Genomic DNA, 72,089 nt, shown 5'->3' on the forward strand with positions numbered 1-72,089 from the left:
AACCCCAAGAGCTCTCCTGTTGAGGTTGTTTTGCGGGAGTCTAAGGAAGCCACTGCTCCTGCTTCAGCTGTTTTGTCCAAAAGATCTGATGTAGGTGCCAAGGGACAAGATGAGAAAAGTCCCAATCTTGCCCAGGGCCCATCTTCCACTAAGAATACTAAGAGAGATTTGACGGGAAAGATACACATAATACTGCTCTTCTTGACAGACAAGTATAACATGAAGGAGTTCATTATGAAGCCCGATATGCTGGAGATTATCAAAAAGAAGTTCCAGAAGCAGTTCCCTGAGATCCTGAGTGGAGATGCAGAGCACATGAAGTTGTTCTTTGGCCTTGAATTGAGGGAAGCTAAGTCCAGATGTAACTCCTATGACCTCATCGGGACAATAGATGTCACCAGATGAAGCACGTTGAATGGTGGCCTGCAGTTGCCTGTGATGAGTCTGTTGATGGCTGTCTTCGGTGTGATCTTCTTGAATGGTAACCTAACCTCTGAAGAAGCCAACTGGAGGTTCCTGAATACGCTGGGAATCTATGCTGGGGGGATGCACCATATTGTTGGAGAGCCCAGGAAGCTCTTGATATGTGATTTTGTGCTGGCGAGGTACCTGCAGTACCAGCAGGTTTGAAAGAGTCATCCTCCAAGCTATGAATCCCTGTGGGGTCCAAGGGCATGTGCTGAAACCACCGAGATGAAAGTTCTGAAGTTTTTGGTAAGACTTAAAGCTATGAGTCCCTGGGAGTTCCCTGCTCCTTATGAAGAGGCTTTGAGAGATGAGCAAAGAGCACCCGATGTTGAGTTGCATCCAGGGTCTCTTCTACTGCTAATACCACTGAAAGTTCAGGCCCAAGTCTAGTGACTTCACCAGATTCTAGTGAAGTGGGAGCAGATTCTTCAGAGTAGTTGACAGGGCTTCCAAGTAGTAAATTCTGAAAGAGCTTAGAGGAAACAGAATGTATTATCTTCTGTTGTGTACTAGTAACTTAAGTTTGTTATCTCTCAAATGTTGTGTCTTTTGATCTAAGTTTTATTTTACTTCGGATTGTGAAATCATGAATGTCCTCCATGGTCATCGTGTTTTTGCTGTTTATCAGATATGAGTTAGTATAGCCATCTACAGTGATTTGGAAAAAAGCATCAACATTTCCTTTATGTTTAAAAAGTAGGCAGCATGGAATTGAGATAACCCCAGATTAAGGTAGTTATGATCACAAATGAATGGAAAAAATAAGGATAATTATCGGGGTGCCTAAAGCTTTTTAAACTTACTTGGTCTTAAAATTAAAAGTTATATGCACACATACAACTGGATTTGATTGCATTATTTAGGAGTTGTTCTGTGTTTTATCTGAACACTGCCTATTCTCTGAAATCTACTGGTTTAGAAATTAAGACAGTTTAAAATTGTGATGAAACAGTTGTCTTTTCTAAGTTCAAAATAACCAGATGCTCACTGCCATTCATTAAACACAATATTTGCCCATCAGTTGCAATATGATTTCTACTTCAGTACATACATTCCCATAATCCAACAAGGTGGGTTGATCAGTCACACGTTGCAGACGAAGAAAATGTATAAATCTCAAGTTCATGAGCTTGACTAGTAGCATCGCTGTATAGGACTCCTTCTCAGAATCTGTCTGGACCACACTTTTCCAGTATTTTAAGCCAGAGGTAGGCCCTGTGTATCTTAAACTATTTTCCTCTCATCACCAAAAAAAAAAAGGTGTGTCTTAGTAGATATAGGAGTCTTCTGAATTAGAAGAATATGAAAATGGAAGTAGGCATCAGAAAAAATAAAAATTCCAAACCTTTGCCATTGGGTCATTTTGATTTATAATAAATCTATAATACAGTAGAACAGCCCCTTATGGCATCTGAGACTAAATCTTTACAGAAACCAGGAAATCTCATCTTTCTCCTGTGGGGTGTTTGCTGGGTTTGAACCACAGAGTTTTCAGCTACAAGCCCCTTGTTTATACCATAGGGCCACTGCCAAAGTTAATATTGGTGGAAAGATTGCTGTCTACATATGGAATGTCAGGTAAGCTTAAGAGTCACAAAATGATGCTGGGGAGCCCCTGCTTATAGAAAGTAAATATTTTCAAACATGGTTGCATAAAAAGTAAATCTGGTTTTGAGGAGAAGTGTAAGTGTTTTCTCTGAAGGCCCACTTGTCCTGTCTTGTGCGGCTTTCCTCTAGGACAAGGACACACTCTCTGCAAGGGATGGAAAAGAGAACCTGCTGACAAGTGGCGGGGATGTGACATTTCATCGGAACCTTTCGTTAAAGATAGGGAGCCCAGATGAGGATGTTCATGAGTGAAGACAGGGCAGCACCAAGGATGTAGGGATCCTAGCGACCTAAGTGGTCCTAGGCAGTGCTGTTACATGAGCAACTTTTCACTTATTGTCATGCACTTTCAGAGATCCAAAAACTAAGGCTAAGCCAGTGTCTTTAAAAACGGGTGATCCAAACCTCTGTGGATGCTAGTGAATCCAGGGGTGTGGGTCTGCAAGGGAAGATACCCACCCTTGATCCTGTCTTATAGGCTGTAGTACAAACATTTTTAATTGCTGGGGTGGGACAGTGAGGTGTTTTGCTTGTGTTTCCCTGAAATATAAGTGGTAAGTCAAATAAGTTAGAGAAACTATGATCTAAGCAGACATACAAGCTTGCTAGACACCCAGAAGTAAACCTTGACTGAAGACTGAGGGAAAATTCTTCCCTAGAATATGGGTGCCTACATGTCTGGGCACACACTGTCAGATCTGGGAGAGGCCAGGTAAGTCACGCCAGATGCCATGATGCCTGGCTTCCCTCTCTAAAGACTCTGCTCCTTTGCACATTTCAGTTATTTGATGACCTTAGAATGAGGTCATCAGTCTCTGGTCAGCCAAGTGTAGAGTGCCAGGATTTGTCTGCTCTCGAGATGAGCACTCTGAAATGAGAAATATTCTATTTCAAAACAGTGTGTGCTTGACAAAGCATGGTAGGTCTCACAAAGCTACATCACAACTGCGTATTGACTCCAGTTTTCATGACCACTAGTAGGAGGTGAAGACCTTCGTATAACAGTAAAGGCCCACAATCTGCAGAAGGACAGGATTTGCACAGACCTTAACTGGATTCACAATGAGGACACTGAATTCTGATTAATAATACCCCCCCAACTGAGGGCTTGCATGGAGGCCAACCTTGCGGGCAGGCCTGGAAAGCCTACTCTGGCATAGTCCCCTCTCTAGAGCCTCATGGAAGTAAGAACCTAGCTCAGGTTAGAAAGCAGGGCAATAGTGTAAGAAGTCACGGGCACGTCTAGATATTGAAGTGAGAATTTGTAGGAACAACTGAGGGGAGCACTGACTGTAGAAGAGTGGGATTCCACACACACATGCCACTCTGTCAACCCTCGAAAGGCCCAAGCAGTGGAGGCTGGGCATGGCCCATTCAGAAAGCTTCCATGGGGGTCCCAGGAAGACAATGGCTTTGGTCTAAAAGGCCTGATTCCCATTTCTACAAGACATAATTGCAACATACCAGCATGGAGCAGGGAGCCAATAGATAGGTCTGCCGGGTGGGGTCCAATACAAACTATGTGGACACCCCACCTTACCCGCAGAAAAATTTGCTTTAGAAGACAGCACTGAACTATAGTTCAGGGAGAGAGGCATGTCTGATCAGAGCAGACAGAAGCCAAGGAAGAGGCTAGGAGAGAGAGTGGAACACATCCTGGTCCACCAAGGCCAGAGAATGATATTCCTGTATAGAGTAGCCAATACACAAAGATCATACGGCCGCCCCCAACATGAGACACAACAAGCCACATTGACCCATAGCACTATGAGGGGCAATACTGGAGGCACAGTGAGGGAATTGTGCCTGATCTGACCCCACAACACCTGGGCGAAATGCTAAGGGTGTGTAACAGAGAAACAAAGGAAGCAAATCAATGAAGTCCCTAGGAATGCCACAAACAGACTTCTGGGCCAGGGCATAGATCCACATAAGACTAGAATAGGAAACACTCCTAAAGGTCAACAAACTGACCTGGAACTGTTTGTAGGCTTCTCTTTTTTCATAGTTGATTTCTGTTGTTTGCTTTTGTAGTTTGTTTTGCTCTGTCTTGTTTTTGTGCTACGTATTGTCTCTGCTGGAGGAGAAAACTACAGTGGTTCTGGGTTGACATGGGAGAGGGGGAGGCGGGAGAAAGGAGGTGGATGTTAACAAACCAGGGGACAAGGGAAGAAGAAGTGGTCTAAAATTGATGGCGAGGAGGGCATAGGATGCCTGGTAGGGCTTGATCAAAGGCAATGTACTGAGAGGAATTACCGACACCTTAACGGATTCCATACATGCTATTGGGACAAGAGGAAAGTAAAAAGAAACAGAGGAAAGAACTAGAAAGCAAGTGGGCATTTATGGAGGTCTAAACACAGGCATGAACATATGTAAATATATTTATATATAACAATAGGCAAATAGATTATGGACATATGTTACGTATGAAGTAGGAGGTGAACATTGGGCCTCTACTCAAATACTTCCTCAATGGAAGAACACTTTGTTCTAATAACCTGGCATTCCATGATGCTCGGCTTCCCAAAAAGATCACTGAAGACAAAAAGGGCCCATAAGCAAATGTGGTGAAGAACACTGATGGTGGCCGGATATAAAAAAATATATTGCATCTGGAGTTTTAAAGGCTTGAGGGTAAATGGATGGTCATATAGCTGAAAAGGAACAAAGCTCACATGTAAGAGGAACACCAGTCTGTGTGATGATGGAATGTCAATAGGATCAGGCATCAGGTATCAAAGACCCAGAACAAAAAATAATGTCAATGTGAGTGAAGGGGAATGTGGAGTGGAGACCCAAAGTTCACCTGTAGACATTTGGACATCGCCTTACAGAAGGGTCACAAGGAAGTGTCAAGCCAGCCAGGGTGCAGTACAACACTGATAAAGCATACAATATCCCTCTAGTTCTTTAATGTCCCCCCACCCCCTCCCCTCCAGCCACTATCATGACTGCAATTCAACCTTACAAAGCTGGTTGGAAGAGAGAATGTACAAAGGTACAGATAAGAGCTGAAAACGTAGGGAATCCAGGACAGATAAGCCCCTCAGGATCAATAATGAATGTAGTGACACTAGAAAGGTAAGGGGAACGTGGGAGGAAAGAGGGGTGTCCAATCACAATGACATACTTATAATCCCCTCCCAGGGAACAGACAAAAGAAAGTGGGTGCAGGGAAACATCAATCAGTGCAATACATGAAAAATAATAATAATTTATAAATTATCAAGGGTTCAGGAGGGAAGGAGGGAGTGAATAAGGAGGTGCCAATACCAATGGCTCAAGTAGAAAGAAAATGTTTTGAAAATTATGATGGCAGCAAATGTACGAATGTGCTTGACACAGTGGATGGATGTATGGATTGTGATAAAGAGCTGTAAGAGCCCTCAATAAAATTATTTAAGATATAAAATAAAAGGCCTGGTTCCAAATCAACCAAGAACGAAAACTTTGAGTGAAGAAGAAATACACTACTCCCCTCACAAACCAGGAATCAGCAAAGAGTACTGTTGTTATTGTGAGCCCTGGGAGGCTTGGGCAGAGTTGTCGGCTTAAAGTGGCTGCTCATTTCCTCTAAACTTTGGGTCAGGGATGTGAGGACCTTGGTTTTCGGCTGGGGGACTCTGGTAGTCGGGGTAAGAGTCCCAGACCTCCCCTGAGTGAGAACGACCAGGGCCAGTGATCACAGAAACATGGAGTCCCATAGTCTCACCCCTGCTACCAAGCCAGGGAAGCCTTGAGCAAGGGGAGCTACTGGTGCTCATATTTTTGTTGTGCCTCCCTGGTTTTAGGAATGTGAGGACCTTAATCTGATGGCAGGGATTCAGATTAGCAGAGGGAGGATATGCAAGATGAGTTTGTTGTCAATATAAGGACCCTAAGAACTTTGGGGAGAACCCAGTGATAACGAAGTGACTCCCACATAGTTCCTTCCATACTGACAGCCCTGGGAGACCCTAAGCATATATGCTAGCTAAAGGACTCCTCATTTCCTCCTCAGGAACTCATCTCAGGTCAGCAGGAGGAAAAGGCTTAACCCACGGCCATCGAGTCAGCCCTCAAAGTGACCCTGTCAGATAGCATAGAACTGCCTCACTGGGCTTTTGAGACTGCAAATCTTTATGGGAGCAGATTGACTCCTCTTTCTCCTGCGGTAGTTTTCAACAGCTGACCTTGGGGTCCAACTCATGAGCCCCAAGGAAGCAGAACCCCACTAACCTCAAAACTCACCCTTCCTCAAAAGGAGCAACAGAGAACCCGCCGATTGGGAGAAGATAGTCAGTAATAGTACATCGGGTAAAGGGCTAATCTCCAAAATTGATAGAAAATATCAACATCTTAACAAGAAAAATATAAATAACCCAATTTAATAAATGGGCCCATAACATGAATGGACAACTTACAAAAGATGACATCTAGGCAACCAGCAACCATATGAAGAAATATTCATGTTCACTAGCAATAAGAGAAATACAAATCACATTATCCATGTGTTACTACCTCACACTGTCATTTTGAGTAAAATTCAATAAATCAGAAAGCCATAAATGCTAGAAAGGATTTGAAGGGTTAGGGACGCTTTGAGATTGCTAATGGGACTGTAGAACTCTATAACCACTGTGGAAATCATTAAAGAACTGCCCTGAAACAATGCAAGTACAAGAACCTACAACTGTGTATATTCCCTAAAAATTAACGAGTGAAACACATACAGACATAAGCCCCCTTATGTTTATAGCAGCATTTTCCATAACAGCAAAACCATGGCAACAACCAAAAACTCCTATAATAAAGCAATGAATAAATAAACTGGTATATCCATACAATGGAATACTATGCATCAATCAAAAACATTGACAGCTCACTTAAACACCTTAAGACATGCACAAAACTGGAGAACATTATGCTTATCAACCTTAGTCAATCTTACAAAGGTATTTAAGAGAACCATTATAATAAGGGAAAAACAAAGAAAAACCCCAAAAAATATGACTATGCATAAATCAGTGGCGGGGGAGGGCAAAGGATATGGAGGAGGGAAGGAAGAAGGATGGGGTAAGGGGCAAGAAAGAAAACCACATATATAGAGGGTTTAACAGGATATGGTTGCTAAATTCATTTCTTTCTTACTTTTTTTAACCATGAATAGAAATACCATGGCTCAAACCAGGTATACCTTAATCCTCAAAGTATCATCTTTGCTCCTTAAACACATTGCAGTGGTTTTCTGAAACAGATTTGCTCAGTGCTGTATGTGGGTGGGTTTGTTGAGTGTTGTTTCCATGAGCATTGGCGGTGGACACAAGTTAAAAAAAATCCTCAACAGCTTGAATCTTTTCTGTGATTATCATGGCGTTGTTTAATGGTCCAGTTGTGAGGAGTTTTCCTACTCATACTAGGAGTTATTTCTTTACTGTACTTCAAGAATTACTTTAAGAATCACATTTTACTGAGTTCAGGGGTGAAGGGGCATGTATTGCTTGATAAACCTTGTAATTAAACTGCTGGGCTCTTCAACGCTGAGATAAGTGCAACAATATCCCAACAGAGCTCTTAGAGATACTGACTTGTCTGGTCAATCAGCAATCTACTATACAACAGTCTAAAGAAAATCTTGCTTGGTCAGATATACAGGACTGTACATTAGGTACTAAGAATATGTCAGTAGTAACAAGATAGAAACAAGTAGAAAAATAGTGTAGGTAGCAGAAAATCCATTTCATTATAGACAGATGGAAATGCAGCTTTTATGGGTAAAGACTGACAAAAACAAGTCTAATATCACTGAATTTACATTGGGCAGGAAGTTTATTTGTATTTTTGTTTATCCAGTCCTAGGATGGATAGATAAACAAGCATTCTTTGGTACTCATGAATATTTCCTTAGCAGTACTAATAAGGAAACTACTGATTTAAAAATCATTGTGGTAGGTTGAGTTTGTCTTCAAGATTTAAAAGCATTAAGATAATCGTATACAGTAAACACTGCAAGCTCAATCTGTATCTGGCAACAGATACCTCCTCAAAAGGCTTTCAAAAAAGATGGGTGTCTTTGTGTTCTGAAGCGGGGGAAAATGTATTTGAGGAGCTAGAATAATGACAGAAGGGCTTAGATAATCGTGTCAGTTTACATCAGGATAAAGTTAATCATTCTTGCAGAAAAAAATCTGTTAGCTAAAATAGTAGATAATCTGGATCCAAGGTTAAGCGACTTTTTAGGATTACTTGCATCTCTGGGTGGTGTAACCGGTAAGCCTAACCAAATGGTTGGCAGTTTGAAGCCACCCAGAGGTGCTTTCGAAAAAAGGCCGGACAATCTGCTTCTGATAGGTCACACTCCATCTGGAGCAGAGTTCACTCTGCACATACGGGTTTCCCATGAGTAGAAATGGACTCAACATCAACGGGTTTGATTTGTGTTTTCGGCTTGAATTGGGTCAGGTTTGAGAAGGAAATGAAAAATCACACTCATGAAAATAAGATCATCAGAAATCTCACTACAATGGTTTGGAAAATAAATGTATTACAGAAGAGAATGTTTTCTTCTTCGTCGTCGTTGTCTTCTTCTTCTTCTTCCTCTTCATCGCTTTTACTTTGCTAATCAAGAATCCCCTTTAGCCATGGGAAAATGGAATGATATATTTAAAGAGACAGCCTCCAAAGCAATCACTGTACTAAATGAAAAAAAAAACTGTACCATTCTGTTATCATGCTTAAAATTACTTGTCTTTGCATTGAGTTTTACTAGGGGATTCCTGAGCATTTACATACTTACAACGTACCCACAGAAAGGTGCAAAATCAATAGGGATAATAATAAAATTGTAGCATTCCTGTTTTAAAATAACAATGTGAGGATATTGAACGGGAAAATATAAAAATAAGAATATTCATTCCTTCTACTGTAAAAAAATTAAAAATGCTACACACACCCATCTTTTGCTTAGAGCATTTACATTGAAAAACCTGCACTGATAAATTATTTCTCTACCTCTGTGAGATAAATGCAAATCATTTAAGCATTGACTCTGTCTCTTGCCGATTTTATGAGCCAGAAATTATTTTCCTCAGGGACCTAGATTTCACCCATTTGAAATCCAAACATCAAGCAAGCTAGTGGCCTGTCTATCTGTATCCATAAGTGTTTGAATTTGACTCCTAGCTCCAACATGTAAAACCTACTTATTCTGATAAAGATAATCGGGCTACCCCTATTTCTGTGTGAATATCAAAGGACATATTAGTTATTTGGAGGCACTGGGGACACAAATGGTTACTGTGCTTGTCTGTTAACTGAAAGACAGGAGGTGTGATTCAACCCAGAGGCACCTATTTTAAAAAGCCAGGTGATCTGTTTGCTGAAAATCAAGCACTGAAAATCGTGTGGAGTGCAGTGTTACTCTGATGTCTATGAGGTCACCGTAAGTCAGAATTGACTAGAGGGGACCTGATCTTAAGAGTGACAAATAATGCTGCCAATTCCTCTCACTTGGGAACATGTATATAATGGGTTCTACTAAAAGACTGGGATTTCTCTCTGTTTTTGCAATATCTTTAGTAGATTCCCTTTGATGCATAGCACAGTCTAGTCTAATGCTTCTTCAACAATGAAACAGGTTTCTTTTTTGGACGGGGATTTCTGAGTCAGTCAAATATGATCTTCACAACACTTATTACATAATGTGACCATAAAACACAAGAAAAACAAAAACCAAATAAACCCACTGCCATCGAGTCCACTCTCACTCAGGGTTTCCAAGACTGTAAGTATTTACAGGAAAAGACAGTCTCACGTTTCTCTGGGATAGTGTCTGATGGTTTTTGACCACTGACATTGTAGTTAGTAGGCCAACACCTAATGTAAAATGTTACCCCAAAAGTGGGATGTCAAGTCACAGACCTTGCCCACCCTCAAAGGGAATATTAATCATAGGCATGGCCACCTAGAGGTCACTTCATGTAATTAACTTCAGAAACTATGTCCATACATTCACTACTGCACAAGTTTCTCAAACTTTTGGTCCCATTGGAGCGTCTATGCAAAAATCCAAATGTCATCATCTAACTTAGGTTCTTGTGAAGGTAAAGAGGCTCTTGGGTGCATTTCCTAAAGTTCAAATGAGGCATTATACCGCTATATTTTTAGACCTGTGAACACAGAAGAGGAGACTTGTCCTGCCCAGAGTAAAGTGGAAGGAAGGGTATATGGTAGCAATTGTAAATATTCCTAGTTATGAAGAGGCAAAATTTGAAGTAGGGACAAAAAGGTGTCACTAATAGGACATCTGAAATCCTGGGCAAAGTTTGGCGGTTCCTGGGTTACCATATGATGACTCTGAATAATTGTCCTGGCCATAAGCTGCATAATGTGAGTTCCCAGATCCACTCTTTTCATCTGTGAACATTTTAAAGTGAAAACGTTGCATGTGGGGGTACTAATTACTCTAAAGTTAGTGAATTAGTACCCTCCCAACCCTACTATGGAGGAAAGGCTGGGCACTCTACTGCTATCAAGAATAGAGCCAAGAAAAGTCTTTAGAATTTGTCTACTCTGCCACACCTGTGTTCATCCTGAGGTTAAATCCAATAGACAATTTCTTCTTGTTTTTGTTTTCCTGTATGTGTTGACACTTGAGTAGCATCTGTCGTATGTTAAGTGTTGGGCTGCTAACCTCAAAACTGGGAGTTTCAATCCACCAATGGACCTGATGGGAAACATGTGGTCATCCACATCAATAGGGTTAAAGCTCAGACCCTAGAGAGCAGTTATACCCTGTCTTATAAAACTGCAATCAATTGGAATTGTTGTGAAGGCAGTGAGTATTTTAGTCCAGTTGTCCCTCTGTTTCAATTACTGTGCAAACTGTGAACAAGGGCACTGGGACAAGCACCCAGAACACGGGTGCCTCTGCCAGTGGACAGGTTGCGTCGAATCCACTGGGATTAGAGAGGAACTTCTAAAAGCTATTTTTCGTTCCACTCTGTGACCCATCATCTATGTTTCGACATTACTCCCACTGCATTGCTGTGCCCACCACTTAGCTAAACTGAAAATCCATGGTCCACTAAAGAACTACACTTTCCCAAATGTTCAAAGAATGCGCCTCATTTTAGGAACCCTGGTGGTACAATGAATTAATCATTGGACTTCTAAAAGTTAGGTAAGTGGTTGAAATAGATGAGATTGTGTGTCACCCTAATGGATGACAGCCTCAGAAATCCTAGGGAGGAATTCTACTATGTCCCACGGGGGTGTCAAGAGTCAAATGTGACTTGAAACCAGCAAGGCAGCATGATTTTTTGAGTGAGTGGATCACTCGCTTTGATGAGTGTCTCCTCACCCCATTTCAGTGGTACCTTCGGGGCTTCCATGATCCTTCAGTAGCTTCCAGATGCTCCTGTCAGAAAAACCCTAGCACACAGCAACAGAAATCAAGGCCTCTTATAAAGATCAGGTATCCACTAATACATAGAGAATCAATGAGACAAGCACCATCATCTCTAACTTATTAAGATTTAATGAGAAGATTTCTGTTCTTGAGTATGTTCACCAAATTCACATGCACTGCCCAGATAGCTGCAACAATAGACTGACCCAGGCCAATGATCCGTAAAGATGATGCAGGACCAGGCAACATCTTGTTCTATTGTACGTAGGGTGACCATCAGTTGGAACCAACTCAGTGGAAAGTTCTCTAGACCTACCTACCTCTCTTCCTTACTCTTCATAATTTTACATAGTAACTTCTCAAAAGTGTTAAGAAAGCAAAGGATCAACCACTCTTTTTTTATAGGTTTAACTTTTATTTGTGTCCTCGTTTCTTCTGCCACCACGCAATGTCTCATCCCACTACCATTCTTTCTTTTTTTCCCCCCAGTCTAGCAATGCAGATAGCCAGCAGACAAAGGGATATTTAGGGTTGAGTCAAGTATGCTGTAGAATCACACCTTCCCAAAGAACCACTCATGTTTACCTGTCTTGTACCTCCTCTCAGATTTGAACCTGGCCTCCCGATGGGCGTTGCATTTCAGAGCAGGGTCTCCGAAGACATCCCTGTTGAAGACAGCTTTGTCCATGGGGATGGCCACAGAGTGCCTTGTGGGTATGCGGTGATTATCGTTATAGACCTTCACCTAGGCTTGATCTTTTACCTCTTGTCAGCATTCTTCTCTTCCCATTGAGGCTATCACTTTGCAGGGATAGCAGAGAATTCAAGGAACTGGAGCATAACTGTAGGGGAGACCTGAGGTGCCATCATCAATTTTTTGCTTTTCTTTGCTTTACATCCAGAACAGTTTCAGGCTAGAACCAGCCAACCTTCCCTGGTTTCAGGAACTTGACCATTTTGACACAATGGCCCCTCAAGCTGACAACAGAAAGCATATCTACCACAATTAATTGAATTTACTTCTATTTCTTGAGCCCAACAAGTTAACTGCTGAGTATACACCACCATGATATCCTGTTCTGCATCATAAAGTAAAATGCAAGCAGAAATGAATGCTGCTCCCCAACACTGAAACCTTCACTTCCAGGGGCGTTTCCAAAATGGAAGTCTGTTAACATCACCTTCACAGAAGCCTACTGGGGAGCCTGCAGGGGCCAAAAGGGATACTGCGGCTTCGAGGACCCCTGACATCAGGGGCGGGACGCTTGAGTCCCACTGGTTTACAGAGGATGGACCTTTCGTGCTCACTCACAGTCTTTAGGAAGAGAGCCGATCATGCCCTGGATCATTGTGTGCTCACCTTCCCCTCCTAAATGCTGAAGATGAGTGTTTGCATAAGTAACTGTGGTGAAGAAGGCTGATGGTGTCCTGCTACTGAGAGATATAGAGTCTGGGGACTTAAAGGCTTGAAAGTCAACAAGCAGCCATCTTGACCAGAAGCAACAAAGCCCACATGGAAGCAGCACACCAACATGTGTGATCATGAAGGGCCGAGGGGACCAGGTTTCAAGCACCAAAGGCGGGAGCAGGGAATCATATCATCGTGAATGAGAGGAGAACATGATGGGGACCCAATGCCCATCTGCAGACAATTGGGCATCCCTTGCAAAGGGGGAATGTGGAGGAGATGAGTCACTCAGGGTTCAGTGTAGCAATAATGAAACTCGCAACTCTCTAGTTGTTAAACGCTTCCTCCCCACCCAACTATCATGATTCCAATTCTACCTTGCAAATCTGCTTAGACCAGAGGATGCACAGTGGTACAGATGGGAACTAGAAACACAGGGAATCCAGGACAGATGAACACTTCAGGACCAGTGGTGAGAGTGGCAATACCAGGAGGGAAGGGGGAGGGTAGAAAGAAGGAACCAATCACAAGGATCTACATATAACCCCCTCTCTGGGGGATGGACAACTGGAAAGTGGGTGAAGGCAGATGCCAGGCAATGTAAGATAAGATAAAATAATAATGTATAAATTATTAAGGGTTCATGAGGGAACGGGGAGTGGGAAGGGAGGGGGAGGGAAAAAAGGAAAATGAGCTGATTCCAGGAAACCAAACAGAAGGCGAATTTTGAGAATGATGAAGGCAACAAATGTATAAGGGTGCTTTACAAAATTGATGTATGTATGGATTGTGATAAGAGTTGCATGAGCTCCAATAAAATGATTTCAAAAATTATTTCTTCACTTCGTGGGTCTGATGGTCATGTTGACTCCTGAGGGCACCATTGCAGGGAGGCAGGTGCACTGTGAACCTGAGATCCTGCCCCTCAGACTAAAGGCTAGCCCTGCCTGAGACCTCAGGGTCAAAGGACAGAGGCAGCTACACCAGGGAAAGGCTGCTTCAGGATGGCTAGGGCTGGGGGGCCTGAACATGGAGGTGGACCGCGGGGTCACGGCGGCTGTGCAGGGAGGCATCTGTGACCTCCTTGGTTCTCAATCTCGTGGCCTCTTCCTTCTTCACCAGAGATTCAGACCTTGATTTGTGGCAGATATTTGAATTCCTCTCTCTGCTTCCTTGAGGCTCTCATGAGAAAGAATGTGACTTTGTTGGCCAGCACTAAGCCCTCAACTCCGTACAGGAAGTGGCTTTTCCAAGGGGTTAGGGCGGGGGCGGGAGCAAGACGGGGGAGCGCTGTAATTCTTCCAGGAGGGCAGTTCCACAGATAAGCACCAGGTGGGGGTCCCCCTCATTCACTCCGCCTCCTTCCAGGTCCATGCCTGACCTCCAGGGAGGGCATGCTTCTCTTTCCTCTCCAGAATGGGCTCGTTCTACCAGACCAAAACCAAGACCATTGAGTCCATGATACTTTTCAAGTCTAAGGTACCCCTGGCCTTGAGTCTAGGGATGAAGACAGCACAGTGTATTTAGTGGTATTCTAGACTCGGTTTGGGGAACCCCTGAAATACATTCAAGGGCCTTCCCTAGACTCCGGAGCAGTCCGTGGAATTTTCCTGCAAGCAGGAAGAAACACAGCTTCCTAACACTGAAACCTTCGCTTCCAGGGCCGTTTCCAAAAGGGACATGTGCTAATGTCACCTTTGCAGAAGCCTATGGGGGAGCCTGAAGGGGCCAAAAAGGATACTGTGGCTTCGAGGACACCCTACATCAGTTGTGCGACACATGAGTACCACTGATTTGCAGAGGGTGGTCCTTTCGTGCTCACCCACGGTCTTTAGGGAGAGAGCAGATTACTCCCTGGACTACCTGTGCACTGAAACCCAAGTTGTAGTCTGCGTTTAAGATCCTCAGAGGTGAAGAGGCCTAAGTGGGGCAGGTCGGGCACAGAGCTCCATTTTCCACGTCTGCGTGTCAGGGAGTTCTCTCCTGGTCCATCATTATTCTGCAAAGAGCCTTAGACCCTGTTCATCTCACCTGTCCTGGCGACCATAAAAAGAAAACAACACAGTCAAAGAAACACACCAAACAGCCCATCCACAACGACAGAATGCAGCACAGACAGCCCTCAGTCTGAAGCAAAGCTCTCCAGAGGAAAAACCGGAACTCTTCATGGAAGATCTAGAAGGTTTTCCAATGACGAGGTGGTATATTTCCACCTACGTACAGAAGCAGCAAACACCCCTACAAGCCACTCTGTCAGATAAAAAGGCCTTTCCCATCACTTGTCCATATTCCCTGGGGGACTGGGGGCTTTTATTTTTCTTTCCCCTTTTGTCCTGACAGTAGGCCCAGCTCCCTTCTCCACCTCATTCCCAGTATCACTCATATGGCCAGTGAACACTTCTTGAGAGACACGTGTTGAGCCAGACCAGGTCATCAGAAACCATGTTCCATAGATGAGCATTGCCTTTAAGTCAGAGCTCCAAATCCACTCACCTATCTATTGCGTGGGTGTGTGTATATATATTTATCCTTGTTTCCCCTTGAAAACATCCTTTCTCTTTTTAGGAGATTAGTATACATTATGCTTAGTGAAGAACATGGTAGTTTTTCTGATTGTACTGTGTCTTTAGACATGTTAGAGAATGGGAAGGAATATCCATGGCAGTGATTCAATATGATTCAAAATGATTCATTATTCCTGCAAGGCTGTCTGCGTATCCATAACACACATGGACATTTCTCTCCCAGGGTTCCTTACGGACCTTAGTCGTCCAGCACTGTCCTTATGCCTCCATGATCAGGTTGGATTTGATCCCAGCAAAGGCCCTCTGTCACCAAGTGAGTAACCCCAGGAGAAAGACAAGGACCACTTCCGGCTGAAAATAACTGACTGGGGGCTTTGCAGCTTCCCCATTTGGGGGGAACAAATGCATGAAATTTACTGTGATTTCCTCTTCAGGAATTTTTACCTTAAACCACTGCTACCCCTCCTGCTCCCACATCACCCCAACACCCTCTAGGAGAACAGCTTCTGGAATTGTTCTATCTACTAAATGGGGTTGAACTAAAAACCTCCACTGCCTGAGACTTTCCTGACAAGAGTCTCTGGGCATTAGTACTGGCCAAGTTTGTCCTGTGCTCCAAGATCCACTGGTAGTGACAGGACTCAAGACAGCCCTCCCCTTTGAGGGTTGAACACTGCCCACTTCATCATTAGGAGCGTCATTTGGCTCCTGAGTGCCCTATTTCTAGCGCCCAAATCCATGGTCAACCTCAGCCATAGGAGATAGTCAGCTACACCAGGTAGAGTCTGCTTTAGGGTGGCTAGTGCTGGGGGGTGGGGCTGAACAAGGAGGTGGACAGTGGGGCTATGGTATCTGTACAGGGAGGTTCTGAGACCTCCTGAGTTCTGGATTTTGAGCTCCCTTCCTTATTCACTAGGGATTCAGACCTTGACTTGGGGCAGGGTCAGGAATTCCTCTCTCTGATCCCTTGGGTGCTCAAAAGCAAGGATGGGGCTTTATGCCTACTCCAAGGTCTTCAGTTCCTTACAGGAGAGCCCAGGAGGGGTTGCCCTGCAATTATTCCGGCACAGCAATTCCCAGTCTCCTTTCTTCCCAAAAGGGGCCCACTCTCCTTGACCAGGACCCTTGGGTGTATGTTAATTTCCAGGTCTAAAGTTCCCCTGGGCCTTGAGTTTAATGGCAGGGATAGGCCAGTTTAGTTTGAAGTATTCTAACTTTGGTTTGGTGAACCCCCATAGAATACATCCTGGTCCTCACCTGGACTCCTGACCAGCCCGGAAATTTTCCCTCCAACAGGGAGGCACGCAGCTTGCCAAAGCTAAAGCCAAAGCACTTGCTTCCAGGGGTCCTGCCAAAATCAAAATCTGGTAACTTTACTTCCCCAGAAGCTTATTGGGGAGCCTGTAAGAGCCAAAAAGGACAATGTGGCTTCTAGAAGGGCTGGCATCTGGGGCAGGAGCTTGACTCCCAATGGTTTGCAGAAGGTGGTCCTTTAGTGCTCACTCACATTCCTCACTGAGAGACCCAATCAAAACCGAGACTACCTGTCCACAGAAACCAAGTTCCAGGCTCAGTTCAAGATTCTCTCAGGTGCCAAGGTCTAACCTGGGGAAGTTGCGTGTAGAGCTCCATTTTCCCGTCTGGGGGTCAAAGGAGTGCCTGCTTGATCCGTGCTCTACAAAGAGCTTCTACTGGGCCTACCTCAGCACTCAAACATAACCACTCTAAATCTACTGCTTCGTATGGGCTCATGATGCACTCTTGCCTGTACTCAGGGTCTGCACCCCTTCCAATGCTTTACTGGAGCCCCCGCTTTAGCCCCAAATCCTCTCTTCCATGGAAAAAATAAGTAGTAAATAGCTTTTAGTAACTCATTCTCCGGAAATCCATTGTAAATCAATGAAAGCCCATATTTTACACAACAGAACTGGGCAATTGTGTTCTCCAGACCAGAATCTTTAGAGAAGAAAAGGATTACCAGGCATTTCTACTTCAGTGCATCAGGGTTGGTTCACACCACAGCTAGGCTAGCAGACTAAGACTCAGACACTGACCCACCATTTCTACCCCCTCCCTTCACTCATCCCAATGAAAATATTTGTTTTCCGTAATCCCTAAATTAGTGAGAATGCACAGTAAATAATTAAATCAGGTAGGAATTCTAGGGGAGGACAAAAAAATTTCTAACACGGAGTTTGCTTGGGTTTACAGTAACCCAATAGGACATGGCAGAACTGATCATTTCATTTTCTGAGAATATTAACCCTTATAGAGGAGAAGACCTCAAAAATCTCCCACCAAGCACTGGTGGTTTAGGGCTTCTGACTTTGTGATTAAAAGTCCAGTGTGTAACCAACTTTGTCACTAGGGCTCCGTGGGCTTGGAGGAGTAGAATATTTTTAGAGTGGAGCCTGACAAGAGAATACAATTCAGACCAGTGAACCAGTCCAGCCCTGTCACTTCCCACACGTTTTAGCCTGAGAAAGTTGCAGGTCTTTCTACTGCCAAGTGAGTGTGCTAAGCCCCGTCTTAATAAGACTCTTACATTACAAGCGTATGTGCAGGATGTAAAGCACTTGGCCAGATGACTGAGAGTACTGAGTCTTGAATGGATGGCATTCATTGCTATGGTCATTTTGGCACAAAAAACACCACCCTGCTCTCTGGAATATGTACAAGGAGCTTTCAAAACTTTTCTGGGGAAATCCCTTTATGCTTTCCTTTTGTTTAATGTTGCTGTCATCAATTCTCCAAGTTTAATAGGGAATATAGCATTTCTTTATAGAAGTGTTTTGTACAACCAAACATTTAGAAAAATATTTTAATATAGAGATTCTCACCACTGAAACATAACCACTATTAATACTTTAATTCTCCTTTCCCATAAACTTTTTGAAATATATATATATATATATATATATACACACATAAATCGAATTCATTCCACTCATATCAACAATGTAGGATAGGATAGAACTCCTTTGAGTTTCCAAAACTGTGTCTGTATAAAAGAGTAGAAAGGTAGAAAGCCTGCTCTTTCTCCCATGGAATGGTTGGCGATTTCAAACTGACCACCTGGTGCACCACCACTCGACCCAACGTATAACCACTTCAACACCAGGGATATGTATATATAGTTTGTCTTTGAATATGTCAAACTCTAAGATAAAGTACCTCCTGTAGCTAAATATTATCCTTGGCCAAAAAATCTTACAGAAATATCTCCATTATAGCACCTGGTTGACTTCGGTTACACAGGGATGTGAGATGGGACAGAGCAGCAAAGAAATTAGCTCCCAGGACAGAAGGAGGGCTGTCAGAGAGGAACACCACCCAACAACAACAAACCTACCTTGATCTACTCTTTCTCTTCACCAGCTAGATTCAAGACTACAAGAATTTTGTCAAAATGTGTACTACCAGCTTTCCCAGGGGCCCTTTTATTCTAGTGGTCTCTGTTTAGATTCATTTTACTCTCACTAAAAAGTTGCTTCTCCCAGAGATTTCCAGTTTTATTCAAGATACCTGAATTAAAATAATTGTTTGTAATGGAGGAGGCTGTGGCTCTCCTCTCTGTCCCCAATACAATGAATCCCAGACTAGGGGATGTGGGGCATCCCACTTCAAAGTAATATCTTTAGTTCTCAGAAACCCACTCCAGGCATTATGTGCAAAACACCTAGTTTTTGCACTGAGACAAGAACATAGATCAATTTCCACCCCTGCTTCAGATGACAATTTCTTTCTTGTCAATCTCAGATCTCAGAGTAACACATTAAAGGACTTTTTCCAATGCAGGGTCTTATCTCTCAAATCTAAAACCCACAAGTAGAAGACATGCCATCTATTCAACCATGTTCATAACCTCAACTAGTCCATCTTCCAGATGACATTATAATTATATGCCACCAAAGGACTTGCGCCTTCCAGGGTTCCAAATGGTATTGCCTCAGAAAATATATGCTGGAATTCTCTTCTCTAGAATAGCCCCTTCACAGCTGTTGATTTTATTTTCCCTTAGGCTATGAAGGATAGGCCACCATCTCCTTACATGACTGTAGCTCTTGGCCTCTTAAAAGGACTGGGGCTCAATTCGAAAAATAGAAAAGTTACAAGTTTTGGAGGGGCTGTGGTGAGATAGGAACTCTCATCCGTGGCTGGTGGACCTGTAGGCATGTACATCCACTGTGGAAATCGATTTGGTGATATCTAAACAACATACTAGCATGTTCCAGTGAATCAATATATTTAAAAAATATTTTATTAGGGGTTCATACAAATTTTATCACAATCCATACATACATCAATTGTGTAAAGCATATCTGTACATTCATTGCCCTCATCATTTTCAAAGCATTTGCCCTCCACTTAAGCCCTTTGCACCAGGTCTCTTTTTTTGCCCTCCCTCCCCGATCCCCTCCACCTCATGTGCCCTTGCTAATTTATAACGTATTATTTTGTCATATCTTGCCCTGTCCGACGTCTCCCTTCACCCCCTTTTCTGTTGTCCATCCCCCAGTGGGGAGGTCACATATAGATCCTTGTAATTGGTTCCCTCTTTCCAACCCACTCTCACTCTACCCTCCCAGTATCGCCACTCACACCCCTGGTCCTGATGGTATCAACCACCGTGGATTCCCTGTGTCTCCAGCTCCTATCTGCACCAGTGCACATCCTCTGCTCTATCCAGACTTGCAAGGTAGAATTCGGATCATGGTGGGGGGGGGAGAAGCATTTAGGAACTAGAGGAAAGCTGTATGATTCATCGGTGCTACATCACACTCTGACTGACTAATCTCCTACCTTGGCCCCCTCTGCAAGGGGATCTCCAGTGGCCGACAAATAGACTTTGGGTCTCCACTCTTCACTTCCCCCCTCAATCACGATGGTAAGATTTTTTTTTGTTCTGATGATGCCTTATACCTGATCCCTTTGACATCTCATGATCGCACAGGCTGGTGTGCTTCTTCCATGTGGGCTTTGTTGCTTCTGAGCTAGATGGCCGCTTGATTACCTTCAAGCCTTTAAGACCCCAGATGCTATCTCTTTTGATAGCCAGGTACCATCAGCTTTCTTCGCCACATTTGCTTATGCACCCATTTGTCCTTGGCGATCGTATCATGGAAGTGTGATACGATTTTTTGTTCTTTGATGCCTGATAACTGATCCCTTCAGAATCTCGTGATCACACAGTTTGGTGCGTTCTTCCATGTGGGCTTTGTTGCTTCTGATCCAGGTGCCCACTTGTTTATCTTCAAGCCTTTAAGATCCCAGACCCTATATCTTTTGATAGCTGGGCACCATCAGCTTTCTTCACCACATTTGCTTATTCACTTGCTTTGTCTTCAGCGGTTGTGTCCGGAGAGTGAGCATCATAGAATACCAATTTAATGCAAGAAAGTATTCTTGCATTGAGGTAGTACTTGAGTAGAGGCCCAATGTCCTTCAGCCACCTTAATATTAAACTTAGGCACATCGATCTATTTCCCCAACCTCATATATATTTGCATATGTATGTGGCTTTGTCTAGGTCTCTACATATGCCCTTTGCCTCCAAGCGCTTTCTTCTTTTTCCCTTGACTTTCCTCCTGTCCCACTATCATGCTCCATGCACACCTAGGTTTCAGCAATACATCTTCATTACATTACCCTTGATCATGCCCTACCAGGGTTGCCACACCCACCTAACCACCAATCTGGATCACTTGTTGTTCCCTTGTCCCTGGGTTTGTTAACACCACTTCCTTACCGCCGACCTCCCCCTATCCCATTTGTCTCCGGAACTGTCGGTCCCATTGTTTTTCCTCCAGATTGTTCATCCAACCTATCTTATTTAGACAGACCTGCAGAGATAATAACATGCACAAAAACAAGACAGAGGAATACCAAGCAACAATATACAACAAAAACAAACCACTGACAAAGAACAAAACAAAACACAACAAGAAAGAAAAGCTTGTAGTTAGTTCAAGGATCATTTGTTGGCCTTTTGGAGTGTTTTCCAGTTCAGTCTGTTGGGACACCATGCCCTGGTCCCAAAGTCCACCTTCAGCATTCCCTGGGGACTTTGCCACTCCATTCCCTTACTGTTCTGCATTACTCCCCCAGTGCTTTGCCTCGGTGTGGTGGGATCAGTTCAGAATTAATTCCCACACTGTGTCTCTGGTGCTGTCCCCTGCAGGGGCATGGGTCAGTGAAGGACATCATGTCTCATTGTGGGGTCCATGTGGTCCTCTCTGTGGACTGGCTGCTACATTTGGGGTCATCGTCCTCAGGTCCTGGTGGGCCAGGATGTGCTTCAGTCTCTCCTATTCACCATTCATCTGCTCCCATGTGATCCGATTAGATATGTCCCTCTCCCAGGAGCTACAGTTTCCATGCTGTCCTTTGAAATAAATTATTTGAGGGGGAGGGGCAGGCATTCACTTAGTATTTGGTACTGAGATCAGCCCCCCAAACCGCTCCCCTGGGCGAACCAATATATAAAACAGTTATCTAAAATCAAGCTACCACATGACCCAGAAATCCCCCTAATGGGGATATACCCATAAAAGGCAAGAAACAAACCATGGTCAAACACCTGTGCTCCAGGTTTCATCACAGTGCAGTTCACAGTTCCAGGCATTGGAAACAATCCAAATTCCCATCAATGGAAGACTGGATCAAAAAACTGTGGTACATACACACATTAGAGTAGTATGCATCCCTAAAAAGCAGCAATGAATGATGCATGGAGCACATTATCACAGGGGAAGAACTAGAGGAAATCATGCTAAGTGAAGTAAGCCAAGCACAAAAGGACAAATACAAAATGAGTCCACTGAGGTAAGTAAGCTTCAATAATGGGGCATACGGGATAAGCTTCTATGTACATACATTCCTGGGTTGATGTCCAGGTACTATGGCAGGGGCAAAACCCAATCAGGGATACATAAGGCAGGCAACTAAATAGGAGGCGGGAAAGAAACAGAAAACAAAATAACTCAGTAGGGAGGGAGCAGGGCCCTATCCTACCCCAGGGAAGGGTTGTTGCTTATATCTCCACAGGACAGGGAGAGATAGACCAGGTGCTAAGATGTGAATACCTCATACTGGCATGGACCAGGGAACTAATAGAGAAGTCTGCCAGACTGGCCCCAATCGCAGACAACACCCCCTGCCACACACACACACACACAGACACACACAGAAAAATGCACTTCAGAGGACAGTATTGAATCTACAATTTGGGGAGAGGGAGATGTCTGATTAGAGCACATGACAGAAATGAAGAGGGATACAGCGTGAGGGGAACACATCATGGGCCACCAAGCCACAAGGATGATATTCCTTGTCAGATCAGACAATGCAGATAGGACCATAGGGCCAGCTCTACCACGAGATATGACACACCTCCCTGAACCATTATGCTACAGGGGACAACACAGGAGACACAGTGTGGGAATTGTGCCTAATCTGACCCACCACACTGGGGTGTATCAATAAGGGCATGCAACAGAGCAGCAAGGGGAGGCAAGTGATGACGTCCACATGGAATACCAAAAATAGACTTTGGAGGCAGTGGAGCACGACATCAGACTCGACTGAAAACACTCGTAATGGCCAACAAACAAATAGACCTTAAACGATTTATAGGCTTTTCCATTTTTGTCAGTGGCTTTCTTTTTGTTGTTGTTATTGTTTTGTTGGTTTTTATTTCCTTTGTTGTTTTGCTTGGCTTTGCCTGGTTCTTTTGCTTACTAATGTCTCTGTATGTCTATCTAGATAAGATAGGCAGGATAAACAATTCAGAGATGAAAAAGATGGGACTCATGGTTCCGTGGGGTAAAGGGAGAAGGGGAGGAGGGAAAAAGGAGGGTGGGGGGACCAACCCAAGGACAGGGTAAAAACAAGTCAACTAAAATCAATGAAGAGAAGGGCATAGGATGCCTAATGGGGCTTACACAAAGACAATATCACAGCGAGGAATTTCTAAACCCAAATGAAGGCCGAACATGATGATGGGACAAGAGAGAAGTAAAAGAAAATAGAGAAAAGCACCAGGAGGCAAAGGAAATTTATAGAAGTCTAAATACAAGCAGTGCATATGTAAATATATTTATGTATAAAGAGAGGGAAATCGATCTATGTAATTATATCTATCTTTTAAGATTTAAGGTTAAAGATGGACATTGGGGCGTTTTCAAGTACTCCCACAACACAAGAACACTTTGTTCTAATAATCCTGCATTCTGTGTTGCTCACTTTCCAGACAGGAAGCTGGAGGCCAAAATGGGTGCATGAGCAAAGGTGAAGAAAGCTAATGGTGCCCTGCAATCAAAAGATATAGCATCTGGTGTCTTAAAGGCTTGAAGGTAAACAAGTGGCCATCTAGCTGAGAAACAACAAATCCCACATGGAATAAGTACCCCAGCCTGTCTGATAATGAGGTGTCGATTGGATCGGTCATTAGGCATCTAAGACCCAGAACTAAATAATATCCATTGTGAATGGGGAATGGGGGCATGGAGTGGAGACCCAAAGCCCATCTGTAAACAATTGGACATCCCTTGACAGAAGGATCACAAGGACCTGTAGTTCTTCAATCCTTCTTTCACCCCACTATCATAACCTCAATTCTAACTTATAAATCAGATTAGGCCAGAATATGCACTCTGCAACAGAAAAGATCCTGCAACACAGGGAATCTAGGATACATAAAACCCTCAGGGCCAACAATGGGAATAGAGATACCAGGAGGATAAGAGGAAGGTATGGGGAGAAAGGGGGAATTGATGACAAGGATCAATATATAAACCCCACCCAGGCAGACGAACAACAGAAAAGTGGGTGGAGGGCGACAGAGGATGATGTAAGGTAGGAAAATAATAATGTATTGCTTATCAAGGGTTCATGAGGGCGGGCATTTGGGGTAGCCCGCGGGAGCAGAGGAGGAGCTGGTATCAAAGGGTCAAGTAGAAAGAAAATGCTTTAAAAATTATGATGGCGGCATATGTACAAATATGCTTGACACAATGGATGGATATATGGATTGTGATAAGAGATGTAAGAGTCCCCAGTAAAAGTATTTAATATTTAAAAAAAGGGGGGGACTGGGCCTTTGTCTTGGCTTCTTGAGTACAAGAACGGAAAGTTTCAACTAATGTTAGTGAACAGAAGCTCTTGTGAGTAGGTGATTTCCCTTTCCTCGACATTCTAGAGGAATGTAGTCCAGCGGTTCTCAACCTGTGGGTGGTGATTACTTTGTGGGTCAAACTACCCTTTTGTGGGGGTCACTGGATTCATAACAGCAGTAAAATTGCAGCTATTAAGTAGCAACGAAAATAGTTTTATGGTTCAGAGGTTAGCACAAGATGAGGAACTGTATGAAAAAGTTGCAGCATTAGAAAGGATGAGAACCCTGTTTACAGTAAGTGAAATGCATTGAGGTATAAAATCATATACCTCATACTTTCACAAACTGAAGGATGGAAAGAAATCAAGGCCAAATAGAGAACAACAAATGTTTTAGATGGGAACTCTACACTACTTCTGAGCTTGCCAATATGCACAACTGTTGTGGAAAGAAAGATGGAATGATACAAAACAACTGAGAATAGAAAAACATCTTACTACCAAGGAATCCCTTTACTGGGCATATAACCCAAAGAAATTAGACAGATTATGCACAATAGAATACCCTCCCGTGTTCACTGCAGCAAAATTCATAATAGCAATAGCTGGAAACATTACACATTCTCACAAGGAGGAAAATGAATAACTAAGGCCTGGTACATACAAACAAAAAAATACTATGCATTTCTGCAAACAGTGCTGAAGCCAGGCAACATCTCATGAGGTGTAAACCCTTTTGCTGGATGAAGTTAGTCAATCAAAAACAGATAAGTATTGCATGAGCCCACTTCTAAAAGGATAAACACCAAGAAAAGGCAGGCTTCTGCTCACACATCAGGTCACCTTCTAATCGGGTTGGCAAAACAATGAGATAGACAGTCTGCCTGGTGTCCAGGAACTTTATATCACCCCCTTTATCTGAACACCTTAGAGACCACTTCAATGGAGGAGACATCATTTCAGCTGGGGTAAGTTGTTCAAGAAGGTTGGAAAGTGATAAGACCATTCAGTGGCTGCCACACCACATTGTGACCAGGCCAGTCAAAATTTAAAAAAAAAAAAAAAAGACCGAATGAAAAGGAAAACACCACTCATCCATGACTGAGTAGCAAATCTTACTGGACATTCATTCCAGATAACAGGAGAGAGGCGTCTATGTTGCCAAGAAGGAAATTACACTTAAGTCATTGGGCAAACTGGGGAGAGAAACTTGTCTTCGGGAAACAGACAAACAGACAATTAAAAAAAATTCAAAACATGTAACAATTCTATATAGAACCCAAGGAAATAATGAGCCCGTTTATATTTTGAACATTTTTGACACAGATTCTATTCAGCCCGTGTTGACCTAAAGTGTGTACTACAGATTACTGTGACATTAGAATATGGCTTTTCCAAGTACACTGACTCTTTCATAGACCACTCCTGATGGATTCAGTATGGATACCCCAGGTATAAAACTGGGCTTTATGTCTAACTCACCTGTAGAACATTGTAGGAACCAACAATGTCCCTTGGACTTAAGGCTCAAAACCTTTTGTGTGAGAAGAAGCAGATGACTGCTAGGTCAGGGAATTTGTGGTTGTAGGATGGTGCTTCATAGCTCTTGCTTTGACGTTTCCCCCTTAAAAGTGGCCCAGGATGTCCATATATTTACTACATTTATGTCTTCCTTGGTTTCTTCTGACATATAGTAGAATTGTAGACATGGTTCTGCTTTTGTGAGTGAGCGTTATTGAAAGTTTGTCCTATTACCAATGCTCATTGTTGGTGTAAATACAGTTTAATCACATGAGTTTAATCTGCACAAGTATACAATTCCTGTATTGTAGTCTGAAGCTGACCTATCCTTGTGTAATTCTTCTTTTCAACAGTGATGTAAATTCTATAGCCCTGGATAAATTAATGACATTATATTACCTTATGTAATACAGGCATTATTATCACTGGCTAAATTAATGACACTATATTACGTTATGAAACATGGGCATGATTATTATGTTCTTTACCATAACAAGATGTTGTATCTAAAGTGAACGTGGGTCATACATAAACCATAGGTATATAAATGGGTTTGGGGCTCTTACTTAATTTAAGACCCAATCTACAAACAATTCTGATAATACTTGCCCACTCTCCATGCTTTTTCTTATGAAGCAATCACTGAAGATATGGGTGCTAGAGTAAAGTGGGGTGAAGACAGCTGGTTGTGTCCCTATATCAGAGAGAATAGTCTCGCATCTTAAAATATTATCTTAAAACCACCTGTCATTTAAATGATGTGTGCACTTAGCCCACATGCAAGGGCACCAGCATGATTACAGAGTGTAAATTGTCAACACATGGACTGCCAAAGCTATGGAAAACCTGGAAGCCAAAACTCCATTCGTGGAGCCACCATGTAAACTAAGCCTCAGGTTCATCCCCTGAGAACACTGTCCAGGGATGTGAATACCTTGGTATCAAACACAGAGTATCGTAACGTTGATGACAACAGATGGGGTAGGTTAACATGTACTTCCTTACACTTGATAAACTTTTAGACCCATTTTAAAGTTGTTTCAGCCTTCAATATTGACAGCTGTATTTAAATGAGATTTTCCCATGTTTTTTCTACTCGTTGTTGCTTTTGCTTTGAGTTGTTTTTTGTTTGTTTATTTGCTTCCAGGTTGTGCTTTTTTTCATGTGTGTGTACAAACTCTGGGATAGGTAAATCTACAGACACCGTACCTGGATTCATAACCACTTTGGGGCATGGCAGGAGAGGATGGGGAACTTGGGGAGTTCACAAGCATGTGTATGAGAAGGAAAGGTCCCGAAATAATTTTGGTGATTGTACAACCCTTCTTAATTAGATTGGAACCTCAGATAGTAAAATATGTGTTGCAAATGGCAGAAAAACTATTTTTAAAAACATGATCTATCAATCCAGAAAGAATTTATATGAACTTTCCCCAGTATGCTTTGTTCCATTTGAATAACCATAAATGGTTCACCCCTGGCATTTCATGACCCCAACAATCTAACAAAGGGGTTCCCTGAGGTTTTAAAAATACTCTCTAATTTCTTATAAGATAATCTAATCTGAGTAGAGGAATACCTCAGCTGTCACAGTGGGGTATGGAGAGTTGCTACACTTGAGCCAGTTGAATGCATTTGACAGGAGAGCAGCATTCACCATGGCTGTCAAGTGGGGTTGGGGTCTCCTATCCTCTTGCTCAACCTGCTCATAGAGGTCTGAGAGGGGAATGGGAGAAACCTTGTTGACTGTGGCCAAAAACTCAAGTATTTTTTGCTCTGGAAGTATCAGCAAGAGCTCTGAGGCCCCACAGGAATTCATAGCTGAGTGGGTCACTATTAGGAACCTGACAGTACTTAAAATACCTGAGGTTCACCAGGTCTTTGGTAATGAGCCTCTTGGGCTCTCCGTAGATATAATGCTTCCTCCCAGGAAATACACGCACAATCCTGAGGAATTCCCAGATCTCCTTCGCAGTGGCATGATGGCCCTTCATTAATATCACCCCCAGCACAGTCATCAATAACTCTGTCTTCAGCAAGCTCATACTGGGATGGGCCCTTCCATTGTTGGGGAGGTCCAGTTTGCTGACAAGAATGTAAGAGTCAAAGACAGAGTAAGATTTCCTCACTTCAACTGCATACCCCAGCTCAAGGCGCTCAGCTGCCTTCTTCAGAATCTGGTGAAAGCGGTCTTTGAACTTGGGGCTGATAATCTTTATCATGTCTACCTTGGTAATGTGCTGCTTCATTTTAAACTTGTACAGCATATAGTGCTCCAGTATATCTACCCTAAAGTCCAGAGTGTCAGGGTACAAGTCCTCAGTGTTGGGGGAAAGTAAACACTCCTTAGATGGTCCCTTGGCCCCTTTGTCATCTACTCTGTCTATAGAAGACTTGATGGTATAAAAGAGTTCCTGAGGCTCTTGGGTTGTATGAGGGACCTTAGCAGCAGCAGATCTCTGGGGGTTCCCCTCATGAAAACACGAGGAGGAGCAGGAACAAGTCTCTTGTCGTACTGCTGTCTCAGTGTGAGTACCTCCATGGTCATGGTCCTCTCCTTGAACCTGCTGGTGTTTCTCATTCTTCTGGGGTTGATACTTACGATGTGGAGGCATGGTTTCTCTGGTCAAGAGCAACATTCAATTCCCTAGGCCGTAGAGCAGGTGTTGTGAGCTCAGGGGCCATAGGATGCTGAGAAGATGCACAACCCTCAGCATGAAGATGAGTCCTTGGCTTTACTGAGGCAACTCTGTGTTCTCATACGAGGGCACTGTCCTAGGATCACCAAACCTATGTTGCTCCTGGGAGGCTGTCTTTGTGAATTCTGTGAAGGAAGGTAGAGTATGCAATAAGTTACTGCCTGCCAGCTCTGCCTGAGGTTTACTGGGGCTGAGAGCAGGGTCTAATACAGGGGAAGTCTCCATTCTTCAGGAGGTTGGGTCAGGTCATATTTAGAGTAGCCTGTGAAGTGGGATGACAGACCTCTTGTCCCTCTTTACTTTTAATGCTCTGAATGTGACCCCTATAATCAAGGCAAGCACCCCCCTAAAGCCCCCAAGGCATATATGGAGAACATCAGTTTACCGTGGTGACCCAAATCACCCAGTAATGATACCTGTCTGGTAAGCACTCATAGGTCCTCAGGTGTTATTCAGAATTTTCCTCTCTCCTCCATGGAGAAGCTTAGAGCCCGCCCCTTTGTTGCCTGATGGCTGGATCCTCAGAGCATATCTCTCACTTTCTTGGAATCTGATGTCAAGAAGTGAGGGTAAAGCACCCCATCCCCTTAACCCAGGCTTGGACTTTCAAGACCGAAAAGAAGGAAAGAATGTTAGAGGCCTTGCTCTCCCTTCTATTTGAAGGTGGATGGTCTCCTCAGTCATTGCCTGGACTATCCGGTGACTGAAGATACGCCCTCCCTTGTCCTGAGTCTTCATCCTGAGACAAACACCTCTCTGAAACTCCAAGGAGCAGTGATGGATGACTCATTTGACCTCACCTCTCTCTGGTCTCCAAGGTTGGCTGAGAGTAGGGCAGGAATTTTAGGATGTTCCCAGTTTCATCTGGTGGGTGGTCCTCCTTGCCCCCATACCTTCCTCTTGGCCCAGGATAAATGCAGGAAATAGTTCTAATCCTGACATGAGAACATCCCCTTCAGCAACTCCTTCGAGAGCCTAAGATAACATAAGAGGCAGTGAGCAGTATTCAGTGTAGCAATGGCTGGTTACCCAGGATGCCAACAGGGTGGGGCCCTCTATGTTCTCATCAATTATGATGCAGGATGTTTCCCTTGGGCGTAACTCAGCAGTTGTCCTGAGTCCTGGCCAGCCCTACCCCTGCTAGATTTGCTCCACCCCCACATGTGGTAGTTACATAATCTATTGTCAATTTGAGAGGATTAAGAGTGAAGGGGTGGAGTCTAGTCTGTAAATCAGGTGGGAGATGGATGAACTCATTTGGAGGTGCTAAGGGGATAAAGAGCTCGGTTGAGGTGAGCTACCCGCTAACTCCCTGGGAGACTTTGCAGTTGACAAGTCACATGGATACCGGCTGATGGAAGCCAGAGCCTCAGATCTTCAAAGGCACGTGGAGACCCCTGCCATTGCTGCGATTCTTACACTGTCACTGGATCCACAAGACTCCCACCCACTGTGATCACCCTGTGATATTCCTTCATTTGTCATCATGGAATGTATTTACTGACTCTGAAGAGGACTTTATACATTGATATCAGACATATGGTCTAATATCAGATGTATAGACTTGATCTGGACTGGGCTGGGGAGTTTTCTCGATATTCAATTTTTATTGTGTATAAACCTTTCTTTTATACATATAAGTGTCCCTGGATTTGTTTCCCTAGTCAACCCAAAATAACACACCACCCCCCAGACCAAGGCCCTTACCTGTGTCTCTGTGAGCTGACACCAGCTGTGGAGCCCCCATTCCCTTACTATTGTAGAATCAGTAGTCATCATACAATTCACTCAGAGTTCCTTACTGAATTCCAGAGAGAGTCTAAGAGCATTCAGTCAACTGGTCCATGTGCCCCAACCTCAAACCAACTCCTCTCTCACCTGCATGTTGCCACTCAAGAGGAAGTTGAGAATGCATACTGCATTTACCCACATCTGGACACTCCCAGAAATGGCCTGATGATTCAGTCTGTGAGACCCACTGTAAAGCACTGTAGTGTCCTTTTAATTCTTGTTCAGAATTACTGACAGGCCCTGGCCTCCTATTAGGAGTAAAATCCACCCAATTAAATCCAGAGTCACATGTCCAGGAAGCCCTTTACATGGCAGTGACTGTGTTTTCATCTTGGCAGCCCTACGTGGAGCCCTTCATGCCCAAGCGCACACAGCAGCATGACTGTCCTTGACCCCATATGTTCTGAAATTTCAGTCGCCAAAGGCCTCCCACATGGGAAGTCTTTTTATGCATTTGCATGTGTCTAATTTTAGACTCTCATGAAATGTGGACCTCCTGCACAACATTTGAGACCCTGCCCAGGATGTGACGTCTGGGTCTCCCTCAAAGAGTGAGGAGAGAGGAACAAGTAGGAGGCCCAGGAGGTGGGTTGTCAGAGATGTAGGTCTTTTTTCACCATCCAGACTTAGACATCTTTGTATGTAATTTCCATTCTAAAACCCTGACTTTGTAGACGAAAGAAACAGGATGTGATATTTTTTATCCTCTCCTTTAAATTTATTGAGGTCATAAAAGGGGTATCTGTTCAACCACAGCCTATGAACCAAAAGGAAACTGGCCACTATCTATCCAGAGGATTTTGAAAGAAATAACCTACTGCTACTCTCCTTTGAACACAGTGGGCTCTAGTTATGCCAGAGAAGGGAAAGTGCTACCTCCTCGATATCTGACCTCCAGGGAGCATTCACTGATTTTTTAAGAAAGATCCTGGATATGATGTTAATAAAATTCTCAGGCAGTGGTTTATTTCCAGTACACTGGAACAAACCACAGGACCTATATACCGTCCCACCCTCCTGTACACTCACATGGTCTCCACCCCGACTTCATCAACACTTCCCTAGCTGTCTCCCCTTACCTAACCCATGTAGCCCAAGTGAACATACCCTCTAGTTCAGAGGTGTCAGTGCCCCAGCGTAGAAGGTGCCCTGTCTCAGGGCACTTACACTAGAGGGAATCCTGCAGTTACTGCTGCTTTTTCTCTAGTAACCTCACGCAATGGAAAAATACCAACCCTATAAGACAAAGTCAGAACTGCTCCTTAGGATTTCCAAGGCAATCAATCTTCATGAGTGCAGATTGCTTCCTCTTTATCCCTTAGGGAAGCTTGTATTTTTGAACTACTCACATTGAAATAAACAGCCCCATGCATGTCCTATGTTGTCAGAATTGGCAAGATTTCAGGTAGAAGGCCTGGTAGAGTATCTCAACCTCTTCTTTACTTCATAGTTACATTCAGACTACAAAATCTATGAGCTTCTACATCTTTGCCTAAAGTGTCCTCATATTGGCATTAATGCCTCCAAAGAGCAGAGGATCAGTTACTCTTGTGGTTAAAGAAAAGTCTGTGAACAAGAAGTCCAAGTTATCACCTTTTATTTTATAACTAGTTATTTTATTTTATTTTAACAAGTTAAGCAAATCTGGATCTATGTAAACTTTACTTTGACCAATGGGAACTTCAGAAACCAAGGATTGAGGTCATTTAATAATTTGCCCCTTATTTTGTGTTTCTAATACTTTATTGCCAACTTTTTAACATTTCTTGGATACCTAGGTTTCTATGTCATATTATGTAATTCTGAATCTCACACATATGAAAAAGAGAGATAGAGAAAGTGTGGGGAGGGAAGTGAGCGAGAGAATGAGAGAGAGAGAGATTTGTGGATTTTCCATTTGGTTTCCAGAATTCTGACATCAGAAAAACAGTAATGAATGTATGAGTGTCCATTGAATGTCTGCGTCTCACTACACCTGTAATACAAGGAACAACTTCATAGTGGTGCAGACAGCATGAAATGGATAAGTTATCCACAGAGAAGAGGTATATAAGAAGACGTGCCTATGCTCCCTCCGACCCCCACTTGGCCTCCAACACTTAGAAAGATAAGATCCATTTCCAACAACAAAGTGATGCATCTATCTCAGCCTTCATGAGTAGTGGGGGATAATGCTGAACCTTTCCTTGACATGGCTCTTGACATTGGACTTGGCATTCGGATTGTTCTCACCCATCACATATAATGCAATTTCTTCTCGTTTCTTGCTATTCTCCTCAGGTTTATTCATAGAGTTCTTGGAAGGGAGTGATGCCAATAAACTTGATCTTCTCCAAATACTCCATCACTTTCTATTTGCAAGCCTTAATGTGGGCTCTGGATACCCACCGGAATTCGTAACATGGAGGGTCAGACTAAAGCACGTGGCGGTACTCCAGGTACTTTTCCTGCACCAAATCTTTACTGAGAAGCTTTCTAGTATTCCCAAAGATGAAGAGCTGTGGGTCATCGCAGATCCCTAATTCATTCAGGAATTTCCACATATCTTCCCGGGTGACCCTCTTGTTGTTGATGTAAAGCATGCCCAGGAGAGGCATGAGGAGCCCAGTCTTGGGAAAGCCACATTTCCCATTCAGAATCTCTACCTTGGTGATCTCCAACTGACTGACCAGCGCATAGGTTTGAATATTGGAGTCGAGTGCCTTCAGCTCAAGGCCAAAGACCAGCTCCATGTGCTCAGAGGCTCTCTTCAGCACCTCAGAGAATTGTTCCTTGTACCTTTTAGTGATGATCTTCATCAGGTCAGCCTTGGTAATGGGCTCTTTCATTTTATACTTTAACAGCAGGAACTGCAACAAGAGGCTCACCCTTCTTGTCGGGGGATCCCTCTGGGACTTCTCAGCAGAAGGTGTGGACTTACGGGTATTTTGCCTGCCCACATGTTCACTCAGGGCACTTTTAGCAGCTGTCGCACATGAAGCATCTGAAGCAGCATTGGAGGTGGCGTCAGCTGCTTTACATGGCTTTGGAGCAAAGGAGGAAGCCTGGCGTGCATTCCCAGAAGCAGTAGCATTTGAGTAGGGAGGTTGTCCCTCCTCTGTGGCAGTGGTCTGGGCCAACTCCATGCTCATGGCGTCACCTCGATCTTGGGCCTGGCAGCGTTTCTCACGAGAGCGGAGTTTGCTCTTCTGACCACGAGGCATGATGACTCCCTTCAAGGGCAGCAGGCCAGGACACAGATGATGTGGCTCTGCTAAAGAAGGGGGTGTTAGAAGGTGTGAGTGAGCCCCTCAGAAAGGAGATGCCTCCCCGACTTTCACAACCACCCTGTTGCCAATGTAGAATCCTTTGAGAGCCCTGCTCTGGGAATCCACAGTGCTCTGGTCACCTGCTCAAGTACCTTACAAGGTTATCTGAGATGCAGTGAGGTTGCACATTGCCTGGCCTGAGTGGGCTTTACAGGGATGACGGCAGGCTGACTGAAGGGACTTCCTGTGCTTGGCTGGGGAGGGGGGGCATCTTCACAGTACACTTTTATGGAATTAGATCAACTGCTGGCAGGGCATTGGTCCCTCCATTTCGCTACTCTGAAGTTGACACCCCAAAGTTCTCTGAGACTCACAGAGAAAATACATGAACACATCTGAACCCACTACTGGGAGGGTTTCTTTCTGGCTGCAACATACAGAGGTCTTTCTGCCCTGGGTTCCTTGGAAGCCTGGATCCCCTATTAGGGTTCTCACCTGACTGTCCCCTGTGACCAGCTCCCTCTCCTCCTTGGATGACCTCCTATGGAGCAAGTGCACTCTGTAGGTCAACATGCCCACATGCCCAGGGGTAAAAAGGGAGTGGGGTTTACTGGTCTCTACTGATTAGTGGGAAGAGGAGTCACCACCTCACACTCTGTGCTCTCTTGACTACCACCATTACGGCCTCAGTCACTTGCCTCTACTGAATCAAACCCAAACCAAACTCATTGCCATCTAGCCCACTCTGACTCACAGTCACCCTGTAGGGCAGGAGAGACCTGCCCCTGAGGGCTTCTGAGATTGTAACTCCTCACAGGAATAGAAAGCTTCATCATTCTCCCCGACCTTGCTCCTGGTGGAGTGCCCTGCTCCAATGGGTCTTCCATCGGGCTACTAAACACAGGTCAGCATTTTGAAATCACCATCTTCATGGGGAAAAAGAGGGGCCTTTCTTCTCCTGTCAAGAGCGACAGCCTCAGAAACCCAGGTGGCTGTCGAGTCTCTGAGGCTAATGGACTCAATGGCAGTGAGCATGAGAAGGGCAGGGGGATGCTCTTTTCTCTTTCAGTAGTCTTGCCTTGAACCTGCTCTGATCTCCACAGTTTGGAATTAATCTCTCTGCTGAATTGGGCTGAAAGTAAGGCCGTCCTCTGCCTGAGCACCCCAGGCAGGAGTCCATGGGTATCTGTACTTCCAGGTTTGTCCTGGGGCCACAGAGCCAATGGCAATTCCAGGGCTCAGGGTAGCCCTACCCCTCGAGGGTTGAACACCGCCCCCTTCCTCATTGGGAATGTCATTGCACCTTCATGGGGATTGACATCCATTGCTGATGTGAAATAAGCTCCTCATCCTCTCACCCCATTGACTAGCCAGGGGAATAAGGGCCACCCCTACAGCAGACCTGGGAGTCAGAAATGAGAGTGAGGCACAGACTATGGCGGCTGCTTGGGAAGGTGAGGGCTAGGGGCCAGAACTAGGCAGTAGGGTGCGGGGCTCCGGTTGCGGGAGGGTGAGGCCCCTGGGACCTCTTCAGTTCTGATTTCGGGGCCCCTTCATTCCTCACTCAGATTCAGACCTGGACTATGGGTTAGGGTTTGGGATGTCGCTCTCTGTTAACCTTGCGATCACTCACAGGCAGAGGTGGAGCTTTGTGTTGTCACCCTGTCTGAGGCCCGACCCAGCTACTTCACCGAACTTCTCAATGGGGACTCCCATCATGGAGGGCAGAGGTGTGGCTCGGCGGTCTTCCTGCTTTAGGGAAGGCTGTGCAGTGGCACTAAGTGTCCCCGCCTAGTACCCAGAGAGTGTCTACTCCTCCTCCCTCTCCAGAAGGGCTGCTTTCTTTGATGAAAGCCTCTAGGTCCATGTGACGTTCTGGGTCCAAGTGGACCTTTTGGCTCCGGAATTGTGCTAAGGGGGAGAATTCATGGGACGCCTGGATTCAGGTTAATTGTTCCCCTCATACCACATCCAGGCTCCTAACTGGGACTCTGATGCAGTCCTGCGAGGCTAAGGTCCTCCGGGGAGAAAGGACACCGCAGCGACTGCAGAGGGTGTGTCTTCTCAGGCCATGTCCCACATGGAGGGCCTTCGACGTCACATCTGGAAATTGGGGATCCACCCTGGAACAAGGCTGTTGGGGGTTCTCCAAGGGCTGATGTAAGGTCAGGCCTTTGAGACCTCTGTATTGTGTCCCACAAGATCCTCCTTTCCCAGAGTCATCCAGGATGGGGTATCTGCTTAGACAGACTCGTGCTCCAGGCTTCTTACATTGACCTGGATTTTGAGGACGATATCGAAGGGTTGGGGGTCAGTATGAGCAGATTGGGAATCCCTTCCCGTAGCCCTCACAGCTTGTCCCTAAGATTAGTGGAATGGACCGAGATTCTCTGGGGGTTAATTTTCTTCTCCTTTCATTCATTGTGCATAACTAACTCCAGTTAAGGGACAACATTACCTGTCTGCAGGAGTGGAAAATCTCTCGAGACTAACGCCTCATATTCCAGGGGAAATTCCGAAATCACATTTTACTTGAACTTTTGATGCAGGATTCGTTAGCAAGCCTAGGCAAGCCTCTGTGTTACAAAACTGAGCTGCCTCTTCCATTTTTCTGCTGTAACCTTGACAGAAACAAATGGGCAGTCTTTCTTCCTTGTGCAGGATGGGTTGGTGGGTTGCTGTCAGGAACCTATGGGCTAATAGCAATGGGGGGAGCTCCTGCGTACCAGCAATTTGGAATTCCACAGTTGCTCTTGCTAATACAGCAGAAATACACAAAGGGGTGGCTTCTACAGAGATATTTAATTTTTCACAATTGAGGAAATAAGAAAGCTGATTCTGGGCATGGACTCTAGGGGAAGACTATTGGTTTTTAGGGAAATGACTGGTCTTTTGTCTGGCACAACGTCCTGGTTCCTCAGAGATCTAGTATCCAAGGCATTTCTCACCCCCTTTCGATTTGGGGGACCGTTGCAGATTGGCTAAGTTGTCTCTGTATCCACTCCCATAGGACAGGCAGGAGACACACCCAACACTACATCTGATTTACTCCTCTAAGAAAGAAAACCTGTGTCCAGATGGCGTGTTAAACATGAATATGGGGTGATGCTCTGGTCACTTCCTGGGACACATCCCTAATGGCAAGACACATGGCACTACACTGATAGACCCCATGCCCTTAGAACTGGAGAAGAACCATGGAGACTCCTGCCAGCGCTGAGGTGCTTACAATGCCACTGGATCCAAAGACTGTCTACATACTGGCCTGTGATCATCCTACATTTGGTGTCATTGCATGTGCTTCGTGAGTCTGAAGAGGCCATTATGGGCTAATATTGGACTTAAGGGCATGGACTGGACTGGGTTGGGATGCATTCTTAATGTACAATTAACCTCCATATAAAACTCTCTATTATACACATATGAGTTTCTATGGATATGATTCTCTAGGCTACCCAGACTAACAAAACAAATGAATCAAAGGCTCCCTGTGTGCATGGTTTCAAGTGGACTGGGAAAAGAACACTAGACACCGTCCAGTCCTGCTCCAGTTGTTCAGATTGTAAGCTCTAATGCTGTCTGCTGCATGATATTTTGTTTGGGAGTATGATAGATTCATTGATAGCATCATGAATTTACGCAGTGGTAGAGAATGAAAAAGACTGTCAAGAAAAGTAGAAAAGTATGGGACAGTGTTTGAAGACCAAATGCATGGTTTTGCTTCGGTTAATCCTGTTCCGCTATAAGACTGGCCACCGTGTACACAAACAATCCCATTTGGAAATAGGGAAAAAGAACAATTCTCTTTCAGAAAGAAAGCACTTGACTGAAGGTCTTCAAAATACAATGAGTATAAAAACAGCACCTATCTGGTTCTTTTGAGTTGCCATTGATTGAGCGCTCTCAAAGCAAGAATTGTGAACCAAAGTCTAATGATGCCTTCGTCGACTGGCTTGGATAGGCTAGGTAGTGCATAGGCCTGATGCTCATATGAGCCACTACTCCTTGGTTCCTAGATCTGGCATGTGCTATGTCTCCTAATATACCCCTTGACCAGCATGAAAGAGTCTTGGGTACTTTCTCAGTTGGTTTCTTTATATCTCACACAAATGAAATTAGGCACCCCCAATATTAACACAGATCCACTCAATTACCAAAGAAAGCCTGCTCACAAGGAGCATTATAGCTACGGGGAGAATGGGAGGCTTGAGAGCACATATTATTTGGAGGAAGTCAGTAGCGTGGTCAGGGGACAGGAGTCGGTCCATAGTAGGAGGTGTACGATGAGTTCTGTGCATGGGCTAGATTTCTATAACTCAATGCAATGCATGACTCCCAGAATTTCTGACAAGATCCACATGTACCCCATTTTATCAAAGCCAGCCCAGTTTCCCATCCTTATACCATGGATGAAAGTCTGGGTTTCACTTGGAATATACTAAATGTCAGCGCAAATATTCCAATTCTAATGTCTTGTGTGGGGAGCCGGCTGTTGATCCTCCATCCTCCATGAACATAATTGAACTTTGACTTCTTGACATCACACTGCATCCGGGGAGTATCACACTATCACTGACAAATGTCCTGTGTATGATCAAAATAGAACATGGAATCCATACATGGTTCCAAGTGCACAGTGGACAGAGCACTGGACACCTGACAGTCATGCCACACATGGGAATGGCACTCTGGTGTACTCACCACCCTAGAGTATGAGCTCATAGGAAGTCTCCATTGCAGGCCATGCCTGCGCACTAGAAGACAAATTGAGAATGAATGCCTGACCATGCACACCCCGATGTACTCTCATCCATTCCCACCACAGGAAAGCTCCTACCCTTCCCAAACCAACCAGCCTGCTTTAAATTGGTCTTCGACTCCAAGACCTAAGTGTCTCAAGGACCCAAAGTAACCTGGCCAGAAACACTACCTGAGAGAGAACCTAGAAGTGGGTTCGCTTCTTCCCAACTCAAGTCTTCAAAAGAAACTCAGTGGCTTCCTCATTTCATCATTGCTGTTAAGATAGTGGTTACTTAAGTGGATGGATCATGTTTCTCCTAAAGAGCTCAATACAAGCATAAAACCTTCCACATGTAGATTCTGGGGAATGATTTGGGGAAAACAAGAGCCATAGAACAAGATGTGTAAATCACCACCTTTTATTTTTCCAAAAAATGTTAATGAACTAAGCAAATGCAATAGATTTTCACTTAAACAAAAGATATCAGGGAACCCATTATTTGTCCCGTCCAACATTCTCACCCTCTGTTATGTCACTAAGCTCTTGACTGTGGACTTTCTTACTATTTCTGAGGATTCCCTTACTCTGAACCCACATCCAACCTTACACAGTAATTCCTGTTTTTCTGACTGAAGAGCCAAAGAATCATCTTTTGTAGAGAAAGTATATATCCCCCCCGTTTAAAAAAATTACAATTATTGTGGCTTCATAGTCTAAATTAGTATACAGTAAAAAAGCACAGCATTAGAAAATTCAAAGAAAAATCTCAGAGAGTTCAATCTATAGGCGAATTGTGCAAGGTAGGTGAAGGTAAAACCTCTTTGCAGCCCCACTCTTTAATATTCCTCCCGCCATTTTAACAACAAAGTGATGCATCTCTACCAGTTTTCATGAGGGGTGGGAAGACTTGCTGGACTTGGCCTTGACACGGGCCCTTGCCCTTGCATTGAAACCTACCCCAGTCCACAGTGTGTTTGTTGATCTCTCTTCAAATCCCCAAGTCCATTCATAGAGTAAGCGAAAAGCATACTTGTCTATATTATTGACCCTGACCAAGAACTCCAACACCTTTTTCAAACTGGCCTCAGTATGGACTCTGGGACCCCTCAGGAATTCATACTATGGAGGATCATTGTTGGGCACCTGCCGGTACTCCAGGAAATTTTCCCACACCAAATCTCTGGTGATAAGTTTCTTAGGCTCTCCAAAAATGAAGTGCCTCTTCCCATCAAAGATCCCTAGTGGATTCAGGAATTGACACATCTCCTGCTCTGTAGCGTGGCAGTTACTCCTGTGGTTCATCCGCAGAAGGGGCAGGAGGGTACTGATCTTTGGAAACTCCCTTGTACCCTTCCCTGGTGAACTCTAAGATGTTAGTCAAAACATATGTTTGACTTGTAGAGTTGACTTCCTTCATCTCAAGTCCAAAGACCATCTTCATGTGTTCAGAGACCTTCCTGAGCAGCTCAGAGTAATTCTCATTGTACTTTTTGTTGATGACCTTCATCATTTCTGCCTTGGAAACGGGCTCTTTCATCTTATATTTGTGCAGCAGGAACTGCACCAATATGCTCATCCTCTGGACAATGGGATCTCTCGGGAAGTTCTGACTGGGAGCCACAGCAGCCTCAGGAGCACTTGCATTTCCCTCTCCTTGAGTCCGGGAAACTTTAGAAATGCTTGCAATGAAAGCATCTTGTCTATCCAGAGTGGTGTACAGGAATGCTTGCGGTAACTTTGGGACCCGGATACCAGGGAAACTCAGGAGAAAATGCTCAGAACAAGGAGAAGTAGGAGACGTGGAGGGTATTTCCTCTTCTGCTGCAGTGGCCTGGGCACCCTGGACACTCTGGGTGTCACCTAGGGGCAGACACGTTTTCTCAAGAGAGCCGAATTTGATCTTCTGATTGGTAGTCATCATGGAACTCCTCAAGAACAGCAGGCAGGTGGTCTTCACTAGAGCTAAGAGAAATGAAAAGAGATGAAAGCATTCACATGGATAAAGAAACAAAATGCGCTCAACTTGCAAATGCCACAAACCTTATACTGAAAACCTCGAACACTCAGGAAATGACTGAAACCAATTTAACATTTGGCTATGCTGGATGGTCAACATACAAACATCTAGTGGATTTTTGTACATTAAAGGAGACCGATCAGAGTAGAAAGTTGGGGGGAAGTCATTACAATAACTACCCACAAAATGTGGTTTAGAAATTCAATTAACCAGACCAAGAAAAGATTTATGAAAGACAACTATAAAACTTCTGTATAAGGAAATTGAAGAATCTTATATAAATGGAAGAATGTCCCTATATTATGATGAACTTAATACAGTGAAAATGTGCATATGATTGAATAAAACAAAACAAAACAAAACTGATTGCCATAAATTAGATGTTGAATTATGGCGACTCTACAGGTCAGGGAGGATGAGTGAGGAAGTTTTGTATTTCTGTTTGTATTTTTCAAAACCTGGTAGTTTTGAACTGCTGAACCCATGGCTGCAGTCCATTCTGTAACTGCTCTACCACAAGGCAGTGTTTCATTTGATGTGCAAAGGCTCCTTTTGGGTAACAACTGATTCGATGGCACCTAACAACAATACACCAACAGGATGAGGATGGGGGCAATGGTGAGGGGGAGAAGGAAAGGGAGGAGGGGGGAAAGGGGAAAGGATGATTTACTGAGATGGAGTCACTGTTCTGATGCTGGGCTATGCAGTGACTTATCGCATTTTTGTCTTTGCATGTCTTCTACTCCTCCACTAAAAGGGGGAAATAATAAAACAGTAATAAATTAAAAAATTTCTAAAACAAAGGTACAAAAAGTGCAAGGTCACAGCTTAAAAACTATAATTACCTGTTTTTCTTATTTGCCAGATGTAAGCACTGGTCTAACTGGTTATAAATGGTTATAAAATGAGGAAAGATAAAATTGAAACTGAATTCAAATTTTTGGGATGTTAGGGCTAAAAATCCAAACAAACAACCACAGGCAGGAGTGTGAAAGGAGAGCAGATAAAACGGGTCCCTCAGAGAAGGCAGATGAGCTGCGTGGCCAATGCAGTAGGGAGCTGCTTCTCTGACCTTAACAAGCCCTCTGCTGACAACGTAGAATTCTTTGAGGGCACTGCCCTACAAAGAGACAGCTCTAGGCACCCTTAGAGAAGGTCTGGCTTCAGGTACTTAATCCCCTGACCACAGGGCTGCCAGTGCGGATTCCCTCTGAGGAGCAAATGGAGGGTCTTCACATTCACTGTCAGAGTGTTTACATCAACTGCTGGCAAGGACCTCCCACCCCCGATTTTTGCAACCCACATCTTGACTTCATACAGTCCTCCTCCGGGAGTCAAATGGAAAGATGCTATGAACTCATCTGACACCACTGCTGACAGTGTCCCAGGGACAATAGTTTGGTGGGGGTTCAGCTTTCGGGCCTGGGTGCCTTGGCAGCCACAGTCCTCCATCAGGGTCATCACCAGAGCTGCTCTTTGAGAAGATTGGGTCTCTGGCCTCCATGAGCTGCCTGGGAGGCAGGAAATTCTATTCAACAGCACTCGCGGTCCCCACACTAAAAGTAAGTGGGGCTTTATAACCCCACCACACACTAGAAGGAGGAGTCACCTCTTAACTCTGTGCTCACTTTGATTTCTGCTAGAGCCTCAGTCTCTTCACGCTGCTGAACAGGCCTCCCCATGAGTGGCAGCCAATCACATCTCCGAAGACCACCAACACCCACAACAGACCAGGGGGCCACTCAGCCTGACCTCCCTGGGGGCAGGTTTCCAAGGCCAAACACAGAGTGGGGAGCTTGAGTACCTTTCTCTCTTCTTGGGAAGAAGGACAGGAGACCTATTTGCTCTTTCCTCTTTAAGGATGCTTACCTTGATGCCCACCAGCTTTCAGAATTCCTCTGTCTGCTGAATTGGAGTGACGAGAAGTTCCTCATCTCTCTCTGAGACCCCGTGGAAGAAGTCAAAGGGCCCCAGTACTTGTCTGTTGGGACCTGACCCACAGAGTCCTTGGCAGTCCCCGAGCTCAGTGCAGCCCTCCCCATTTGGATTCAGTGGTCCACAGTTGGACACTTGTGCCTTCACTTTGACCCTGCACCATTGCTGGGATGCACATCCATACCAACCTGAAGCCCCAGTCCTCAGAATAAGGGGCACCCCTTCCTGAGACCTCACGGTCAGCAGTGAGAGCGAGGCATACCCAATGTAGGCTATAAGGGGAGGGTTGGGTTGCTGCATCAGAACCTGAAGGTGGGAGTAATGGCAACGGGGGGAGGCATGTGAGAACCTCCTAAGTTCTGGGTTTGGGGCTCATCATTTCTCACATGAGATTCAGACCTTGACTCAGAGTAGGCCTTGGAATTTCTACCTGTTCCCCTGAGACCACCTTTGAGCAGGGTTGGAGATTTCTGGCACAGATAAAGGCTCCCTACTGGAGTGCTTCTAGTTTGGGGGGGGTTCTTCTGTCTGGACACTCCCAAGGGGGGAGAGCAGGGACAGGGCTCGGCAGCCTCTCTGCTTCCTTGAGGCTGCTGCAGTAGCCCTAAGGGGCCTCCCCTAGCCTCCAGGGAGGGTCTGCTTCTCCTCTCTCTCCAGAAAGGGGCTGCTCTCTATCATTTGACACTCCAGGTCAAGTCAGCCCCTTGGCTCTGGAACTTTCAGGAGGGGAGGGACTTCAGGAACGCCTATACTCTTATGGTAGGTGTTCCCTTCAACACACATCCAGTCACGGACACCTCCTCCACAGTCCTGGGAATCTACTGTCATTTGATGGAGAGGCCTGAACTCCTCCAAGTAGAATCTGCAGCTTTCAGGGTCACTTTCAAGTAAAACAAATCCGCAACACAACTATCCCCATTACTACTGTAATCTTTAGAGAAAAGATCGCCAGACCTTTCTTCCACAACTTAGCTGGGTAGTTTCACACCACCAATCTCCAGCATAGCAGCTTAGCTTACCACAAAAATGTCACATCAGCATGGCTCTGACACACAGCAAGTTCAGCCTAAAATCAAGTGTCAGGACACTGTCTCTAGGGGCAGGCAATGTCCTTGTGTGGGCTTTGTGTGAGTCTAGTGGGCCGCGGGGTCCTTGTTTCATTTCAGTCCGCACTTCTTTGTGGCTCGGAATTTTCTTGTGCGATGCCTTCTGTAACTCCCCCTCCCCCGGCACGATCCTTGCAGACTTGCTCAGGCTGCTCTCTGATGCCTCAGAAGAGGTGAACTTTACACACATGCTACACTAACATTGCTTCTTGAAACGAACAACAATTTGCCATCAAAAACCAACAAGCCCCACTCTCAGCCAATGCGCCACACACGTGACCCCTCATGTGCCTGCATATCACCAGAGTCTGAAAAATATTCTCCATGGGTGCTTGCCAAATCACCCTCCGGGTGTTCTAATTTTAAGGCCCTTTCAGCAGTGTGGGCTCTGGTTCCCCCAAGACAATGCAAAATGCTATGTCCTCCCATTTCACTCACCTTCAGAAACTCTGGGTAGGATGTAGATTAAACACGCAGTCAGAGAGTATGTTCAGGTGCACTGGAACAAGAGCACATGGCACCTCCCAGTCTTGTGCTCTGCTTATTCACGAATACAAAGTCAATGTGAAGAGCACTTCTCCATTCCAGCTTTAATGTCTCCCCGCTGAGCCACACTGAGAGATTGAATGGCATCTCCTCTGCTGTTGTAAATCCTCCCCTCTCTATCTGTGCATGAGATTCCTTTTGGGGGTAAGGCATTCTTTGTCACGTTAATACAGCCATAGCAGTGTAGGGAAATGCTTTCAACAAGTTATTTGGAGATAAAGCTGGGCAGATTAGGCTCAGGAGAAGGTTGATTTGGGCACAAGACTGACACTATGTATTTGAAGACAATGGAGGCAGTCAACAAGTGCAACAATCCAAGGATGGCCTTCTTGAGGTGCTGGGAAAGGATCCACCCCCACCCCTCCCCTCCCCCCACCAAGCTAGGAGAAAGACAGCCTTCCCTAGATCTCATGCCCAGAAAGCAGACTTCTAGCTTCTTACCCTGTGAGAAACATAATTCTGTTTGAGAACAACAACTCCTTGTGGTGTTTCTGAGCAACTAAGACACACACCATCTGAATGGGTGGCCTCTGCATACTACATCCTCATCTACCGCCCCAGACAACCTATTTTAAAAGGACTTTACCCGAAAGAATTGGAAGTTTCCCAAAAACCAAAATGGCCCTGGTCCTGACATTAGCATGACCCTGCTTTCATAGGGGTGGTCCCCTATGCATCAAAGAACTAAGTTTGACATTTTTATCTCTGATTATTGAAAACAATCAATTCAATTCAAGTGCTAGGTCATTAGTTCAAACCCACTAGGCACTCATTGATAGAGTTACGATGCTGTCTACTCCAAGAAAAATGTATAGCTTCTTAAACCCTATGTCAGAATTACTCCCGGTCAGTAGATCTTATGGTTTGGGTTTTCTAAGATTACTAGAAAAGGAGGGACTATATAAGCCCAAACCTGAAGAACAACCTTAAGGACAGAGGAAAGGACAAGGTGCAATGCAGCTTACTCATTGAGGTCTCAACGTCTAGGGGTTGGCTCTAGATCATAGAGCTTTCTCTTTGGGGTCTCCTGACTTGGATTATAACATCTCTGCACAGGTCAGGGTACAGTGTTTTCCTGGGAACAATGGAAGTCTTGGAGTGCTGGTACTTCTAGACACGTTGACCTAACCTTATATGGCTCTACACTTGCATGCTTTCTGTGTATATTAAGTGGGTAAATGTAGCTATAGGAATTATTATTGCAGGATTTTCTGAGACATTAGAGAACTAACAAGTCCTCAGCAGAGATTGACAGTACAGACCATTTTGTGTAGACCCAACTCTGGTTGAGTGGGTAATAGGGAAAGGCTGACTGGGTGGTTGATACAGAAGGATGGTATCCTTTGTGCTTGTGAACTAGTCTCTGAGGACCAGAGAAGGGTACTTGAGAGGGAGAGAGAGAGAGACCAGTTGGTTTGAAGAGCAGGACGTTGTGCAAACTCCCAAGCCTTCTACTGCTCTCAGACGGCCTGGCCTTGGTTGGCCAGAGATGTTTTGACCCAGCTCAGGATAGACAAGGATGAAGTCTAATGTAACTCTGGGTGGTTACAATCTGAGAGTGTTTTTGCCATGAAAGTGGCTAAATCGGTGAAAGGTGGAAATGGGAAAACTGGATTTATGCCAACTCTTGCTGTGATAGGTAGGTTTATTGTGCCAACTGGCAAATAGGTACATGTTGGATTAATAAGAGCACCATTTGTTTGGAGGCCAAAGAAATACATGGCTCAAGAAAACCCAGCCTTCTCTCTCTTGGTCTTTCATGATCTGACCATCATGGGGCTGCTTTAGCTAGTTCTCTGCCTCACCGTGTGAGGAATACTGCCAGCGGGAAAGCTAACCCATGGATCATATCGCTACAGCTTGAGGTTCCATTGAGACTTGCTCTTCCACACTGTTGGTGTAAACATCGCTTGAGCTTGAGGCTGGCAGATCTTGTCGTTTTGCATTGCTTGAGTTCAATATCCCATCCAGGCCTGCTTCGCTAAGCTCCTGAGCTGTTGACTGTTCATGACCTGCCGGCAGTTTACTATCTGTGGGCTGACTGCCTGCATTGCTCAAAAGTAGACTCAGTTGTCTGCTTCCTTGAACTTGGACCCAGCAGCCCTCATGAATTAAAGGACTTCCAGTGTATTAACTGTTCCACGGAAGTGAGTTGAACTGATCCTTCTGCACTCCTGTGTACACTAATTAGCTGTAATATTCCTTGGTGATACATACATGTACATATATTCATAAGTGTCCTGGTTTTGTTTCTCTAGAGGACCCTGTCTAACACACTGTCCATGAACTTAGTGGTACAGGTTGGATGTAAACACTTTCCCCACTTATAGTGCAGTTGGTAGTGTGATCCTGCTATATCCCATCATTTCCCCTTCCTTTTACCTCTCCTTTAGGTAGTAGTGAAATTCTCAGTGTCTCTCTATATGACTGCGACTACTAGTATCAAAATGTCTATTGGCAGTACTTCCATCGCCTATGCTGTAGACTTAGAGTAACAGGGAGCCTTCACTGAAGTAATGATTGAAATAATTCAGATAATTAATGTTTGGGGAATCAATGAGACAGTGATTAAACCCAAATTATGAATCAATTTCTCATGCATTTTGAAGATGCTAAGCAAATCGAGGCATACATTTGAAACTTTATTAAGAGGAAAGAGAATAAGAAAAACTAAGACTTGATTAATCTTTATTCTAACCACACCCCACCCCTGATTTCATGATTCCAATGATTTTGCTATATTTTACTCACATTTTCATGTCAAGCCCTGTGCCAATGGCATGTCATCTTATTGAAGAACCCAAGCCCAAAATCAAAAGAAAAAAACATATTTTCAATCTATTTTGAATATAACAGAATGTTTCATCTTCAACCTAATAGACAATAAATAAATGCGTGGTTCATGATATTTATAAGCTGAGATTATTTACAAAACATCTTTAATTAAGATCAGCGTTAGAAAAAACACCCACATATACTTAGTTGGATGAGATATTGTTAAACAGATATGTACTCATAGATATATGTGTGTCAATATAGGAGAAGAAGGGGAAATGTGTGTGGAACAATGGCATTGAAAATCATGGAATTTCTCACAAATTTTTGGAGCATGTGTGTGTGTGTGTGCGTGTGCGCATGTGCATGCCTGAACATGTTCATGGGAAAATTCTATTCTCTGTTTATACATCTATCCTAACACTTCTTTGAAGGACACACACACACACACACACACACGGTGCCATTGACAGGAAAGCATACCACTATACACAACGTTGGCAGTTCAACCAGCTTTTCTGCAGAGTATAGTTGAGACTATCAGCTCTTATAAAGGAAAACTGGAAACCCTGATTAAGGTAACCATGATTCGGAATACACTTGATGACAGTGGGTGTTGATTTTGAATGTGTACATACATGCATACACACATACATGCATACTTGATTATGCTTTATTGGTTATGTACAAGCATTCAATTCTGTGAATCATAACAAAGTAGGAAAAACACGAAGAAAACAGGAATTCCAGAATGCTTCATTGTGCTCATGCAAAATCTGCAATAAATTAGAAACAACTGTTCAAACAGACTAAGGGGAAAAATCAGGAAAAGTGTGTGTCAGGATGGCATCCTCTCACCATATGATTCAATCTGCATGCTGCACAAATAATCCAAGAAGCTGGACCATATGAGAAATAGCTTGGTGTCAGGACAGGAAGGAAGGCTTATTATTAAGAATGTTTGATATGTAGGCAACACAATTTTGCTTGTTGTAAATGAGGAGGACTTGAAGCACTTGCTGATGAAAATCAAAGCCTGCAGCCTTCAGTATGCATTACAAGGCAATGTAACCAAAAGCCTCCCAACTGGAGCAATATATGAGATCATGATAAAGGAGAAAACACTGAAATTGTTAAGGATTTCTCTTGCTTGGATCCAAAATCAGTTTTTGTGGGAGCATCAATCAAGAAACACGTAAGTGTTTCCTTGGGCAAACCTGCTGCAAAAGGCCTCTTTACAGTATGAAAGAGCAAAGATTTCCCTTTGAAGACTAAGGTGTGCCTGGCCCTACCATGGTATTTTCCACCACCTTATAGGCATGTGAAAGTAAGATAATGAATAAGGAAGATCAAAGGGGAATTGATGAATTTGAAATAAGGTGCAGGGTGGAGAGTATTGAAGGTATGATGGACTCCCTAAATCACAAACAAATCTGTCTTGTAAAAGTACTAGCAGAATGTTCCTTAGATTCAAGGACGGGAGACTTTCTCTCAGACATGTTGGACATGTTATCAGCAAAGAGCAGTTGCCCTGCAGAAGGCACATGAAGCTCACCAAGTAGGAGGTCAGCAAAGAAGAGGAAGACCCTCAACTAGATGGATAGATACAGTGGCTTCAACAATAGGCTCAAACTGGACAATTTTGAGGACGCTGAAGGACCATTCAAAAATACTTGGAAGCACACGTTGTAGATATATCATCCTTTGTCACTTTGAGGATAAAGAGTGTAGTGGTGGAGTCTAGCTTGTCAATCAGATCCTATCCAGTGAGGCTTCTGTGTGGGCATGGCCTTCTTCTGAGAATTCAGGGAAATCTGGTATTTCCTCCTTGGAGGCGGAAGACACCTCCATCTCTCTGATCACACTCTGGCAGACGTAGCAGCTGATAAGACACATGGACCCACCCTGATGCAGAGACCCCTGCCAGTGCTAAGATGTTTCCAATGACCCTGGGTCCAAAGACTTTCTACCCACAGGTCTGTGATCTTCTACATTCGGCATCATTCCATGTGTTACGTGAGTCTGAAGAGGACATTATACATTGGTATCAGACATATGGGCTAATGTAGAAATTATGGACTTGATCTCGACTGAGCTAGAATGTGTTCTCAATGTTCAATTGTTCTTGTATATGAATCCCTTTCCTATACATATGTGTGTGTCCAGGGGTTTGTTTCTCTAGTCTACCCAGACTGACACAGCACATAACAGCATGAGTGTGTGTGTGGGGGGGGGGGGCAGTGGGAGTGAAACAATACAGTTACTTATATCAAATAATACAACAAAGCCGATAACCATTTTTTCCATCCAACCCACCTCACCTTCACTATTTAGATTGTCAACTGTTCTTTTCAGTTAAAAAGCATGAAATCCTCCTTGGACTTCACTTGGGACAAGAGGAGTTGCTGGACTTACCCTGAAACCGCACTGGCCATTGCAATAGTGCCTTCCCTGCCTGCAATTCTGGCTCACACCCTCTCTTCCTCATCTCATAAAGCCTCTTCCTACGGAGCTGGGAATAAATTGAATCTTAGCCCCAAACCCTAGATTCAGCGTGGGTCCCAGGGAATCCTGGAATTGAGAGACATAGCTTGGGCTTAGCAGTGTTTCTCAAGGGCACTGAGCATACCCTTCTGACCATGAGCAGTGGGGCTGCTGATCAGAGAATGCAGGTGGGAGGCGGGGGAGGACAGATGATGTGGGCCTCATGGAAGAAGATTGATAAGAAGGTGAGTGAACTTTGGGCAGGAAGGAACTTCACTGAATTTCATGGGAGGGTCTTCTGTAGTTCTACTTGTGGACACTGCTCTAAGAACACCCAAGGTCGGCCATGTCCCATGAGAACTCTATCGAAGAACCAAAGGTGAGGTTTCTGATGCACCCTACAAGCCCAATCTGGGACCTGCTAGGGTAACACCTGGGGATTCCTCTGAACAGGGCTCAATGGGTCTTCTCAGTCCAATTTCAGGGCCATCAGATCAAAGATGGGCAGGATCTAGGGTAGGTCCTTTACCCTCTTCTACTCTGAACTTGGCCTTTCCGAGTCCCAGAGATCTTCCAGCAGGAAAGGAAGAAGCCATGGAGTCCTCACTGCTGGCAGGTGTGCATCTCCAGGGCTGACGCCCAGAAGGGCCTATTCCATCCAGACTTCCTGGGAGGATTCAATCCTCATTCAGGGCCCTGAATGGCTCCTGGAGGGGCTGGGACTCATTCCTTCTATGGGATCAGTGGCTGCACCTCCAGACAAAGGATCCCCCTTCCATTTGACCTGATGTATTCATGGAAGTGAGGAAGTCTCAACTCAACAGCCCTGCCTGGCTCTGCAAAGCTAAAGGCTAAAAGCAAGTGCAGGGTTAGACTTTCCCTGTTCCCTCCATTCATCAGTAAGTGACTCTGGGTCTTCCTTTTGCCTTTGGACAGAGTCTAGGGCTCTTCATCTCTTGACTCCACTCCTATTTCTAATTTGATGCCCTGTACATTCTGTGCCCCAATTAGGGAGAAACCAGGTTCCCTTCTTGCTACCCTTGTCCAGGTTTGTTTGTTTTTTGCTTTTTTAAGGCTGAAAGCTGTGACAGGCAATGGAGACCCTCTGGTACATGCCTCCATGATCCTCACTCTGGGCCCCACATTTCACTATTTTATATTTAATTTTATTGGGGGCTTTTATAGCTCTTATCACAATCCCTACCTATATCCATTGTGTCATACACATCTGTACATATGTTTCCATCATGTTTTTCAAAAGATTTTCTTTCTGATTACAATGATCTACATGTGACCTCTTCCCTGGGGGACAGACAACAGAAAAGGGGGTGAAGGGAGACGCCGGATAGGGCAAGATATGACAAAATAACAATTTATAAATTATCAAGGGCTCATAAGGGAGGGGAAAGTGGGGAGGGAGGGGACAAAAGAGGACCTGATGCAAAGGGCTTAAGTGGAGAACAAATGCTTCAAAAATGATTAGGGCAAAGAATGTACAGATGTGCTTTATACAATTGATGTATGTATATGTATGGATTGTGATAAGAGTTGTATGAGCCTCTAATGAAAAAAAAAAGAACCGAAAAAAAAAAGATGAAAAGACACAGCATTTTCCCACGAAAAAAATGTGAAAGAATAGAAATGGAGAGGAAAGAAGGACAAATGGGAATGGAAAAACTGAAGTAGGAAGAGTGCTCTTATAATGTGAAGATTGCACTCAATTATATGAAATAAAAAGTGAATGAAAACAAATATTCCCTGTAAATTTTCACCCAAATCACAATAAAAATTTAAAAATAAAAAAATTTCTATTAAATACTTTTATTGGGGGCTCTTGTATCTTTTATCACAATCCATACATTCATCCAGCGTGTCAAGCATATTTGCACACATGCTGTCCTCATCATTTTCAAAGCATTCTTTTCCCATTTAAGCACATTTCACTTTTGACAGGGCCTAGAAGCCCTGATGACTGAGTTGTACCGGATGGGCTGCTAACTGTAAGGTCAGCTGTTTGAAGCCACCATCAGCTCTGCAGGAAAAAAGGACGGGTTCCTCCTGTAACGAGTTAGTCTTGGACCCTCAGAGCGGCGGTTCTACCTGTCCTACTGAGTCACCGTGAGTTAGCGCCTACTACAGGATAGTAAGTTTTGAGGGGTTTTTGTTTTGTTTTCTTTGTTTGAAGTGAACTTGTTAGTCACTAAAGACTCCAAGTCTGTATCAGCTTTACTTCTCCATCCTTTTTAATTTTTAGCCACTCAGCCCACTATTTCGATTTGCCAGAAAAGCCACAATCACCCTGTGTATATTTATACAGCTCATCTCCAGAAATGAAGTCAACTGGATAAAGAAACTCTGCTACATCCTTAAGATGAAATATTGTGCATCAAACAAATGACACCTCTCTGAAGCAGCACAAGACATGGGACAAGCCAGAGAACATGATGCTTAGAAAATGTAGTCAATCTTACAAAGAAAAATGATTAATATACCATTGTCATAAGGAAAACTAAGAAAGAGAAACATAGTTTATACACCAAAAAACAAGACTTTGGTGACTAACAAGAGGAATAGGATAGACAAGGGAACAGGAAGAGCTGTGCACAGGCCTTGTGGAGAGAGGGAGGAAGGAGGGCGGCCTGGGTAGGGGGGTTAGAAAGAGAAACAGAATATTGTTGTTGATTTCATTTCTTGGAATGGACTGTGTAAACATATATGATGTGTTTCTTTAAAAAGAAAATTCAACACAAAAAAACTTCCAGTTCCCTTATCCCTCAAACCTAAATATTGGTCTGAGTGGCTCAAAAAAAGGAAAAGGAAAACTGAAATGGATTTGGAGTTGCATCCCAAAGTCATATGTTGAAAACCACTGCAGGAGAAAGAGGAGTCAATCTGTTCCCGTAAAGATTTGCATTCTCAAAAGCCCAGAGAGGCAGTTGTATGCTATCTGATAGGGTCACCTTGAGGGCCGACTCAATGGCAGTGGGTTAAGCCTTTTCCTCCTGCCGACCTGAGATGAGTTCCTGAGGAGGAAATGAGGGGTCCTTTAGCTAGCGTATATGCTTAGGGTCTCCCAGGGCTGTCAGTATGGAAGGAACTATGTGGGAGTCACTTTGTTATCATTGGGCGCTCCCTAAAATTCTTAGGGTCCTTATATTGACAACAGACTCAACTTGCATATCCTCCCTCTCCTAATCTGAATCTCTTCCCATCAGATCAAGGTCCTCACATTCCTAAAACCAGGGAGACATGAAAAAGAGTGAGCACCATTAGGTCCCCTTGCTCAAGGCTTCTGGGGTTTGGTAGGAGGGGTGAGACTATGGGACTCCATGTTTCTGTGATCAGTGGACCTGGTCGTTCTCACTCAGGGGAGGTGTGGGACTCTTCCCCCGACTACCAGAGTCCCCCAGCTGAAAACCAAGGGCCTCACATCCCTGACCCAAAGTTTAGAGGAAATGAGCAGCTGCTTTAGTCTGACAACTCTGCCCAAGCCTCCCAGGGCTCACAATAACAACAGTACTCTTCGCTGATTCAGGATTCTGAGGTGAGTAGTGTAGTTTGTCCTCTCTCAAGGTTGTCACTCTTGGTTGATTTGGAACCAGGCCTTTTATTTTATTTTATTTCTTACATCATTTTATTGGGGGCTAGTACAGTTCCTATCACAATCCACACATCCATCCATTGTGCCAAGCACTTATGTACATTTGTTGCCTTCATTATTTCCCAAACATTTTCTTTCTACTTGATCCATTGGTATTGGCTCCTCATTATTTTCCCTACCCCCTCTCCTCGCTCCCTCCAGAACCCTTAGTAATTTATAAATTATTATTATTTTTCATGTCTTACACTGACGGATGTCTCCCGACACCCACTTTTCTGTCGTCTCTTCCCCTGGGAGGGGATTATAGATAGATCATTGTGATTGGTCACCCCTCTGTCCTTCCAACTTCCCTTTACCTTTCTAGTATCACTACTCTGATTATTGGTCCTGGGGGATTTATCTGTCCTGGATGCTCTATGTTTACAGCTCCTGTGTACATGCTCTGTTTCAACCAGATTTGTAAGGTAGAATTGTGGTCATGATAGTGGCTGGATGAGGGAGGTGCATTAAAGAACTAGAGCAAAGTTGTATGTTTCATCTGTGTTTTACTGCACCCTGGCTGACTTGCCACTTCCTTGTGACCCTTCTGTAAGGGGATGCCCAATTGTCTACAGATGAATTTTGGGCCTCCACTCCACATTCCCTCTCTTTCACATTTGTATGATTTTTTGTTCTGGATTTTTGATGCCCGATCTTATGGACATTTCATGATCACACAGGCTGGTGTTGCCCTTCCATGTGGGCTTTGTTGCTTCTCAGCTAGATGGGTGACCATTTATTTTCAAGCCTTTAAGACTCCAGACGCTATCTTTTGATAGCCGGGCACAACAAGCTTTCTTTACCACATTTGCTTATGCACCCATTTTGTCTTAAGTGATCTTGTCAGGAATCTGAGCATCATGGAACACCAGGTTATTAGAGCAAAGTGTTCTTCCATTGAGGAAATATTTGAGTAGAGGCCCAATGTCCACCTGATACCTCCATACTTAACATCTGTCCATAGAACTATTTACCTACTGCTATATATCAATATGGTTACATGTGTTCATGCCTGTGTTTAGACCTCCATAAATGTACATTTGCTTTCTAGTTCTTTCCTCTCTTTCCTTTGACTTTTCTCTTGTCCCAATATCATGTCTGGCCTCCATTCGAGTTTTGGTAATTCCTCTCAATTACATTGCCTTTGATCAAGCCCTACCAGGCATCCTATGCCCTCCTAGACATTGACTTTATATCACTTCTTGTTCCCTTGTCCCTTGGTCTGTTAACACACACACTTCCTTTCCCCTGCCTCCCCATCTCCCATGCCCACCCAAAACCATCATAATTTTCTCCTCCAGATTGTTTATCCCACTTATCTTATCCACTAAGGTATGTAGAGACAGTAATAAGCATAAAAACAAGACAGCAAAACCAAACAACAAAAGGAAACAACCAACCAAAAAACAACAGAAACCAGAGACACGGACAGAGCTGGAGCTGGAGTGACAGCAGTGGCACAAGGAGTGTGAGCGGTACCTGCAGGGCAGATGGCCCCTTCACCTCCAGCTTGCCCCTGAGTCTCCTCTGTCACAGCCTGCTGGGGATGAGGTCGCTGTACTGGAGCAAATGGAGTTGCTGGGGACCTGGTACCTCTAGTTGGTGACACAGCTCCTGTACTCTCACCCCACTTTGAAGCCCACTGAGCTGCACATCTATGCCCAGTCTAGCCTGGACCTGTTTCTGGGAGGGGAGAGCAGCCCAGAACCATGGGACATCTTGATGGCAGCCTTTGAATTTGACATCCACAAGTTATCAAGGGATGCAGCTTCGCCCTGAGTAACTGTTGATTTGTGGCCCATTTGACTGACCTGCTGGACCACAGTGAATGGCTGCAGGCCCCAAACCTCTACTTCAGATCCAATGTGAGAGAGTTCATCCTGTTGGAATAAGCCTCCTCATAGCTCTTTGCGCGTCACAGCCTCTGGCAGCTTGGTGTGCATTACTTTGATCACTGTCCTGAGTTGGGCTGAGTCTCCTTGGAGCTGCACATCAAATGTGGCCCTCTCAACACTGAGCAGAAGGCCCTCAAGGCGCTACGGTTCTGTGAGCAGCAGGGGATGACTGAGCAAGTGCACAGCATCTGTAAGGTCTTGGCCATGAATGCTGTCCAAAACAACCACCTAGGCTCAGCCTTCTCCAGGAGCCTGGGAGCCAAAGACGCCACCTTGGCCACACTGGTGTCTGACAGGTTCCTCATGAACTACTGTGAGTGGGGCTGCTTCTCTGACCTGGATCTCATTGACAAGTGGCACCAGCCATGATGCTCAGCGACCAACTCACCTTCCTGGGGAAGTAACGAGAGTTCCACCGACTCTATGGGGAGAGCACTTTGTGTCTGGCTCCTCCCTCCTCCTGTCCCTGATGACAACACTAACCGACCCCAGTCTTTCTGGATGACCCTCCTGACAGATGCCCTGCCCCTTTTGGAAGAGAAGCAGGTGAACTTCTCAGCAGAGCAGACCTATAAGCTGAGGTGTCTGGAGGACCTGAAGGAAAGAAGAACCGTATGATCCCAGTTTCATGGGCTGGGGTCCCAAAATGCCACCATAGAGACCACTAAAGTGGAGATGCTGAGACTGGTTCTTTCCTTAAACCTCGCCCAGGCAATTATCAAAGAAGACTCCTTGTAAGTTTCCTTAGCCTGGCAAGAACTGCTCTAGCAGTTCCAAAAGAATAAATACTTACTTTTGAAAAAAAAGAAAAGAACAAATATATTTGTCTTGGAGGAAATACAGAGTTTTCTTAGAAGCAAAGACAATAAGATTCCACCTCAGGTACTTTGAGTATCTTCAAAGGAGAGACCAATCCTTGGCGAAGGACTTCATGCTTGGTAAAGTCGAGGCACCGCCAAAGGGAGGAAGGCCCTGGCCAAGAGGGATCCACACAGTGGCTGCAACAATGGGCTCAAACAGAACAGCCATGGTGAGGATGGCCCAGGACTGGAAAGGGTTCAGACTCATGCACGTAGCGTCCCGATGAGTCCTAATGGTGGGGCGACACCTGAAATAGGCCCTTGGGTAGGATTCCTTGGTAGTGCAGCGGGCAGGCATTTGGGAGCTAAGTGGAAGCTTACTGAAAGTTCAGCAATTCAAAATTGCCAGATGCTTAGCAGGAGAAAGAGGTGGCAGTCAGCTTGCACAGGGGTGACAGTTTTCAAAACCCTACGGGCAATTGTACTCTGGAATGGATTGACCTGTGACAGGTTTGGTTTGGGTTTGGTTTAGATGCCTAGGTGGTAAAAAGGGTTTGCACTTGCCTGTTAATGTAAAGGTTGGTTATACAAATGCTCCCAACACTGTCACAGCAGAAAGGCTTCTGTGAAGATGACAGCCAGGAAGACAGTGTGGGGTAATTCCACTTTGTAAGACATTGACAGATTCATGAGTCAGAAACAACTCAATAAAAATGTTTTTTTTTCATTTTCTTAAAGTGACTGCATCTACCAAAAAGGTGAAATTATTCACAGTATATTAAAGATATGTGCTATTTCCCAGCATAATTATGCACAGGTCACACCTCCTGTAATTGCAGGAAGTTCTTCACAACTAATTTGAGCAAGAGTCTGGTCTCAGTGGAAAGGCCTGCATAAAGAAAGAGAGCCTGTCTTGTTACGGTGTGTGTGTGTCTGGATGTCCTGGGTTCTTTCTCTCTTCAAATGCAGAGGGAAAGGCTCTCTTAATATCGGTAATTCCCATTTGTGCCGTCAAGTCATCTCCGACTCATAGTGAACCCATGTGCAAGACAATGGAACACCACCCTGGGCCCTGCACCATCCTCACCATTGTTATGTTTGAGACCCCTGTTGCAACCACATTGTCAATCCATCCCCCCAAAGTGATTTGTCCCCATATTTTGCTACTTTACCTACCAGGTCCTTTTCCATGGTATCTTCTTTATACATCATTCAGCTCTCACATGCATTTGAGTTGAATACAAATACTATGGCTTAAATCAGGCATACCGTCATCCTCAAAGTAATGTCTTTGCTCTTTAAACACATTACAGAAGTTTTCTGCAAGAGATTTGCTCAGTGCAGTATGTGGGTGGGTTTCCTGGCTGTTGCTTCCATGAGCATTGACTGTGGACACACGTTAAAAAATCCTTGACAACTTCAATATTTTCTGTAATTATCATGATGATGTCTATTGGACCAGCTGTGAGGAATTTTCCTACTCATGCTGGCAGTTCTTTCAATTACTTTAAGAATCATATTTTATAGGGTTGTGGGGACAGAAGTACATGTATTACTTGATAAGACTTGGAATTAAACTGCTGGGCTCCTTAATATTGAAATAAGAGCAGCAGTATTGCAACAAAACTCTTAGACGTATGGACTTGGACAGTCCATCAGCAATCTACTACAGAACAGTCTCAAGAAAATCTCACTTGATCAGATATACAGGACTGTACATTAGGTACTCAGAATGTGTCAGTAGTAACAAAACACAAACAAATTTAAAAGAGAGTATAGGTGGCAGAAAATGTATTTCATTAGTAGACAAATGGAAATGTAGCTTTTATGGGTAAAGAATGACAAAGACAGGTCTAATGTCACTGTATTTTTGTTTATCCAGTCCCAGGATGGATAGATGAACAAGCATTCTTTGCTACCCGTGGACATTTTATTAGCAGCACTAATAAGGAAACTACTGATTTAAAAATCACTGTAGTAGGTTGAGTTTGATTTCAAGATTTGAAACAATTGGAATCAATGTATACAGTAAACACTGCAAGCTCAATCTGTATCTGACAATAGATACCTCCTCAAAAGGCTTTCATAAAAGATGGGTGTCTTTATGTTCTGAAGCTGAGAAAATGTATTTTAGGAGCTAGAATAGTGACAGAAGGGCTTAGATTATCATGTCAGTTTACATCAGGATAAAGTTATTGATTCTTGCAGGAAAAAATCTATTAGCTAAAATAGTAGATGCTCTGGCTCCAGGGTTAAGCTACTTTTATTGCTTAGATGCGTCTCTGGGTGGTGCAACAGTTAAACCTAACCAAATGGTTGGCAGTTTGAAGCCACCCAGAGGTGCCTTGGAAGAAAAGCCGGACAATCTGCTTCTGATAGGTCACACTCCACCTGGAGCACAGTTCACTCTGTACATATGGGTGTCCCATGAATTGAAATGGGCTCGACATCAATGGGCTTGGTTTGCGTTTTTGGCTTGCATTGGGTCAGGTTTGAGATGGAAATGAAAAATCATACTCATGAAAATAAGATCGTCTGAAAGCTCACCCCATTAAGCACTACAATGGTTTGGAAAACAAATGTATTTCAGAAGATAATGTTTTCTTCTTCTTCTTCTTCTTCTTCTTCTTCTTCTTCTTCTTCTTCTTCTTCTTCTTCTTCTTCTTCTTCTCTTTTACTTTGCTAATCAAGAATATGCTTTAACCTTGGGAAAGTGGAATGATATATTTAAAGAATCAGTCCCCAAAGCAAATAGTGTAATAAATTAAAAAAACTAAATCATCTTGCTGTACTTCTTAAAATTACTTGCCTTTGCTTTTTATTTTACTAGGGGATTCCTGAGCATTTATATACTTACAACATACCCAGAAAAAGGTAAAGAATCAATGCGGATAATAAGAAAATTGTAGCATCCCTGTTTTATAGTGACAGTGGGAGGATTGAACAGGAAAATATAAAAATAAGAATATTCATTCCTCCTACTTGAAAAAAAGAATGAAACACACACCCGTCTTTTGCTTAGAGAAATTACATTGGAAAATTTGCACTGGTTAATTATTTCTCGACCTCCATGAGATGAAGGCAAATCATTTAAGCACTGGCTCTGTCTCTTGCCAATTTTATGAGCCAGAAATTATTTTTCTCAGGGACCTGGATTTCACCCTTTTGAAATCCAATTATCAAGTAAGGTAGTGGCCTGTCTCTCTGTATCCATAAGTGTTTGAGTTTGACTCCTGGCTCCAACATGTAAAAACAACCTATTATGATAAAGATAAGAGAGCTACCCCTAGTCCTGTGTGAATAACAAAGGAACTATTTGTGATTATGAGGCTCTGGGGGCACAAATGGTTACTGTGCTTGTCTGTTAACTGAAAGACAGGAGGTGTGATTCAACTCAGAGGCACCTGGTTAAAAAAAAAAACAAAAACAGGTGATCTGTTTGTTGAAAATCAAGCATTGAAAACCGTGTGGAGTGCAGTGCTACTCTGATGTCTATTAGGTCACCGTAAGTCAGAATTGACTAGAGGGGACTTGATTTTAAGAGGGACAAACAATGCTGTCAATTCCTCTCACTTGAGAAGATGTATATATTGGGTTCTACTAAAAGGCTGCGATTTCTTTCTGTGTTTGCAATCTCTTTAGTAGATTCCATTTTATGCATAGCACAGTCTAGTTTAATGCTTCTTCAACATGAAACAAGTTTCCTTTTTGGATGGGCAATTCTGAGTCAACCAAATATGATCTTCACAACACTTATTACATAATGTGACCATAAAACAAAAGAAAGACAAAAAATAACAAATAAACTCACTGCCATCGAGTCCCTTGTGACTCATCTCAAACCTATACAGGGATTCCAAGACTGTAGTTATTTACAGGAAAAGACAATCTCACGTTTCTCTGGCAGAGTGGCGGATGGGTTTGTACCACTGACCCTGTAGTTAGTAGCCCAACACCTAATGCAAAATGTTACCCCAAAAGTGGGATGTCAAGTCACAGACCTTGCCCACACTCAAATAGAATATCAATCATTTGATGTGTGTGTGTGTGTGTGTGTGGATTGTGATGAGAGTTGTGTGAGCCCCTAATAAAATGTTTTTAAAAAAGAATATTAATCAAAGGCATGGCCTCCATCGATTTATGTCCTTAACTTCACAAACTACATTCATACATTCACTACTGCTCAAGATTCACAACCATTTGGTCCCAATGGAGCGTCTATGCAAAAGTCCAAATATCATCATCTAACTTAAGTTCCTATTAAGATAAAGAGGCTCTTGGGTGCATTTTCTAAAGTAGTCCCATGAGGCATTATAGCGCTAAATTTTTAGACCTGTTAACACCAGTCTAGAAGACCTGTCCTGCCAAAGTAAAGTGGTAGGAGGGGTATAGGATAACAAATGTAGATATTCCTATTTAGAAAGAGGCAAAATTTGAAGTATGGCCCAAAAAATGTGTCACTAATAGGACATCTGAAATCCTGGGCAACATTTGTTGGTTCCTGGGTTAGAGTATGATGCCTAAGAATGATTTCCCTGACCATCAGCTGCATCTTGTGAGCTCCCTTATCCACGGTCTTCATCCGTGAATATTTAAAAGTGAAAACGTAGCATGTGGTGGTAGTAAGTCCTCTAAAGGTTGCAAATCTGGACCCTCCCAGCCCTACTATGGAGGAAAGGCTGGGAACTCTATTGCTATCAAAAATAGAGCCAAAAAAAGTCTTTAGAACTCGTCTACTCTGCCACACCTGCATTCATCCTCGGGTAGAATCGACTAAAAAACAATGTCTTCTTGTTTTTGTTTTCTTGTACATGTTGACACTTAAGTAGCATCCGCAGTATGTTAAGTGTTGGGCTGCTAACCTCAAGGTATGGAGTTTCAATCCACCAATGGATCTGAGGAGAAACATGCGGTCATACACGTCCATACAAAATTACAGCTCAGATCCTAGAGAGCAGTTATACCCTGTCTTATAAAACTGCAATCAATTGGAATTGTCGCGAAGGCAATGAGTATTTTAGTCCAGTTGTCCCTCTGTTTTGATTACTGTGCGAACTGTGAACAAGGGCACTGGGACAAGCACCCAGAACACGGGTGCCTCTGCCAGTGGACAGGTTGTGTCGAATCCACTGGGATTAGAGAGAAACTTCTAAAAGCTATTTTTCGTTCCACTCTGTGACCCATCATCTATGTTTTGACATTACTCCCACTGCATTGCTGTGCCCACCACTTAGCTAAACTGAAAATCCATGGTCCACTAAAGAACTACAGTTTCCCAAATGCTCAAAGAACGCGCCTTACTTTAGGAACCCTGGTGGTACAGTGAATTAAGCATTGGATGTCTAAAAGCTAGGTCAGTGGTTGAAATTCACGAGCTGTTCCATAGGAAATAGATGAGAGTGTGTGCCACCCTAACGGATTACAGCCTCAAAAACCCTAGAGAGGAATGCTACTAAGTCTCAAGGGAGTATCAAGAGTCAAATGTGATTTGAAAACAGCAAGGCAGCATGGTACCTTCTGGGCTCCCATGATCCTTCAGTAGCTTCCAGGTGCTCCTGTCAGAAAAAGGCTAGCACCGCCACAACACAAACCAAGGCCTCTTCCACAGATAGATATCTACTGATTTATAGAGAATCAATGAGCCAATAAACATCATCTCTAACGTATTAAGATTTAAGGAGAAGATTTGCATTCCTGAGTATGCTCATCAAATCCACGTGCACTGCCAGGTAGCTGAAACAATAGACTGACTCAGGCCCATGTTCCGTCAAGACGATGCAGGACCAGGCAACATCTTGTTCTATTGTACGTAGGGTGACCATGAGTTGGAACCAATTCAGTGGAAAGTTCTCTAGACCTACCTACCTCTGTATTTACCTTTTTAATTTTACACAGTAACTTCTTAAAAGTATTAGGAAAGCACAGGATCAACCACTCCTTTTTATAGGTTTAACTTTTATTTTTATCCTAGTTCTTCTACCACCACCCAATGTCTCATCCTACCAACATTCCTAGTTCCAGTCTAACAATGCAGGTAGCAGGCAGACAAAGGGATATTTAGGGAGGATTTTTAATAATTGACTCAAGTAAGACGCAGATTCTCAACTTCCCAAAGAACCACTCATGTTTACCTGTCTTGTACCTCTCTTCAGATTTGACCCTGGCCTCCCGATGGGCATTGTATTTCAAAGAAGGTTATCTGAAGACATCCTTGTTCAAGACAGTTTTGCCCAAAGGGATGTCCGCAGAGTGCCTTGTGGGTATGAGGTGATTATACTTATAGACCTTCACCTAGGCTTGATCTTTGACCTCTTGGCAATATTCTTCTCTTCCCTTGGCGGTTGTGACTTTGTAGGAAATGAAAACAATTCCAGCCACGGGAGCATGGTGGTAGGGGTGACCTGAGGTGCCATCTTCAATGTTTTGCTTTTCTTTGCTTTGCATCCAGAAAAGTTTCAGGCCAGGACCACCCACCTTTCCAGGTTTCAGGAACTTGACCATTTTGACACAATGAGCTCTCAAGCTGACAACAGAAAGCACATCTACCACAATTAATTGAATTTCTATTTCTTGAGCCCAAAAAGTTAACTGCTGAGTATACACCACCATGTTATCATGTTCTGCATCATAAAATAAAATGTATGCTATCCCAATTTCCCGCCACAAAATAGCACAATGCTTATTCTTAAATCTGACACACAGTAATATATGTGTATAAAATGATTCAAAATTTATGTCATTTGTGGTAGTTACATAACCTGGTGTCAATTTGGGACTTGAGGGTGTTAAGCGTGAAGGAGTGTAGTCTAGTCTGTCAATCAGATCATAGCCAATGAGGCCTCTGTATGCTCATGGCTTTCTCCTGGGAATTCTGGGAATTCCTGAGTTTCAGACTTGCAGGCAGGAGACAGTCTCTCCCTTTTTTTCTTTCTATCTCTCTCCCTCTTTTTCTCTATCTCCCTCTTCACTCCCTTGGAGACACTCTACTGACAAGACAAGTGGAGCTATGCTCTGGGAGCTGGAGGAGCTACATGGTACGACCCAGATGCAACCCAAACTCTGGAGGCAGAGAAGCCACATAAAGACCCTGGCCAGCGCTGAGATGCTCACAACACCACTGAATCCACAAGATTTCTAACCCACTGGCCTGTAATCTTCCTGCATTCAGCACCATTATATGTATTTCATGATCCTTAAGAGGACCTTATAGATTGGTATCAGACATATGGACTAATATCAGACTTATGGAATTGACCTGTACTGTACTGGGAGGTTTTCTCAATATTCAATTGCTCTTGTATATAAACCTCTTTATTATATACATATGTGTCTAGGAATTTGTTTCTCTAGTCTACCCAGACTAACACACCAAAAAGGTATGGCAGTTAGACATTAGCAGGAGAGAGAGAGAGAGGTAAACACCTAAAATATCACATAAACCAGGAATGTAAGCTGTGTTCCATCCACCCAAACATTAAACCTCCACTCCTTACAGCAGTGACTGTCCTCGTCAAACACAAATCGAAGGCTCTGCCTCAGATATGCACATGAGGCAGGTGCTGTTGAACATCACCTTGGACTAGGTATTAGCATTCGCAGGAGAACCAGTCCTGGATACAACTCTGCCTTGAACTCTCTCTTGATTATCTCTCCATGCCTCTACCTACTGGGCCTAGAACATACTGGGATCAGTTGGTATCATGAACTTAAAACTCAAGCACTGTCTTCTCGGTGGTCTCTGAGTGGGCTCTGGGACTCCTAAAAAATTCTTATCATGGAGGATCACTGCCGGGCACCTGCAGGCATTCCAGGTACTTTTCCTACACCAATTATTTTATGATGAGCTTCACAGAGATTAAGTTCTTCCTTAGAACCTATACCTGGATGGAATTCAGGTATTCTTAGATTGACTATTTCCCTTCATTAAGGTCACTACCAGGACAGGTCTTGAACAAACCCCTTCGATTACTCAAACGTTCATCATCTGTGACATTAAGTTTGCACAATTGGTAGAGTCAATTTCGTTCTATCAAAGACCAGATTCACAGGTTTGAGAGGCCCTCCAGAATATTTTAAGCAGGTGGGATTTGCATTATTTTTCTGAACGCTCCTTTTTTATTTGAGCAAAAGTAATAGCACCTACCAACCTCCCTTCTTGAATGGAGAGTTTCTGCTTGAGCCCTCTTCTTGCTTATCATGGTCATTGACCAGTGGGGCCATGCAAGGGCTGTGGGCACCATCTTGTGCTTGCATGGGTGCAGCTTTGTTGGTGCTTTGTAGGGTCTACCCAGGGACTTCACAATGCCATGTGTCCAAACAGTACATAAACTCTTGGAATACTCTTGAAAAGAGGAGAGGTTGATTAGAAAATTCTTCTGAAAGATGCAGTGATTTACAATACAATGCCGAGCTCTACAGAGGGGATATGCTATGCATGGAGCATAAACAGCAATATATAAAGCTATATCAAGGGAATGCATATATACACACGCATGTATATATGCATATGTATGCGCTTTTGTAAACTGTCACAAATGATGTATGTATATATACATATATATACACAGAGAGAGCATATGCAGTGGGATATGACAATAATACTTATGAAAATATTTAAAACTGCCAAGGAAGGCATCATTATGGGTAAAATAGAGGGTCAACAAAATAGGTAGAGCCTCAAGCAGATGGATTGACATGGTGACAGCAGCAATGAGTTCCAAAAAGCAATAATTGTGAGGTTGGAAAAAACGTCAGGCAGTCATTGAGCACATATGAAGATCCCAAACTGAGCATGCTCTTACTCAAGTCCCAGAGCCAGGTGGACCTCAGGACCACAAGGAGTTCATGATCAGCTGATTACTTAAACGTGGATGACAGTAGGGGCCCAAGATACATTTGTGAGAACTGCATAGGAAAGTAAGCCCCCGGCGATCTTGTATCCATTATTGAGGGAGGAGAGAAAGTAACTATTAACAGAACTCATTGGAGGGATGAGTACAGAAGATCAAAGGGATAAACCTGACTTGAACAGTTAATAGCTAGTCAGTTGACTCCCTGGCTGATGAATGCTGCACCTGATCTAGATTTCAACATTTTCTGTATTTTTTGTTTGTTCATATTAGGGTTTTTCTCAGAGGTGTTGTATCATTGGATGTCACCCTCTTGAAGCTATATTATGGTTTTTTTTAGGTTTTTAGAATATGAAATCCAGACGTGAGGAAACTATAGGTACAGCAAGTACAATGAGGGTTTCGGTGTGGGGGAGGGGCGGTGGTACAGAAATGGTTGGGGATGTGGTCCATAAAAGGGAGGTGATGTCAAGGACTCCAGGAAGGAAAAGAGTGTTTGCAAATTGATTGTGGCTGCAATTGTACCATACTGCTTGACATGATTGAAATACTGAATGATATATGTATTAACTACCAATTAAATATACATTTTTTAAAGTTGACCGTTCAAACCCACCCAGCAGTTCTGGTACATAAAGGCTTGGGTATCAGCTTCTGTCAGGATTATAGCCTAGAAACTCTTATGGAGAATTTCTAAACCTTAGTCATGGGCTCAACGTACCGAGAGTCAAAATCAAATCGAGGTGGGTGTGACTATGATAAGAATGGTCTCAATTTGAAGAGATAATTGTGAGTTCCTGTTTTCCTCAGGTGGGTTCCAGGAAACTTTGATATTTTCAAGTGAACATCTGAGATATACAGAAATCTATGTGGACCTGGATATGAGCGGTGAGGCTGGAGATGCACCTGTGAGAATCAGAAGCAGGTATTTGAGAAAGGAAGCAACAGATTTCAGTGAGGGTGCTCAAGAAGACAGTACTGCATGAGATGAAAACACAAAAGCAAGCCAACATTTAAAGACTGGGTAGGAAGCTGACTCATGGTAGAATATTAAAACACAGAGAACAATATTTCATCGCCTATCATTTCACTGTACACACACACATTACGGCCCCTTTGGTGCCTAAGCATGTCTCACTGCCATCAAGTCAATTCTTACTCCTGGCGACCCTTATACGGCAGAGTAGAATTGCCCAATGTGGGCTTCAGAGACTCTAACCCTTTAAGAGAGTAGAAAGCCTCATCTTTCTCCCTCAGAACTCCTTTTGGTTTCAAACTTCATACCTTAAGGGTCACAACCCAGTGCATACTCACTGTGCCACAATTGCTCCAATAGCTCGAGCTCATGGTTAATATGAACACCCATTGCACATTGTTATTTTTAATTAACAGAAAAATTAGTGCTCCATCTATGATAGCAGTGAATTGGTCTGCCCACAATATCTTTAAATTATAAACAGAATTAGACAATGAATAAAGAGAGGTCCATTCCAAGAGAAGTTAAACCTATGTAATTAGTACTTCTCGTTATAGCATCTAGAGAACTGGGCTAAATACATCTAAGACTGTAGCATTTAATACTGTATTTGAGGAAAAATCCATGAGCCCTATCTGAAAATTGGTACGTTCTGTTGCTGGTGCCATCTTCTTGCTATGTGAAGGTCCGCACATTAAATGCACAGAATGATCGCAAAGTTACCGGTTATTCCTGTGGTTAGTCATTTGCATTCCTACTTAAACGAATATTAACCGTCTTCCTCGCATTTGATTTTGACTGAAACAGCTTTTTAAAATGAGCATACCATGTTCTATTTAAATGCACCCAAGATCATTTGAAAGAAAGAAGGTGGTTGTGAGCATTGTCCATACATGGAAATGGGAAATTGATAGCAAATTGTATCAAAATGAAGCAATATCATTTGGAATTTATATCTGAGAGCGCTCATCCTGCTTTCATTGGGACACAGGGCATGCGGCCAGGGGCAGTCACATTATGTATCATGTAAGACACCGGTTGAGCCTTGCTGTCTCACAGGGTACATTATACTATTGCAACAGCTCCCCTATTATGATGTTAAAATTTTTCGACAAGCTTGGTAGTAATTAACTTTTTCCTTGTATTGCTACATTCAAACTGTATAGGATTTAATGAATTCTGGAGTCCTGGAGGCATAGTGACTATGTGTTGGGCAGTTAACCACGAGGTCAACTGTTCAAAACCACTAGAAGTTCCATGGGAGGAAGAACAAAGCTTTCTACTGCCATTAATATGCACAGTCATAGTATCCCATAGGGGCAGTGCTAATTTGTAAAATAGGGTCACTATGCTGTAACCATGATAAAAGAGTTAGATGCTTATGTTAATTTTTTTAATTTTTAGGGTTATAAACTTCAAGTTTCACTATGTATAGATTTAATGTTAATGATGTTACCTATTGAGGTATGTGTACATATGTTGTCGTTCGGGTATCTTGGGGTTTTAAAACTGTTTAGATATTTTCTATTATATTTAAATAGTATTTTATTCTCACTAACTAGATAAAAATAAAAGAAACAAAACATAAATAAAGAGTAAAGCCACTCATTGATAGGTTTGGCTTTTGGAATCAACTCCTTCATCTCAGGTTCAAAGACCAGTCCTTCCCTTGACTCCAGAGCTGTCCAGGGAATATTTAATCTAACCAGGAAAGAAAACAGCTCCCCAAAGCTGAAGGCTTTGCTTCCAGGGATCCTCCCAAGTGGAAGTGTGGCAACATCACATCGGCAGAAGCCAATTTTGGAGTCCGTAGGACCAAAAAGGATATTGGGTCTTCTAGCAGTGTGGACCTCAGGGGCCGGACTTGAGGGGCGGCACTCTTTGCAGGGGGTGGTCCTTTAGTGAACACTCACAGGCCCTGGCATTCTCTCTTTTTTTTTTTTTTGGAGGAAACTATTAATTGTCCCCCAGGGGCAATATGGTCATTCTCTTGAAAATATCATGAATTTAGCCCTTGGTAGGGAACAGCAAAGACTGTTGGAGGAAACTACACCAATATGAGAGCATATTTGAGGACAAAACGCTGGGATTGTTGGTTTGAATTGATAGATGTGTGTTGTTCTGTAAGTCTGGACACTATGTACACCAAGAATGACGTTTAGAGAGAAGGAAAAAGAATAATTCTACTTCGCTTAGGAAGAGCTGGACTGAGCATCATCAAAGGCACAGTGAGTATATATGTAGCACACATCTTGTCCTTAATAGTTGCCATTGATTGAGCACTCTCAAAGCAAGAATTTTGAACCAGTGTCCAATGACATGATCGAGAGAGTAGTGGTCTGCTCCTTCTCTCAGTAGGGCAGCCCGTCTTATGTTCATGTGAGTCAGGACTCCTTGGTTCCTTCGAGTTCTCATGTGCTATGCCTTCTCATATCCCCGTGGTCACAGCATGAGCTGTGGGTACTTTCTCTGTCAGTTCCTTTATATCTCACTAAACTAAACTTTAGTCACCTCCTGTATGAACACGGATGCTTTATATTAGCAGGGACACATCAAAAATAGAACCCTGGATCCTCACAGGGTTCCAAGTAAACTGCGAACAGAGTATTGGATACCTGTCAGAACTACCCGAGTGTGGATGGCTCTGTGGTTGACTCACTACCAGCCGGACTCCAGATCATGGGCTCAGAGTCAGTCTCCATCGCAGGCCATGGTGGATATTAGGGAAAAAATTAAGATGGAATGTCCAGCTAGGCTCATCCAAATGTACTCTCATCCATTCCCACCACAGTCAAACTCCTAGCCTTCCAGGCCAAGAACCTTTATTTAGAATGGCCTGCTACTCAGAGTACTAATGGTCTCATGGATAAAAAGTTATATTCCCAAGGCCTTTAATGTAGAGGTAACCTCAGAGTGGGTTTTCTTCTTATGAGCTCACGTCATGAAGAGTAGCTCTGTGGATTTCAGGTTCGTCATTGCTGTTAGAGAGAACACACTGCATTCTTCTGGCACTGGCTTTATATCTGGTCCCTCTTTCCCTGTGGAGACAAAAACAATACTATCGCCTTGGGTGGCTCAGTGCCATATTCCCTCATCACACACCTTTTTCTTCTTTCCCCTTTTCTCCCTCCACCCTTGTTTTAGTTGGCTACCATGTGTACCCCTGGATTTGGTCTGGCCCTGCCATACTACCTGGACCTCACCCCTGGAATGTTGTTATACAGTAACTTTTTCCCTGTGCCTCTTTTGCACTTACCTTTCTCTCTCTCACTCTCTCTCTCTCTCTCTCTCTCTCTCTCTCTCTCTCTCTCTCTCTCTATATATATATATATATATATATATATATATATATATATATATATATATATATATATATATATATATATCAGCGGAATCATATTATACCTGTCCTGTGGTGTTTGAGTTACTTCTTTTAGCATTATTTCTTCCCATGCTGCATGTGCTTCATGCTTTCATCATTTCTTTTTAGCGATGCATAGTACTCCATTGTATGTATGTACCACAGTTTTTTAATCCATTCGTCTGTTGATGGACATTTTGGTTGTTTCCAACTCCTTATGATTGTGAACTGTGCCATAATGAACACTGAAGCACATATGTATGGGTGTGGTTTGTTTCTTGCCTCTTCTGGGTACATGCCCAGTAGGTAGATTTCTGGGTTGTATGGTAACTCAATTTCCAGCTGGTTGACAAATCACCAAATCGATCCGTAGTGGCTCTACATACCTACAGGTCCACCAGCAGTGGATGAGAGTTCCTATCTCACCACAGCCCCTCCAACACTTGTTGCTTTCTGATTTTTTGAATTGGGATATCTTTGGGGGTGTTAGGTGGTATTTCACACTTGTTTTGATTTATATTTCTCTTATAGTTAATGATAGGGAACATTGTCTCTTATCTTTGTTGGCCATTTGAATTTCAGATTCTGTGAATCTTCTGTTCAGGTCCTTTGTCCACCTCCTCAGTGGATACTTAATGTTTCTCTTATTGTAAGCTTGCAAAGTATTGTAGATTTTAGTAATAAGGGCTTTGTCTGATGTGTCATTGCTAAAGATGTTTTTCCCAATTGGTGGACTCTCTTATAACTCTCTTGGTGAATTCTTTCCAAGTACACAGGTGTCTTATCTTCAGTATATCCCACATGTGTATTTGTGACTCCTCTGTGTTTGTATCCTTCCCTATTTCTGATAGCCTATGTATTCCCTGTGCCAAGGTTCTCAGGTTTGTCCCAATTCCCTCATTAATGACCTTAATTGTTTGGGTTTTATCTCAAGGTCTGTGATCCACCTTGAGATTATTCTTGTGCATGAAGTGAGGTAAGGGTCTTGCTTCATTTTTCTGCAGGTAAATATCCATTCTTTACAGCGCCATTTATTGAAGATGGCATCTGCTTCCCATTTAATATCTTTGGGCCCTTATCAAAGATCAGTTGCCTGTATGGTGGTGTTTTTATTTCTGGGTCTTCAGCTCTTTCCATTGGTCTGAATATCCATCATTATACCAGTACCACACTGTTTTGACTACTGTGACCATAGAGTACGTGCTGAAATCAGGTAGAACAATCCCTCACACATTTTCCTTCTTCTTGATGAGTTCTCTGCTAATTCTGTGCTTCTTTCCCTCCATAAGAACTTGGTAATCTGTTTCTCCAATTCCTTGAAGAAGGATGGTGGTATTCCTATCAGGGTATCATTGAACGTATATAGTGCCTTGGGCAGAATTGGCGTCTTTCCTATATTAAGTCTGCCAATGCACGAGCATGGGATATTCTTCCATTTGTTGAGGTCACTCTTGATATCTTGAAGTAGTGTTTTATAATTTTCCTTATAAAAATCTTTTGTTTTTTTAGTCAGGTGTATCCCTAGGTATTTCAATTTGTGCTTGGCTATTGTAAAGGGTACTACCTTTTTAATTGTCTCTTCTGTGATCTTGTCTGATGTGTAGAGCAGTCAAATAGACTTCTGTTTGTTGATTTTGTATCCTATCACGCTGCCTTATTCCTCTATTGCTTCCAACACTTTGCTTGTGGAGTTTAAAGGATCTTCAATATGTAGAATCATATCGTCTGCAAATAATGATAATTTTGCCTCTATCTTCCCCAGCCGAATACCTTTAAGATCTTTCCTTTGCCTTATATTGTTAGCTAGGACCTCCAGTATGATGTTAAATAGGAGTGGGTAAAAGGGGTGTCCTTTTCTGGCCCCCTTTTTCAGTGGAATTCTTTTAGTCGTTTCTCCTTTAACTACCACATTAGCTGTTGGTTTTTCATATATGGCTTGTATAATATTAAGGGATTTTCCTTCTGTTTTCGAATGCTTTTTCTGTGTCAATTGATATTATCATGTGGTTCATGTATTACTTTTCCTGCCAATGTGGTGAATAATGCTGATGTTCTTTCGTATGTTGAACCATCCCTGCATCCCTGGTATGAATCCCACTTGGTCGTGGTAAATTAATTTTTAATATGTTTTTGTATTCTATTGACCAGTATTTTGTTAAGGATTTTTGCATCGATGTTCATTAGGGATATTGGTATATAATTCTTGATTCGTGTGTCATCTTTGAGCGCTTTAGGTATCAAAGTTACACTAGCTTAATAGAAAGAGTTTGGGAGTTTTCCACCTTTTTCTATGTTCTGGAAGAGTTTGTGTGGGATTGGTGTCAATTCTTCCCTGAATGCTTGGTAGAATTCTCCTCTGATGCCATCTGGTCTGGAGAGTGGGGAGGGGTTTGTTGGTATTCCCTTGATTTCGTTGTCTATTTCTTTCATTGCTATGGGTCTATTGAAGTTGTTGAAATCCATCTGGTATAGTTTAGGAAGCGATTGTTTTTCCAAATATTTGTCCATGTCTTCCAAATTGGTGAATTCATTAGAATATAGACCTCATAGAAGTGTGTAATTATCCCTTTGATTTCATTAGGGTCCATTGTAATGTCCCCTGTATCATCCCTCATCCTAGCAAATGTCGTTTGTTCCTTCTTTTCTTTGGTTAGGTTTTCCAGAGGCCTATCAATTCTGTTAATTCTTTCAAAGTACCAACTTTTAGCGGCATTAATTTTTTCCATAGTTTTCTTTTTTTCCCTCTCCAGTATCTTGGCTCTGATTTTTATTAGAGCTATCCTCTTGCTCTTAGTAGGGTTGTTCTGTTGACACTGCTCTAATTGGTGTAAGTTTTGCGTCAGCATATCATCCACGAGTCTCTGTTCATTTTTAATGTGTGCATTTACTGCTATCAGCCTTCCTCTGATAAATGCCATTGCTGTATCCCACAGGTTTTTGGTATGTCATATTTTCATTCTCATTGGTTTCTAGAAATTTCCTGATTTAATCTCTGATCTGGGTCAATACCCACTCCTTCTACAATAGGAAATTGTTCATCCTCCAATTAATTACCCTCGTTTTCTTCACTGTCCTGTTAATTTCCAGTTTTATGGCGCAATGATGAGAGAGAGAGATCTGTATAGCCTCTATGTGCTTGAATTTACTCAAGTTTGACTTGTGTCCCAGCATGTGGTCTATTTTCAAATATA

At 43.4% G+C, this 72,089-nt stretch overlaps 2 protein-coding genes and 1 pseudogene across 2 annotated transcripts; 1 reads left to right on the forward strand and 2 right to left on the reverse strand.

Annotated features, from left to right (window-relative positions):
- Positions 1-27,795: 27,795 nt before the first annotated feature.
- On the reverse strand, positions 27,796-28,650 carry LOC142433212 (melanoma-associated antigen B3-like). The gene has a single exon (XM_075538309.1). It carries the CDS (start codon positions 28,648-28,650, stop codon positions 27,796-27,798), a length of 855 nt encoding a protein of 284 aa, XP_075394424.1.
- Positions 28,651-32,939: 4,289 nt separating this feature from the next.
- LOC142433214 (melanoma-associated antigen B1-like) lies at positions 32,940-33,728 on the reverse strand. Its single transcript, XM_075538310.1, has one exon. It carries the CDS (start codon positions 33,726-33,728, stop codon positions 32,940-32,942), a length of 789 nt encoding a protein of 262 aa, XP_075394425.1.
- A 15,995-nt stretch (positions 33,729-49,723) lies between these two features.
- LOC142433215 (nuclear pore complex protein Nup85 pseudogene) lies at positions 49,724-55,650 on the forward strand (annotated as a pseudogene).
- Positions 55,651-72,089: the final 16,439 nt, after the last annotated feature.

The sequence above is a fragment of the Tenrec ecaudatus genome, chromosome X (genome assembly GCF_050624435.1).
Source record: "Tenrec ecaudatus isolate mTenEca1 chromosome X, mTenEca1.hap1, whole genome shotgun sequence".
In the NCBI taxonomy this organism is placed as follows: Eukaryota; Metazoa; Chordata; class Mammalia; order Afrosoricida; family Tenrecidae; genus Tenrec; species Tenrec ecaudatus.

Excerpts from the sequence above, each read along its gene's own strand:
- LOC142433212 (XM_075538309.1), bottom strand. The coding sequence starts at position 28,650 with ATGCCTCCACATCGTAAGTATCAACCCCAGAAGAATGAGAAACACCAG.
- LOC142433214 (XM_075538310.1), bottom strand. The coding sequence starts at position 33,728 with ATGCCTCGTGGTCAGAAGAGCAAACTCCGCTCTCGTGAGAAACGCTGC.